Source organism: Rhipicephalus sanguineus, chromosome 9 (genome assembly GCF_013339695.2).
Source record: "Rhipicephalus sanguineus isolate Rsan-2018 chromosome 9, BIME_Rsan_1.4, whole genome shotgun sequence".
Lineage (NCBI taxonomy): Eukaryota > Metazoa > Arthropoda > Arachnida > Ixodida > Ixodidae > Rhipicephalus > Rhipicephalus sanguineus.
Genome location: NC_051184.2, coordinates 31,154,418 through 31,226,304, shown reverse-complemented (window position 1 = coordinate 31,226,304; position 71,887 = coordinate 31,154,418). Strand labels below are relative to the sequence as shown.

At 43.2% G+C, this 71,887-nt stretch overlaps 4 protein-coding genes across 4 annotated transcripts in view; all 4 read right to left on the bottom strand.

The window, feature by feature from the left end:
• LOC119404910 (dnaJ homolog subfamily C member 25 homolog) overlaps positions 1–11,826 on the bottom strand; it is a 16,362-nt gene extending 4,536 nt beyond the window's left edge. The window contains exons 1-7 of the mRNA XM_037671602.2: positions 11,627–11,826; positions 9,480–9,508; positions 9,317–9,382; positions 5,755–5,808; positions 4,952–5,006; positions 4,351–4,457; positions 2,145–2,216 (exon numbers count right to left, since the gene is read on the bottom strand). Coding sequence (XP_037527530.1) covers positions 2,145–2,216; positions 4,351–4,457; positions 4,952–5,006; positions 5,755–5,808; positions 9,317–9,382; positions 9,480–9,508; positions 11,627–11,738 — 495 coding nt within the window. The 5' untranslated portion in view covers positions 11,739–11,826. The remainder of the gene's footprint in view (positions 1–2,144; positions 2,217–4,350; positions 4,458–4,951; positions 5,007–5,754; positions 5,809–9,316; positions 9,383–9,479; positions 9,509–11,626) is intronic.
• A 1,031-nt stretch (positions 11,827–12,857) lies between these two features.
• LOC119405427 (uncharacterized) lies at positions 12,858–15,913 on the bottom strand. The gene is made up of 3 exons (XM_049419401.1): positions 15,902–15,913; positions 14,127–14,409; positions 12,858–13,321 (listed from the first exon to the last, which is right to left on the bottom strand). Exons 1-3 carry the CDS (start codon positions 15,911–15,913, stop codon positions 13,098–13,100), a joined length of 519 nt encoding a protein of 172 aa, XP_049275358.1. The 3' UTR covers positions 12,858–13,097.
• Positions 15,914–20,365: 4,452 nt separating this feature from the next.
• On the bottom strand, positions 20,366–32,586 carry LOC119404909 (glucose-6-phosphate exchanger SLC37A4). Its single transcript, XM_037671601.2, has 9 exons — positions 32,268–32,586; positions 27,511–27,746; positions 27,091–27,226; positions 26,325–26,456; positions 26,068–26,247; positions 24,940–25,037; positions 23,840–23,950; positions 22,914–23,052; positions 20,366–21,942 (listed from the first exon to the last, which is right to left on the bottom strand). The coding sequence occupies exons 1-9, from the start codon at positions 32,401–32,403 to the stop codon at positions 21,776–21,778; spliced, it is 1,335 nt and encodes a 444-aa protein (XP_037527529.1). The 5' UTR covers positions 32,404–32,586; the 3' UTR covers positions 20,366–21,775.
• A 2,635-nt stretch (positions 32,587–35,221) lies between these two features.
• Positions 35,222–68,249, bottom strand: LOC119405426 (maltase-glucoamylase). The gene is made up of 24 exons (XM_037672264.2): positions 68,186–68,249; positions 66,279–66,413; positions 62,665–62,915; positions 61,993–62,162; positions 57,262–57,430; positions 55,975–56,071; positions 55,253–55,365; positions 54,157–54,282; positions 52,794–52,928; positions 51,514–51,666; positions 50,021–50,137; positions 49,007–49,136; positions 47,858–47,999; positions 46,774–46,907; positions 45,511–45,545; positions 45,270–45,386; positions 44,142–44,290; positions 43,109–43,193; positions 41,210–41,263; positions 40,861–40,991; positions 39,447–39,532; positions 38,366–38,415; positions 36,854–37,009; positions 35,222–35,515 (listed from the first exon to the last, which is right to left on the bottom strand). Exons 1-24 carry the CDS (start codon positions 68,247–68,249, stop codon positions 35,423–35,425), a joined length of 2,892 nt encoding a protein of 963 aa, XP_037528192.1. The 3' UTR covers positions 35,222–35,422.
• Between the last annotated feature and the right edge of the window lie 3,638 nt (positions 68,250–71,887).

Below are 71,887 nucleotides of genomic sequence, written 5' to 3'. Positions count from 1 at the left end.
CTAAAGGTTCGATGAGTTATGACGACTTGCAGCTCACTTTAATTTTACATGTACGCTGTGAATTTTCATTGTTTAGAAAACCATTGCTTTAGAAAACATCTGGCGTCTTTCGTTAAGCAGCTGGCGTCTTTTCGTTTTGCTTTAGAAACATCTGGCGTTCTTTCGTTTTGCTTTTACAAAACATCTGGCGTCTTTCGTTGGTTTATTTCATCAATCAACGGCGTTTTGAACAAAATTTTTATTGTTTAATCACGCACAGGAGAAATCTCACCAGGCACTACCTTGGAGGTAAACAATGGCTGTTAATGGGAATGAGAGACAGAAGTTGGCTTTTAGCTAACACTTACACTTCTACTTCTACTAACGTTTCCTACTGGAACATGCCAATGGCTGCTAATGGGGAATGAGAGACAGAAGAATTCGGCTTTTAGTTAACGCGCACGCTGCGAATTTTTTAATGTTCAACAACGCACAGGAAAAATCTCCCACCGGCACCACCTTGGAGGTCAAAGCGTAAGACTAGTTACGCACTACGACTACTACGACTACGACTACGAGGGACGAACGGGTGCCGCCTTAAGGAGCTTCGCCCCTAAAAAGGCGGATATTGCTAAGGATTTCAGCGTTCTGTGCAACTCGCCGTGTAAAATTCTCAAACTGAAAGATAGCATAACGGCAGAGAAAGGTCAGCGACTTCTTTAAACAAATTTCGGTTGTTTAAAGTAATTGGTGTGCGTATTTTTCTATTTTCGTGACAACAAAATTCTCACGAGAAGGAACAAAAATCACTTCCTCTGCAATTTCGTTATTGAGGGGTTCGACTGTACTAGAAAAAACAATATACCTGGTATACTCACAGTTACGTCGATTAAGGTCTGTGTCTCAACAATGCTAGCTTCAAGTCCTAACTTTGCAGCACGGTATCATAACTTCAAGTATATGCAGATAAAGCCTTCTTAAATAAAATATTTATGAAACATTCTCACCTGTACTGCACCACACAATAAAGTTTACTGACGTCAGATATATAATTGAGCAGTGAAAAGAAGATGCAGACAATAAATTTACCATATAGAACCTTGTAGTCTATCCTCTAGCATTAGCAACCAGCTTTTAATATTTATGTTTTATACCGGCGTCACGGGGTGCACTGCTGATCACGATTAAGCCAGGTTGGGATCAAATCTCTCAACCGTGATTGGCTTCCTTCTGCAGCTTGCGTAGAAGAACCGACCACGACTGAGAAATTCGATCCAGATGAGGCATGATTGCGATCAAGAGTGCCCATGTGACACTGGTATTACACAATTGTGAGTTTAATTAAAAATCCTCATAAATAAATAAACTTTTGTGTATAAGTACTAAGCAATAACAAGCTCATAAGGTGCTGTTCTAGTACAAAATGAAACACTGGCACAGACAGAGCGCTGCTAGCTAAGGCTGCAGTGCCTCTCCAATAATGATGGCAATCTCAAGTTGCCGTGTCCCGGCATTCCAGTGCGTACAACAGCATCCAGCACCAGGTTTCCCTCTGTGTAATTGTAAGAAACTCCATGAAGCTGTTTGCCTGACAGTAGAATGAGTAAGACACACAGACAGTGGAACGACCATCGAAGAAGTCGTTCATCCTTTGTTCAGACCTCTGGGTTGGCACAAGGTTTTCATCAAGTGCAAAGCTGGTTTGTTTCTTTTCCGGATCAGTCCGTGTGGTTTTCTTCCGCAGTGCATTGCCACGCTTGTTTGTATGACAATTTTCCCTTTAAATTTAGTACATACAGAGTATTTTTAAAATGACTGGGCAGGCTTTTTTCCGAGTAATATTACTACTTCTCAAGACATATCATAGTTAACGTTTCTTCCTCATTCACAAGCTGCCCAGATAAGTGCATTTTCGACAGCACGCGACTTCAGGGACATACTACCACATCACATTTCCACATTTCCCATTCTACATTTTTCTAAGCCGAAAGATGGCTGCTATATTACTACAGAATCCTGCTAGTACATTCAAACACCTCTTCCAGTAACACACTCTGCACCTTCAAATTGCATTAGTTGCACCATGATACAAAACAAAACATTGCAGTGCAGTGGCGTAGTTGCCATCCACTGAAAAACATTGCAACCGAAGAATGACAACTCACTCTGAGCCTGTATTTAGGCACTGTGATGAGGTGATCGATGGCGGCATGATACCTGTGCCACGCACCATAATACTGAAAGAAGAGAATTCACATTTCATCAGCAAGCATTACTGGCATCTTAATTTGCACTGAGGCAAGCGTTTGGTGAAGGATTTATCAACACCTTCAGAGCCCGAACAATCGTTTGTGTAGTGTAATCGCAGGTCACATCTTAATCAGAACTGACCATTTAGAGAAGGTTGGAATTATGTAATTTCTAAACAGACCTTGCAGAATATGTTTTACTGTAAAAGCTTGTTGGTGTGAACTCAGTTAATTTGAACTTGCAGTTAATTCGAACCAGCACCCTGGTCCCGGCACCACCCTGTGTATGGGGGAAAACTCCTGATAATTCGAACGCGTCGGTAACCACAATGGGTAATTTGAACAGGGAGCCCCTGGTTTTTCATCGCTCCTTGTAGAAGTCGGCCCCCAGTGATCACAATGCGTTGCAAGACCGAATTTACTAGAGATGCAAAACAACGAAACAGCAGCATTTCGCAGCGGATGAGAATTCGGACGCTGCGCTGAAGCTCTTGGGCAAGCTGCAAATGATGCTTGTGGAGTCGTGACAGTAGAAACGCAAGCACATGCAAACTACTGATTACCTTTAATTATGATTGCGTAAACTCTGCCATGAAAATAAACGTGTTTTGGAGCATAAATAGCATCATATATTTTGACATTAAGGCTCACTGCTCACATGAATGCATGTTGGTGCTTGTTTCTGGCATATCACTGACTGATCAATTAATTCTGTTGGCTGTTAGAGCTTTGAGCTTAAGTTACGAAATTATATACCATAAACTTGTAGTAACACATAATTCACGATAACGAGTCCAGAGGTGGCTTCTTTAGGTTCTGCCCGCGCAGCGTGGTGCAATGTCCGTTCATTCTAGTGCACGCCCGCTAATTTGAACTCCACTTAATTCGAGCAATTTGATAGTACCCTTCGAGTTCAAGTTAACGAGCTTTTACTGTATTGCCAGAATGTCATACAATTGAAACCACCTTCTAAGATACACAGTTACCAGTGACAACCATCAATAGTTTTTTTTTCTGCTTCACCTAACGTTGAATACTGGCAATGTTACTTGTTACTTTTGTGTACATTGTTAAAGAAATGTACAATCAATGTTGCACATCAAAATACTGAAATAAATTCAACCACTCCCCTCTATAACTATAAGTGAGGACTTCTGTGTTACGTAAAATATAGTATTTACATGCTAAATTTCACAACTTACATGTAAAGGTCTGCAAACGTGTACGTTATATACTGTCATGGACAAATTAAATGGGAACATGTTTGAGCAAATTATAACTACATGTTACAGCTTTGCCTAGTAATCAGCCTTACTCAAGAGAGGGTTCTAAGAACTGCCAAGGTACGATTCGATCATGCAGAGCATTATAGGCATTAGAACACGTACGATAACCCCTATATAAGTATAATTTCTATGTGATGAGGGCTTTTACAATCTTGTTTATGTACAAATCTATAGTACAAAGCCAGCTGCTCAGAGAAAAAAAGATAACAACCCCCTTATTTCATTCTCCTCTTCATGCTTCACGATGATTTAGAATTACACACTCACATTATTACCTATAAGAAGTTATCAACTTGACACTTTCCTGTAAATGTTCTATGTTCATAATACAGTCTGACTTTGCTATCACAGAAATCCACATGTCATAAGAATACCGTTGTTTATACAATATTCATTACAATAACATTAATTACAAGTTGATGTTGCTGATAACAAGTTAGATTTACATCATTTTATCAATGTTTGTTATTTTAAGATTCGAATGCATCCTCGTTACACACTAAACATGCCAGCATGGCCTCGTTACATTTAAGCAGCAATGCTAATTAAGTTTAGACCAATAATACTTAATTTGTTTGGCAGAAGAAAAGATTTAATATACTAGACCAGATAAATGCGTAACCTTTCTTTAGCAAATTCCTCGCTGAAACCTCAGCCCTGGTTTATCAGTATGACAACACCAATGTCGAACACATTTTTTCAAACTTGCTTCACTGGTTTGGAACTGAAGAATCAGTCAGTTTACATTTACCTCACACCACTGCAAGCCCGTCACAACAAACAATCGATAGTTGACAAAAAAAACTCTGTGACAAGAAAAACAAGAAGGATCGCACCTGAACTGCTGAGATGACTGTGATTGTGACTGCGAGGACGATGCGAATGTCAACCTTAGGTGCCATGCGCGTGCGGTAGTACCGGTAATAATGCCGATATATTGCCTCTGAAATAGGGAACAGGGCCATACTGTATTAGCACAAAACACTAGTCTAACAGCCATAAATAACACAAATAACACCTTGAGTCATCTCAGGTTACATTATCCACACAAGATCAATAAAATAATGATTTTAAAGTGCAACAGTGCTTTTTACCAGCAAGATGCCCTTGCGTAAGATTGACTCAGCTATCTACACGTGACGTCATTATATCTAGTGCGTTAACTATACTGCACTTCCCTGATCACCAATGATAAGTTATTACAATTACATGCACTATAAAATAAACAGGCTGGCAATCCTACCTAACTCGGAAAAGCTATCAATATTGCTTTACCAAGGGATAGTGAAAGGACGGTACACTAAAACAGTAAGTGAGCTACGAAAAGCGTAGAAGTTGCATTGGCAGTCGAGATATATGTCACATATTTAGACGCAAGTAATGCAACAGTAGACTAAAAATCGATCCATACAAAAAGTTCAGAAATCTGCTTGGTACCTGGGTTATCCAGCATGTCATCGTAATCCTTTCGAGATTCATCGTCCTTGAGAATCTGTCAAAAAAATATTACACCAAGCAATGAAGAAAAGAGCACAGAAGTGATGAACTGACCTTAACACAATCTGAAATTTTGGCAAACATTAATTTGTGTAAATATCATCATCAATATAATTAATTTTTACTTGCTAATGAGCCTGAAGGAACTTTTTAAAACGATCAAGACGGATAATCAAGGAAGCTTGACTCATTGTTATTTGCAATGACTTATTACCAAGCATTAAAAAGTATTACAAAGCATTTATTGTCTGTTGGCTTCATATGGTTCGTGAAGCACTTGCACATAACTAATATCTAAAGGTAATGTTCTTTAAGAGAATGGCCATATCACATTTGTTCACAGCAAGTGAACTTTGTGAATTTTGGCTCGATACGACTGATTAGGGTGACATGCAACCTCTGCAGGCTTTTAAAATTGTATCATCGCAGACTCATGTTGAAGTGCAGATAAAGAGAGCAAATGAAGTTAGATAATCTTATCAATGAGATCAAGAGACAGGAGTACAGCTTGACAAAACATATAACTCACATAACGATCTGTTAGAGTAACAATGGGTGAGGGAAGGAAGGTGACTGCAGGCAGTACATTGATTAGATTAGATAAGAATCTGAGATTGGGTGAAGCAGGACCAGAGTAATCTCAGATATCTGAAATGGCCCTGGGGCCCACGAAAGACTTCTTTATATAGATCATCACGAAATTCGTCCAAAATTTTAATCAATGAAATTCATTTATTGCTCACCTCATAAGCAGTTGCTATAAGTGTGAAACGTTCTGCAGCCTTGGCCTTGGCCTCCTGAATAATAAACAAGAGGAAAAAAAGGTTGAATGATACGTGCAATACAAGACATGTCGGTTAAACAGTTCAACTTTGTTCTTGCAACTGCACTTCACATACCACAGCACGTAGGGACAAAACAACAATATTGAAACACTCAAGTGCATGGAATGGGTAAATGTTTGCATCACACCCCAGTGTGAAATTCCTGTCTTTAAAGAGGTATTAAAGCTTCATAATGCCATCACACAAAACTGTGCTTTCCATAAGATATTTACTGGAACTAACGACATCATCTTCTGTGCATTCAGCACTAACATGAGCATGCATTTCCCCCCCCCCCCCCCTCAATGTAATATGCCGCAGTATCTAGGGTAGTAAGGTGAAATTAAACTCAAGAATATTGTGCAAACGAACAATTTTTAAGGGGAGACGCGGGTCTTGGAACGGTCAAAAATGGTCAAAAAATCGATTTTTCGCAAAGCTTATTTTCGAGGCGTTTGTACTTCTGAGCACCTACTCTCAAATTGCTAACGCTAAATTCGGTCGGGAAACGCGATAAAATCGGCTTTCAAAGCACCCCGGCAGCACTAAAATGTCCCCAAAAGGACGAAATTTGTTCGAACTTCCCGCGCGCGCCATGAGCGTTGCAGCGGGCCGAGCGCCGCCATCTTGGGCTAGATTTGAAGCTGTTTTCTTTGTGCACATTTTGCGCCATCTCAAAATGGCGTCGCTCAAGCAGAACGGCCGCCGTCGCGGGTTTTCTGAAGGTCGTTTCCAGGCCACTGATTGGCTCTCACGCGGCGCGCTTTTCAAGCGCGCCTTTCCGAGTCTCCCATTGGCTGGCGCGACCGACACGTCATTTTTTTTTTCTTTGTGTTTGGTTCTCCGCCGTGGCTGTCCGTTTGTGTGCGCCTGCTTTTGCGATCGTGCGTGTTTCTCGACGGACCGTGTCTCTACTTTGTGCCGGTAGTTTTTCCACGCGATCGAGATGCCTGGAGACTCTCGTCTGAAACCATCGACGCAACGAGCTTTTGGAAGCCGTAAAAAACGGGCTTCGAACAAGAAGGCGCCGGCTACAAGTGCACCGTCGGCAGCGGAGTTGGAGTCGCGGCCGGACCCTTTGGACCTGCCGGGAACTTCAACTGACGACACCGTGGGACCAAGTTCGACTAGCGAAACACTTCGGGTTGATGCCGCGTACTACTCAACGGCGGAGCAGGCGCAGCGAGTTGAGAGATCGGCGCAAACGAAGACCGTTCTGTCTGGAAAGTCGGCTACCCAGCGCAAGTTCGACCTTCTTGGAGTAAGCGCGGAGTGCCATACCGGTGACGCCGGGACCGATTTTTTGCTCGTCGATATGAAAGTTTTGAATAACTTTTTTGCACAAGCGAAGTGCGACAAATGCGACGCAAAAAGTCTCAGCGTGAGGAAGGCAACGGACAAGGAGTACGGCCTTGCGGTAAAGCTTATTTTTTCTTGCAGCAGTTGTGATTTCGAGAAGAAGCAATTTTCTTCTCCGAGAGTGAGCGGAACTGCCACCATCACTCCCTTCGAAGTCAACATGAGGGCCATGAAGGGGATACAGATGATAGGCAAAGGTGTTACTGCCCTTTCGGACTTTTGTGCGTGTATGAACCTTTCGCACCGAGGCTTGCACCACAAGACGTTTCAGGGACACCTAAAAAGTTTAGTGAAAGCCTGCGAAAACACAGCGACTGAAAGTGAAGCTGCTAGTGTGGCAGTAATAAAGAGCTGTATACAGACTTCCTGAACCCCATAGGGAACATCGATGTTGTGTTCGACGGCTCATGGATGACGCGAGGTCGGAGCTCACACATAGGTGTGGGCTGCATCATTGAGCTCTACACTGGCCTTGTAATTGACCATGTTGTTTACTCAAACTTTTGTCTCGGCTGTGCCCTGGGACCACAGCCTAGAAAAAGACTCTCTGCGTTTACGCAAGGCAAATGCAACTCATCTGAAGAGCACCAACACAAAAAAGACTCTTGCAAGGAGACACAAAACGGGTGCAACTGAAGATTACAGTCCTGGACTACTTTGAAGGTATTCTCTCAAGCATAGCAACCTATTACCCAGGGTAACCATGCTGCCTAACATCTAGAAGGTTCTTCCTAAAGACTGAAAAGACATGAGCAGCCAGTCGCTTGAGCCTCATACCCCATGGCTTTTCCAGAACCCCCCAGCCGCTTGTCATGGTGGGGTTTTGATCATGCTTTGCACATTGGAAAATTTTTTTAGATATGATTCCTTGGGTGGAACAAGACACTTTCTGTTTTGTTTTGAAGGGAAACAGATGGGGAACATGTGAATAAAATTTATGGTTAAGGTTCCTTTTAGAAATTTATACAGTGCGTGTCAATCTTCAAACGCGATTTTCTCAGCTTCACATTTTTTGCCAACTTGACCAGCCTTACGGATCTTTTCATTATGTTTTTGTAAGGTAATTTTGATAAATTTTATACCGTTGAATTCGTAAGAAATAGGACTGTGGAGCTATGCTATTTTTTTGTGGCTAAGATGAACATATGAAATTTTGTGAACAATAATGTGAGCTAATTGCATTTCAAGATTACACAATGTCAATACAATTGAAAGTTCTTATATGATGATATATCTCAGTGACAATATAAATAGCATAGCTCCACATGGCAGGTCTTTGGCTACAGCTGCATCTTAAACAGAACCTAAAAATACTGAGGGAAAGTGTCTTAATGACCCGTAAGAAATTACCTAATTAGATTTCACTTATGCTCTCACAATTTGATAACTAATTGAAGTACATGAAAACTAATTATATTTTTGAAAACAGGAGGAAGAAATACATATACACACCCAATTTCATTACAATATCTCCAATAATAAAACTTTTCGTTTCGAGACCAGTGTCTCCCCTTAAGCGGCCTCCTCCGCATGCTGCTGAAATGCCTTATGCTTTCCATGCTGCAGCCAAAGTTAGCTGTAAGTTCAGCTATACCACTGTTTTTCTGCTCCTAAGCCTGGCATGCGTTGTATTGAACACACAGACGGGCCATATTTTTCTCACAATAAAACTATCAATCACTCCTATTCTTTCATTGCATGTCTGCTTTTGTCTGTCTTCCTAATCCATTGTTCGTGCTCCAGAATGTCGTCTGTAGCCCCATGTCTCCGAAAGACCTGAAACAATGCCCCTTCCTTGATAAAAGAATTGCGAGGCCACTTTGCATAAAATTAATTACCTATGGCAGGCCTCATGGGTTTAGTATGGGCATGCTTGGAAAGTCTGCTACAGATCAACCTTTTGCCACATATAGGTATTAGTTAATCCTGTCTTTCTCAAACAGACGCTCAACAGTGGAGAGCCCACACAAAAGCGGTTCAACGATTTAGAAGAATGCTGTTCAGTAAACACTGAAACGCTGTGCGTACTTGTTTTAGATTTGTGTAATAAAACTCCGACAAAGATGTGGAAAGACAGATAGGTGAGGATACCCCAAACATTGATACAAAACTAACTGCTTACCTGTGTCTTGTGCATATCAGGGTGGTACTTCCTTGCCAGCTGTCGATAGGTCCTAGCCATTTCGGCCTGCAAGACAGAGAACATTTCGGTGTTATAAACTCGGTGACAAGCACAAAATGGAAGCAAGTGACTAGCCCGGTGGCAAACAGAAACCAGTACTAACCTTGGATGTGTCTCTTGTAATGCCCAATACTGAAAGGATAAGGAAACAGATGATTAAGATAAGAAACTAAGTAATAGGTCCTGTAGAATGTTACGTTTCTCTAGGATCCCAAATAGACAAAGACGTAAAATTTAGCAACGAGTATTACTAGGAAAGAGAGCAATAGGCGGCTTTTCAGGTATTACAGTAAAAGCTCGTCAATTCGGATAATTCGGACGGGTTCTCTGGTCCCGGCCAGCATATACATTGTTCAATGGCATCAAACTCTCATTATTTCACTTATATTTGGCCCCAATTCGGTTAATTCGGACGATCCTCAGAGCGCGCCAAGCAGGAAGCGCCGCAAGTATGCGATGCAAAGCAGCGAAAACAGTGTTCGCGGAGAGCTGAAACAGCCACGGGCTTTCAGAAAGACATGGTCACCATCCACAACCACGTTGCTGGTACGTAATAGGGTATGGGTTCACAGCACGTTTCGGCTTAAGACACGGGGTCTTGAGCCGCATTCACATTGTGAATGAAGTCGCAAATGACAAAAATTGCGGCTTTTTCACTGCTCTTATGCAACATAATTACTGGATTTATGTATTCCTCAAGAAAATGAAAGTGCATTAACGAAACAGACATTTGTTAATTGTTTTCTTGATATTTTCAATAATTCGGCATTTGGTTAATTTGGACAGTTTTTCTGGTCCCATGAAATCCAAATTAATGAGCTATTACTGTATAAAAGAAAAAGATGCTAGCCTAAAATCTAAGATGCGTCTAGTTAACACTCTCGGTTTCCTGTGATGATGTATGGGTGCAAATCGTGGATCTAGCAGAAATATGAAGGAGCTAGATTCTTTTGAGTCCTGACGCTGGCATATAGCTTCAACATTTCAATGGACTGCCAAAAAACCAACCTCTCAGTCATAAAGGAGATTAATTCCGAATGTTCAATTCGAGGCAACGGTTGTGAAACTAAAGCTTTATTATTTTGGTCACGTTACGTGGACTGGCAGGTCAATGCAGCATACGCTAATGCTAGCCAAAGTGCAGCATTAAGAGAATACAAGGTTGCCAATGCTAGATATGGTTAAACGGTATTCAAGCCACGGGAAAACGTGTCAGTGAGCTTGTATTAGGGAGACATGATACATACTCATTATGCCACCAGGAGTTGACGGCGAATCGATGGTATTTAACTACATGTTGCACATTGTGTAAGCTGTTTAAAAAGAAAGCAACATCCAATTTTTCACTGCGTGAATGTCTATAACTTTTAATGTTCCTTTCCACGAAGCCGAAATCCGGAACCTTTCCTTGTCGCACGCACTAGTGCACTTCAATGTGCCGCGTAACAACGCTAGAAATGTTAGCTTGCTTCGCCCACCGCGCTGCCCATCTGCAAGTTTTCCAACGCGAAGGCCATCTTAGACAATGAACTCTTAAAACAGACGCAATGACGGCAGCAGACTTCTCTTTGTTTCTTTTTTCACGATGACACTGTGACCGGTGTGCAACAAGAAAAGGTTGGAATAACCTTAGAACGTATGCTTTCTCTAACCAGTGCCAATATGTCACACACTTCGAGTTCTGACCGAACCTTTAAGGCCATGCCTACCAAGTGAATGAAGCCCTTGTTTAGGTTATCAATGTTCGTTAGTAAAATAAAAACGCATATTCTGGAAACTGTGCGACGTTCTCACATGTGATTACGTAAACAGTTTCGTGGAAGCACGGTTACGGCTAGTGTGACAACTTTTTAGTAATTTTCTGGCAAAATAGCTCGACAACAGGGTCGTACAACTCATCCCAGACGAGGCGCATGGAGGTGAACACTTAACGAAAACGTGTAACGCTGAGCTGTGACAAGCACTGTCGCGAAAGACGCTGTCTTGATGCATATGTTATGCGCGCAACGAGCGAAAATCGAAATCGGCGCTTATCCGTCTCGTTTCACGTATACATCTCAAGCCGACGGCAGGTCACGCGCAGAGACTGCCCTTTCTTCCGCTGCGTTGCCAGTGAAGCGCTAGGTCTTCCTCGTGAGATGTCACGTCCTTACACCGTCGGCCAGACACGCCGTGTGGAAACCACGTCGTCGGCGGTTCCTCGAAGAACACGACTTGCGAGTGGACGTGCGCGAAAGGGGGTTCACTCACCATCGTAACAGTTCTCCCTGCCGCAGTAGAGTCCATCGATAAAGGCGTGCGATGCGGTGACGCAGAACACAGTGAGCAACGAGAGCTGTAAAACACGCCGGTGTATTGGCATCCCGTCTCCTCACGGATCTGTCAGCATCACCTACGCGCGACGTCCAAGTGGCAGAAGACTCCGTGGAGATCGGATTGGATTGGCTTTGCTTCGCTCCGCCACCGCGCGCGCGGCTTAGAGTTGCCTTGGATGCCTGACCAAGGCGCGCAATGTGACTTGGATGAATGTGCGTAAAATCCCTGGATTTTTTTCCTCCTTTTCAAAAGAGAAAAATCTAGGGACTTTAAACTGTGGGTTGGCAGAGTGCTTCGCAACGTATTTCCAGAATCGCAGGCCGCGTGGTAGCACATGAAATGTTACCATCGACGACAGTTCAGACAAGGAGCAGTATCTTTCTTCCGCTCCTTTGCACCCCATCCAAAATCTGTTAACGTCCACTCAACTCTTGACACTGGAGTTTTTCAGACTATTGTTAGGTGATAAAAAAAAAGCGACAAGCGTCCCTCATATATTTCTTTTAGTGCTACCAGTGAAGCAGACAGCTCCTTCAAGCCAGAGAGAGGGACACTCAACGGAACAGCCAATCTCCTTTCTTTCAATTTTTCTCCTCCTCATTTCTTGGCACAAGCAGGAAAAAATTTACAGGCACATGTGTTATGGTACAGTCGACTGTTTTATTCAAATTTAGCACTTATTTCTGGAGAATATCTCTAAAACATCTTTTTCCACGCAGTGCATGGTCACTCCGAAAGAGCCAAAGTTGTACCCACTTGTCGAAAAAAAAAAAAGCACTTCTTTGAAGGATTCAGACGTCATTTAGCAAGTGCAATTGCCATCCAAATAAGCGTATTCCTACAGTGTTTATTCACGAACTCAGAGTATTTCCATTTTGTTCGAATACAGTCGCATCCGCCATAAGACAATAATAGCATGTTACGTGATTCTATTAATCTTCTGTAGAAGTGTCGAGATGCGGACTGGTTGGTATACGGTCATTTTTACAGCACAAAAAGGACACTTGTCGTGTAGCTTCTCTCCTTTTGTCCCATCCTTTCTTGCGCTGTAAAAATGGATCTATTAATCTTCCCCCAGATGTACTTTATTTAATCACTACTTCAATTTTAAACATGTAGCGTCAAATTGTGCGCAAGAAATACTACAGTATACTTTCATAATTTGTATTTTGCAGGCCCTCATGACACTTTGCTAAAGTCAGTGCTAATGTAGCACAACTTGGGGTGCATATAAGGTCGATGCAGAGGCAATGGAGTTGTGAACGTATGAGACACGATGGGCCGCGGACATCTTTATGGTGCACTGTTTTGGCTTCTTTCAGCCCAAGCTTGATGTAATGGGGCTCACTTCTTAATCTATCCATCTTTGGCAGCACACAGTTTCAATGGCGAGCCATCCAACAGTTCATGTGAGGGAGTAGCCAGAAGGTGCCTTGAAGATCTTGGGCGCCATGCTTGTGGTGACACTTCTGAACCATGGAAGGTTTGCGACGTGGAAGCGGTGTGTCCCCCGGGTTCTTAACCTGTGCTTTGGCCTGTAGCGTGGTGTTGCTGATGTTTGCTTCGTACTTGTGGGTGCCCTGGCTCTTCTTTTGATCATGGCTTTGATGTGGCTGTACAAACTGGAAGCTGTAAAGAAAGCACATGGCACAGATAATCAGCATCTGCACGTCACCAAAACATCCATAACAACATTGCACAAAGAAAGAGGGCTCACGCATTCAGTACGTATATGAGCACATAATACTGTAAAACTGGAAGGTAGTACAACATGTGATTATCCTGACTTTCACATATACTATTTACACATCTGCAGCATTATATTTTTCATCTAGCTGGCATAGAAGATCACATTCGACATAGGACATGCATTGCATTTGTGCATAACCAAATAACCTTGAACGATAACAAAGTTTCACCTTCAGTCAGACGTTGTAGGAAATGCACAGTTGAACATAATTCACTGCCCATTCCTACAGTGACTACAGTTTTATTGGTTCACAGTCATTATTACATCATTGTGCGCCTGCATTTAGGCTAACTTGCACAGTTAGAGGAAATCACTGCCACATCAAACAATCGAAGGTTGCGAGGAACAATGTGCCTATATTTTTGTACACTGAATAGTAGGACACATTGATACATGCCAATGACATGACAACTCAAATTTGATACATGCCACATACACACATGGAACATATTTAACGTCCTAGGAAGATTTCCTGATGATCCACACAACACATTGCAGATAAAAGATGAATATGCAATAAACATACACCAGATGTCTAAATTGTGTGGTTGCTTGCATGCATGGCCATATAGGTAAGCGACAGGCCACCAAAGTGCAACTTCTTGAGAAAGTGATAGCCTAACTTCTGCAACTCCATCAGATGATAGCGCATGCCATCCAACATATACTTTCAAGTTTCATTACCTTCCTCCTTGTCCCGCCTGGCGTCTGGTGACACTTCATCAATGGACAGGATGTCCTCCTGTGCAAAATGCAACCGCAGGTAGGCTATGCCAATGCCCGTGACAGCCAGGTTTACAATGCAGGCAACAGTAAGGATGAGGACCATGAGCTTCTGGTTGCGCTTCTTGGCACTTAACTCCGGGACAAAGCCAGGGTCACCCGTTTCCACATCTGGGAAGGCCTGCCTTTGGAGACCACACCGGCAAAACCCTGCGCGACCAAGGTTTACACATATAATGGCACGCTACTGTGTATATGGGCCTAAATAATGTGAAACAAATGTGAAACATTACAGTGACCCTAAACAATCCCACTGTGTGAAAACATGTGAATCTGAACTACCTTATACACATCAATTGTTTTCATCACACCTTGAAATAAGCAGACTCTCGTTAAACAGAAGCTGAAGGGACCAGGAAAATGTCTTCCGTATAACAGGAGTTCCGTTTACCGAGAGATGAACAAGGGTACAGAATTCAAGTACAAAACCAATCATGTAAGAGACAGTTGTTCCATTTAAGCAGTAGTTCCGTTTAAGAGATTACCGTTTACTGAGAGCCTACTGTACATACAACAGAAGGAAGAAAATGTGCGTTTGCTTTAGGCTAACCAGTGAAGTAGACATTAGTGGACCCATGTACAAAGCATGTTAACATGCATTTTTCATCAGCTAGCCGTTACATGCCTTTCCCGGGCAGACTGGCTTACAATGATAAATGATGTTTATGTGTGTTCTCTCCCTTATTTTGTTATCCTTGTATTAGTTTAAGTGTGCAAAGCAAGTTTGCTGATCTGGAGTCCCACAAGACCCATGACTTAGCAACTTCACACAAAAATAAAACGATTAAATCACAGATACTTCTGTACACAATCAACCCTAATAAATTGTATCAACCCATTACTTCTCGTATGATTCGGCACTGCTCTTCTACATAGCATCAGCACAAAATGAAATGAAAACCTGTTATTATCAACAGAAAGGCATTAGTTTTCGTATATGCCATTTACGGGACATTGGCATGACAATTTATGCTGTAGCACGACAACAGTGTAACTTTGGCATGACAATGTATTTTCATTATTTCGGGCCCCAGCACACAGTATTGGGACTAAAACATGTTTCTTGAAACTGACCTTTTAAAACTGGCTCCAATGTAGCAATTGTGCATTGTGCTCATAAAAGTATTCACATATGAAAAGATCATGGCTATGGTTACACTTACGGTTATGCCACAGAATAACTGCACATCATCATGCAGGCACAGCAGTCCAGCCCTAGCTGCCGTAGATATAAATAGGCTGATAAGGACAGGTGTGGATCTACGTTCGTATTCCTTTTTATCAAGGAAGGAGTTCCTCTTTGATATATTGATCACTGATGATGATTGCACAGATGCTTGCAAGCAACCGTAGTAGGAAATTCATTCATGCAAAAATGAGTGTTCTGACACAGTAGCAGTTGGGAAAAAGTGCTCGATGAGCTTGTCACATGCCGTACACTGCCATTGGGACCACAAATTTCAAGAGTTGGAGTTAGGACATACGAACGTCTCCCTTAGATGTGGATGCAGATGGATGCAGATGATAAATATTGATCACAATCACAGACATGCAATACATTTCGAGATCCTGTGTACTGTTGCAATAGTATATGTGGACAAATAAAACAAAATAAAAACAATTCGAGTCCAACAACAAAAACTTTGGCAGCATTTATCTTTCTGCAAAAAACTCACAGGGTCTCTCATGCATTCGCCTAACACAACTTCGCCTTCTTCTTCTTTTTCTTCTCAGTTGATGTAATGATCCTCCCATGCCCCCCTCCAAAAGCTTTCTGTACCTGACGTACTTTTGCACTGCCTCCAGGATCGGAGGCATTGCAAACTTTCTGCACCTGACCTGGTTTTGCACTGCCTCCGTGATCGGCCCACTTTTGACAAAGCAATGAGATCATGTGATGACGTCATCATGTGATGTCATGATGACATCATATGGCAATCTCATTACGTGATGATGATGTTTTGCATCACTTGTGTTGACGCCGATGCCACGGGACGCCGACTCTGGCAATCCATTTTTGCATTCTATGAGGCATCTGAGGCTTTTGCCTTAATAAGCACTATTGTCAAGCACTCTTGAAATACACCCAGACCTCATTATAACAAAGCCACATATGCCACGAAAATAACTTCATTATATTCAAAAATTCGTAAGAAAAGTTTATTCATAACACTGTATCTATGACACTACTATTTTTCATTTACTTCGTTATAACCGATAATTCGTTATATCCATGATCATTATATCGAGGCTTGAGCGGAATGAGCAAATTTACACAACCTTTGCAGTTGTGTGACTGCTCTATTCCTATGATCAGAGCTACCTGTGGGCTATGATCTGGTCATGAAATTAAAATATTTCTTTTTTATGCCAACAAGGACTTCAATCGCGCCAGACTGAAATGAGAGGAAGGAGTTGATGGAGACTCGCTTTTAAAATGGACTCCCGGATTATCTTCGCTGACTGTCAGTGTTGAGGCCGCTTCAGTAGTGTTCAGTGACGAACCCAGCACCAGGCGACAGTCATCCTGCACAAAAACAGACAAGGCAAGGAATATATGCAAATAACTTGTAAATGCAGGTATCGAGACAAGCGACACCAAGAAAGATCAAAACTGTAAGCACAGATGGCAATTTCATAGCAGCATAGGTCATAGTTCAGCAAGAATTATGGCCTACGCATTTATACTTTAAAAATTTAATACTAGTGCCACGGTCACAAGTTTCCAATGCACTAAAAAACAGACAGACCGAGAAAATGAAAGGTAAGATCTAACTTAGCACATATTCACAAATCAAGATCATCATGAATCAATTAAGCTTCTCAGTTTTTTTTCTTTACAATAGTGAATAAACTTGAACCTGAGCTTGTGCGGGTATGCATATAAAAAATTTAACATTGCAGTATTCATGTAATATGCAGCCCTTCTTGCTACTTGTACAAAAATGCTCGGAATTTCCGAGTCAACAAAGTGCCCAAATAATGAACATAGGGCAGGTTGAGGCTCCATTGTCATATTTACACACACTGGACACACCGGTGTGCTACGATTTTGATGTGCTACTGCACAGAGGCTTTAAGGTTGATGTGAATGAAATAACAGCAATTAATGTCAATCTGAACAATTTGTGTATTGGGTATGCATTCCATAAGTGTAATACTCTGTGCATTGTCCTTTTTGTGTTTCACACTTGCTGAACCAAAATGCCCCGTAACCTAACGTCCCATATCACTAGCTTGTACTTACACCTATTTTGCTGCATTTGCCATTGTTCTAGGTGTTAACCTGCTTTGTCCTTAACTCTGTGTACTTGCCGTTGTTTTTTATGTTAACCTACCGTATTTACTCAAATGTAACACGCACGTTTTAACATATTTTTGCTACCTGAAGTCGACCCTCGCGTTACAATCAAATACCAAAATTCAAGTTGTCTAGAAGGTGCAGTGATGCACACAATTCTTTTATTTTCGTTTTATTTATTTTTTCTTGGAAAGTAAACCCTAGCGTTACCGTAGTGGTCACATTACAATCGAGTAAATGTGGCACTTTGTTCTTACCTTTGTATCTGACAACCCTTACACAACGCCTTTGCGAGGCCTGCAAGGTATATGCAAATAAATCATTAATAAACACACTCACTGCGAGGGCCACTGTTGGATCTTCAACTTCCATGTTCATGGCCGGTGAGGGGGCAGCGCAACAGCGCACTCTCCAAGGCCTACACCATTGTGGCTTGCAACACACAATGTTTGGAAGCAGACACCATGGCTGAGGAGGCCATTGTTATTATCCAATCTACATGTGGCTCATACCCACTATGAGAGGATTGACCGAATTGGCAGATTTGTTCCAATTTATAATAAAGAATGAAAATTTCAGGATTGTACTAGAATGGGTGCTATGGAAATGGAAAATTACCTATGTGACGGAATGATAGCAATAGTCATTTAAAAAATTCCCCAAGTCTTTTTATTGATTACCTTAGGTTACTTTCACCCCATTTCATTAGTTCTTTTTAATTTTATACCATTTCTTTATTTTGCCTCTAATGCTTTCTTCTTTATCTTGAATTCTTTGCTTTGATGAAAAACTTTTTTGTTTCACATTACCTTTATTTTCTCAATGCCTAATTGGTACATTTTCTATTACTGTATTTCCTATCACAAGTCCCCCCTACAGTCCTCAGACCATGGGACTCAAGTCGTAAATCAAATATTGTTGTGCTGCAGTATCGCTATATTTATGCTATTAATAATTTCTAATAAACAATACAGGAAGAACCAGTAAAAGCTTATTTAAAAGTGATACGATGAAACAGGAAATCTGTTTGAAATCTATAAGAAATTCCTTGACACAGTGCAAACATCCCCGATGCTGAATCTTACAGCAGAGGCTCAAAATGAAAGAGCAACGGTTATGTTATTGTAGGGAGAGGTGGTTCTAATACTCATCTTCTTGCAACAGAATGGCTGCCTTCATCTTGCTTTGTCCTTTTCATGATGGCAACATCTATCAAAAGTACGAAGTCCATTTGTTGCGAGCAAAATGTACAGCCCTACAACATTTCACCTGGCTTTAATGTTCTGGCTCCATTATTTCGGAGCAGACTGCCAGAAAAAAAAAAATAATGTGACCATTTTTTTATGTGTCAGTAATGGGGACAGTGTTAGAAGGAAAAGAAGATACGGTTTGCATTTCAGGACACGTCAATTTATGTATATCAATGTTTTTTGTATTCTAACAATTCTCTTATATTTCTCACGATATATCTCTTATTTTTGTATTGCTGGAATTTGCGTACGAAACATTCGTGAAAATATTGTCTTTACTATCTACGTCTTACTCTCCGCATTGCCAAATTTGGTTTTTTTTGCTCTTGCTCGCTTCATAACTTTGTTTACACATTCCTTTTCTTTAATTTTATGATTTTTCCTCTATAGTTATTTCGTGCACATGGTGGCAACCCAATAATAGCTTAAAGGAACCCTCACAGCCAAGTTTTTGTTTATGCCTTTTATACTTTAATCTGTAGGTTTGTGTCTGATAATCCCGAAATTGAATCACAAATGCTGCAACGTCGTTAATTGTGACAAATTTCAGCATCATTTCAAAACACCTGCCTAAAATTATGAGAAATTAGTGCCACACTGCGGGGGTGTGCCATAGGGTCATGTGCAATCAAGTTTTGGTGATGTTGAAAGCGCACTTTTTGAATCGAGGCTCCACATGCAGTAAAGAATGAAATGACGTGGGTGCTTCAGTATAAGTTAGGATGTGATGCTGCAGGTACATTCTGCCGAAATTTGTGTCTGCATTGAAATGACACGTGACACACCCGCCTGCCAAGCACCCTGCAATGTCAAGAGTTCCCCTCTGGAAAAAAGAAAAAAAGAGAAAATATTGGAGCCCTTCCCCTGTCAGGAAAATGGCTGGCCTTGAGAGCAGCTCATCAACAGAGCGAGGGGGACGAGGAACAATAGGGCACTAACTTGACTGCGACGTCGACAATACTCGCTTCACTCGTTCAACGCTCCCTATCCATTTCATGCTAGTAGTGATGTTGCAAGGTGCTGCCAACTCAGATGAGCACTCATGGTTACATTAAAACGAAATGAAAATATCTTAAAGGCAACGTTCGCCACTAATAACTGGTCAGAAGTCACCACATATACAGGAGAGTCAAACAACACAAACATACTGAGGCTTCAATTTTGGCGTTGGGGGTTCCTTAAAGGATGTTTCTTGCAACGGCAACGCATAGTACTACCACAAGAGTCGAGTCATAACAACGCAAGTCGGTTGGAACTGCGCGCAAAAGTTTTTTGTGAAGAGAGTTGAAGGCACCCGTATAACTACATAAAAATGAAATGAGTGGCACAATCTCGGAAGAGAACATTTACAATAAATAGCTGCCTTTTGTGACCAACAAAAAGAACGCGATAGGAGAACGTTCCATGCAACTTGACGAAAAAAGCAAGCATGACACTTGCCCTGCTAATAAAATTTATTCTCAAAGTGCTTAAATTCTTTAAACGTCCACAATGTTTTTGCACTTAAATGGCAATTATGCATGTGAGAATAGTGAACTAAAGTTGGGTAACGGAAAGTAAACTTGAAGGATGAGGCAAAAGTCCATTACTTTGTTGGTGATATGCACTTCACCTTTATTTTTATCAAAAAGTAGAATATACATCTTCCATCATGATGTAAAATGACTCGTAGAATGAAGCCCTCACCGAGCTCAACGCCACAAAAGCTCTGCACAGACCTGCGCAGTTCGGAGTTATATTAACGTTCTATAGGAAAAAAGCCAAAGTATAGTATAGAGAGGCCTTCAAAAATGCTTTGCCTTAATGCCCCATAAAAAAATACCACATTATCATTCAACGAACGAGGAATAAATCGTAACTAGAGGCCAGCTTTACAGCCCAGAAATAACATCTACATACTAAGTAGCATTTTCATCCATGTAGCTAACGCTGTTCAATTTGTCATGTGGTACAATCAAAGTGTTCATGGTAAGAATACCAGAAAGAAATGTGGCACAAGTGCGTGTGTGTGTGTGTGTGTGTGTGTGTGTGTGCCACCATTTCTGCTGAGTCAGCGTGCCAATGGCAACAGCCGTTCTGGTCACCAGTAGCGTTGGTACATTACGTTACGGACTCTGTAAGTTAGGTGAAAACTTTCATATCAGTGGCATCACAGTAAGTGGAAGTTTCACTCATTCTAAGGATATCCAAAGTGACATTTTTCGCTGATTATTTAAACCGAAATAGAGAGGAGAAAATAGTGTTTTCACTGGTACACTTTCGGGAAGCAAAACAGCAAACACTTCTAAAGAAACAATGTGAGTTTAGCTGTGACACAGCAGAATTACACAAGACTTAAGTAGACCTAATCAACTTTCACAATGAATGCTCAACAAGAGCGGGCAACATTGCTATAACATTGGAGAAGGACGCTGAAGGGTTTTTTCTTTCTTTTGGGGCGGGGGGGAGAGAGAGGAGGAGGTATTGTCAAACTAATGCTTTCCATGACTGGTCCATCTTCATGACTGGTTCCATGGCTGGTTCCTTTACTGGCCAGGATTCATCTGGTTTCTGTTTGTTTTATATGATATATCGTCTCACCTTGAAATAAATTTCAGTTGGAGGTTAGTGCGTGTTTGCGTCTTTTTTTTTCCTTCATTCGAATGTTTTGCGCTTAATGGTTGTCAAGTATCGGGTACCAACTAGCTCGAACTCACATGCTGTTAAGTTCCATGACGGCTCACAAAGACACCTGTCTGTGTATTTGCAATTATTGGCCGGCTGCGGCTTGAAGCCGGCTGCGTTTCCTCGTAGATTTGGGCATCTTTCGAAGGAGTGAAAGGAAATTCGTGAAATCCAGGACAGTGCCTCTCCTTCCTCTCATATTATGATATGACAGTCCCGAAGCAGAATGTTTATCATCACTTGATATTAAAAGGGAAATGATGCGATGACACCTAGGTTTGTACGTGGAAGTTAAAGAATGAGTAGGTGGATAGCGGATGTGATGACCAACGATGCTAGTCCTTCTTTGGTCTCGACGCTCCCATTCTGGCGTTGAAGTTCATTCCCGCAAAGAGCACCACAGACGTGACACCGCACAACACCTCCAGGAGGACGAAGACGGCACCCCAGTTGTAACGGTTGGCGACAATGCTGAACGGAAGTCCGGAAATGACAGCGCCAACTGCAGACAAACGTAAAAAAGTCACAGTTACGCTTTTGACCTGATGAAACTGATGGCACTGAAAACCGATGTTTACTGTACCTGTTTTCTTTAGTGCAACGGAAAGCTTATCGGTCAGTGTTTAATCACTGAGTACGAAAGTAGGGAAATTGTCCGAGCGGCTCGTTCTCTGTGTTATGCACAACTAATGAAACTGACGGTCGGTTTCATTAGTTGCACATAATCATTCAGTAGACACTCTGACCATGGAAAACACTGTGAAACATTTTTATAAGAATTATTTTATCTGCAGCATCAACAAAGTCGTACATGCAAAATATGCTGTAAACAGTGGTAGGCGAGTGCGATAGCGGTTCGTGTTGGTGTGCTGCCGTTCAAGGCAATTCCGTGCATTCACCGTGCCAGGGGTCTCAAACTCAGCTAGTGGGCCGCAGTCACGAAATTTAATAATAATAATATCTGGGGTTTAACGTCCCAAAACCACCATATGATTATGAGAGACGCCGTAGTGGAGGGCTCCGGAAATTTCGACCACCTGGGGTTCTTTAACGTGCACCTAAATCTAAGTACACGGGCCTCAAACATTTTCGCCTCCATCGAAAATGCAGCCGCCGCGGCCGGGATTTGATCCCGCGACCTTCGGGTCAGCAGTCGAGCGCCATAACCACTAGACCACCGTGGCGGGGCAGTCACGAAATTTAGTCACGCTAGGGCCGGGACAGTAAAGAACGTTGGAGCGGGGGAGGGGTGTTTGAACGAAACTTCAGCTAATGTTGCCATCTGAAAGAAGACGTCCCTTCCCAACCTGATATACTATAGCGTAATACAACCACCTCTGCTGCCAGTCTGAGCATAGAAGAGGTAGTGGTGACACCCAAAAAAGCGCTTTGTAATAAAACTGCCTGATTAATGTAGCATTTAGTATAGATATAACATTCGGTATGGAGGAAAACAGTGGAGAAACCACTCACTGCTTGCTGCAAGTGCAACAATGGCATGTGATGTTCCAGACAGGTGGGCTGGTGCGGACTCTGAAGCAGCAACACCAAAAATGGCAATGGGTCCATAGAGGCAGGCACCTAGAACAAGGCCAATGCCGGATATCCACAGCTGCAAAAGCAAATGACAAGATTGGAGACTGCTTCAGATACAGGTGGTTATAAATTATGCCTTGTGTAAGTGTGCCTGCATTGATGCATACTGAAACTAAACATTTTGTAAACTGGCATCTCTTGTTGGTATGCATAAACGACAGTTCCATCCCCAGCGCCGCCCTACTGCTGAAGCCTTGAAGCAGACTTTGCTCACGGAAAGAGCCGTGTGCTGAGGAGTACTTGGCATGCACATAGTACCTCCTCGTCCCCCCCCCCCCTGAATTTCTTTCTTTCTTTTTTTCAGTGCTAGCCAGCTAAGTAAAAAAAACATAATGAAGCTGAGCCAAGGAACAAATCAGACGTATCTGGCAGTTCTGTTACAATCTGCTGCAATGAACATCACGAGAACCTTGTGCACAATTATATCTAAAGTCATCAGGAGTGTTGCAAGGGCAAAAAAAAAAAAAAACTTTCTTTAACTGTATTCTCAGAGAAACATGCCTTTAAATCAATAGGCAGCCTGCTCTACACAATGTAAAGGTTTTAGAAACAAATTCTTCAAAACACGTAAACAAATTAAAATCATAAAAACCTGTGGTCACCTTCAATGTGCAAGGCAGTAACACAATGCACAGAGATTCAAATAAATGTTTTGGAAGTTCAAAGGTCGGGTACCCCACTCCCTGGTTATACTTGCCCATATTCACCAATAGTATTTACCTACATTTGTTAATTACACGAGTCTTTTGAGGCTCTTTCAAAACTTTGCAACATCGTTGCTAAAAGAAAACGTATCGACTTACCTCTGAGGACTCCTTTCCTACATTGAAGCACAACAGGTGAAAACAGCCAGCTGCCCCAGCCATGAAGAGTACTGCAACAGGTATCCTAGGGTTCGCATTACTTTTGCTGCCCTGGAAAAGGACAACAGAAACACAAGAAGACATCTAAGTTCAGGAGTAGCACAACTGTGCTCTCAAAACCTGGAAAGTTAAAAACAATGTGCTTTGTAGTACCACTCAAACATGCTGGAGGTACCGCCAGCCCATTTTTAATTTATAATACATATTTCAGCTGGCTTTGTCCCACTTATCTTGAATAAGAGGCCAAAAAGTAGTCATTGCCTGAGGAACAATGTAAGCAGGGTGGTCAGTACGTGATTTCATGTAACCTTAATAAAATCCTATAGGAAAGAACATGCTTCAATTTATCAAGTGCTTGTTTCCATTACTGTTGTCACCATGGGCATCTAAAGGAGGGGGGTGCAAGGAGGGGCGGCTGCCCCCAACCCCTGCAATTTTGGATATTTTTTACGCAGAAGCAATAAGCTACATAGCTTAATCAGCACACTGAGATCCCATACATCCATGGGAAATGAGACCTTCACGTTTGCCAGCCAACATGGCATAATGACTAATCTTGCCAGTCATGCCACGACCGTGAAAGAAAGGCTGTCTGTGCTGGATGACACCCCCCCCCCCCCCAGGCCACGGGTGCCCCCCTCCCCACCCCCCATCTCGCAAAAAGTTCTGCGCATGCTCTCGGTTGTCACATGCTGCCATCAACTGCTCTTACAAGAATATGACACGGCTGAAGTTTGCTGTCACTAAATTCGGAATGAATTTCGTTCCGAATTCAGTGACATAGCAACTTTACAGCCTTGTTGGTGTAGAGAACATTTTCTTATTGATAGTATCCTCATGATATGTCACAAACAGATTAGTGAGGATGACACTTGAAACTAGCGTTGCCTCAATATCCTCTGTTCTGCAAGTTATGTTACCCAAGTGAAAGAGAGCATAACACACAAAAAAAGGACACACGTTCTGCAAGCAAAAATGACTGGCTCCACTGTAAGCGTTGTGTTTTATTTAGCTGATCATGTATGCTGGCAGGAGCTCACCTTTTTGACATGCCAGTGCAGAAACCAGTCAGTGAGGTAGCCTGCCAGAATGCCTCCAAAGAACCCACCAGACTCGATGCTGCTTGTCAGGGCACTGCCTAGAAGAGCAGAGGAAAACACCAGGCAGGATGCAATTTGTGAAAAATGTAAACCTGACAACAATGTTAGAAGACCAGAAAAGGCGACATGGGACGACACTAATTCAGCCTTCTCTACTTAAAATATCTTCCATAATGCAGAGAGTCATGTATGCTTTAACTATCAGAAAGCAACTGCTCACAGTCGCAAAACAAAATGCTAGAAGATGCAAAATAGCACCAGTCCCGTCCTCTCTGTCTGTCCGTGTGTTGCTTTGCGCTACAAATTTTTTTCCTTCAGATGCAAAAAGGGCTTTTCGCCTTTTTGAAAATGCACGTGTCACAATCTTTGCGGGACGGCTGACTAGAAACTGTGGAGGCGCTTACGCACAGAGGTTGTGGGCCTCCATCCTCATTAGCCTACTCAAGTGTAACGTAGCAGTCAGAGCACATGATCTTAAGCCGATCTGCCCAACCTTAGCATGCCCCCTATTAAATCTACAGTTTCGTGCTGGCACGTAGTCATGGGTAGGTAAGCCGTCATGTCCAAGCCAATCAGAATGTACTGAGGCTATCAGCTGCTTGCATCACTTCCACAAGTGTGTGGAAGCTTATACATTTCGCGGCACATAATTTTTTCTAGCCCCCAACACTATGCAACAATGATGACAACATCTGTATGTAGAACCTGCATACTGCGAGTATCTGAAGTCTTCCATCACAGAGAGCTGGCCCCAGTCCACTTTTTACAAAACTTATTCCTTTTGAACTGTAGAAGTGTTGAGATGCAGGCTAGTTTTAACTGTCCAAAGGAGGACGAGACAAAGGAAAAGAAGCTACAGGATGGTTCAGAGCTTAACCTGTAGCTTCTATTCCTTCGCTTTGTCTTCTTTCTTTTTTTTTTTTGCACTGTTAAAATGAACTTATTCTTCTTTTTTTTTTTCCATCGTCCTTACACTAACTAGCCCATACAAACTACCTTACACACTGGCTATGCAACAATGTTCGAGATGACGACAACAGCAACAATAACAAACACGCCTGCACGTACCTGCGTACTGCGAGTGTCCAAGGTCTTCCATCACGTAGAGCTGGCCCCAGTCGACAGCACTTGTCTTAGCACAGAATACGATCAGGTAGCTGAATGACACGAGCCACAGGAACGGACTGGCAACCAGGTCCCAAACGGTTGCTGAGCTACGGTCATCGGCCGCCGGCGTCTGGGGCCCTCCTGCATGCTCGGGTGAGCGACTAAAATGCGAAATTCCCGACGACTAGGCTGTCACCGCCCCATGTTGTGAGGCTCACCTTTGCTCGCTGCGTCCTTCTTAGCTGTGGCTGTCTTCTTGCCAGCCACGTCCTGCGCTTCTAGACCAACGTCGGTCGGGGAGTTGACCAGTGTAAGCAAGGCGACAGCCCCCATGGCGATTGACAAGGTTCCTGATGAAACAAAAACAGCAAAAGACAGATATCAAGCCTGCCCGGACTATACAAGAGGGCAAAAGATTCCTCAAATGCAAGCAATAGCCCTTAATATTGCTTCTCACATGTTATGGAGCACATAAGCTTTACTTTACTGCATTGTATGAATAACCGTATTGAGCTGTCATGTAGAAGTTATTGCATCCCTGAAACTGGCCGAGAATACCGCCCCAGCACTACAAGCTAACAAAAAGCACGTATTTTGGGCGTCTTTCTGCCGCACAACAATAATTGTCACCCGACTTGCTTGTGTTTCCTTTCTCAAAAACTGTGCGCTTGCTACTTTCCTATAAATAATGCTAGGTCATGCTGACATCACACATGCCATTCGTGACAGATAAGTACCATGTGAGGGGCAATAACACAAGGAAAGCATGTGAGATAGATGACAATCATTATGTTATTATGTGACAAAAAGACACCCCAAATATGACCCCCCCCCCTGTTTTTAGTGTAGGATGCAATCCAAAACAAGTTAAACATATACGGGGGGGGGGGGGGGGCATATTTACATATAAGAAAGAACGCCACTGCATGTGGCAACAGTGAAATCTCTAGTTCAAAATAAAAGGTCACGCCACACTTTACTTACCAGCTATTGTCAGGCTAAAGCGCCAGCCATAGTTCAAGATGAGGAATGCAGACAGAAACGGAGCCACTCCACCCGATATGTTTGCAGATGCTGAGAGGACACTCCACCAAGTGCCAAACTGGGATGGTGAGAACCACTGTGGAAAAGATGGCACTTAAGAGCCTTATTAAACGTGCACACTTGTCGTTTAATGTTTCTTAAATGACAAGTGGGCCCCAGAAAGGCCCACTTGTCGAAATGGGCCCTTGAAAGGCCGTTCCTCCAGCTTTCACTGCGATTGTGCTGCGTGTTCCACACAGATGTGGCTTTTTTTTTGCCATCAGCGCCTATCGTTAAAGAAAAGCTGTGTTCTTGTTGCTACACATTTTCCTGGGCACTGAAGCTAAACTGACACCCTTTGCTGTTTGAATGGGAGCCCACCTTCCTAAGGATCTTGGCGCATGATGGCCAGCCACAACCTTGGGCCAGTCCGTTGAGGAACCAGAATCCACAAAAAAGCGGCACAGAGTTGGGCGAAGTACCGAACAGCAATGTGGCCACACCGCTGACGAGGAGGCCACAGGTGAACAGCAGGCGGGCACTGAGGCGGTCAGAGAGCACACCGCCCATGAACTTGCTGCCGGCATAGGCCAAATTCTGGCTGCTGATGATCATGCCTGCGATGAAGTGGGAAAAATGTCACTAGGGCTTGTGTATACTCACAGGCAAAACATTTTAGTGCTGGTTTGAAATGACTTAGTCGCAGTGCTACAATACACGAAAGAAGGGGAACTTAAGAACTTGTTTTTCTTTGCGAGCCATCAAATTCCCCTTCTTTCGTTCATTCATAGTGAGGGTCTTGTTCTGGCAGATTTGGTGCCTTCAGGTAGTATGCAAGGGCTTATTGGTCAGCTGCCAGCTCATAAAAGGATCACGTGCTACGTGACGGCAGCTGGCAAAAAAGAGCTGGCACACTCGCCATCATGGCTACGAGCGGCGCTGACTAACACTCCCATATTTGCATGCACAGAAATACCAGGATAAAGTGGACAAGAGGATGACTGTCGCTGTAGCACTTGAAGCATTATCCAAAGGTTGCAGGTTCGGTCCCTGCCAGTGGCAAGTTGTCTTTTCGTACATTTTAATTTCTTCCAATTTACATCATAACTACTACAAAACAGTTAAAAGACTGCAAAAATAATGTCCCTTATACCTTGGCTTCACTCTCTGCTGGTTTTCATTAAGCTACAATAGGGCACACAACAAGCCCCATAGCCTTCTAGCAGTAGCTGCTATGTGAAAATTCTGACTGGAATCATGGAAGTACCAAAGTAGCCTACAACAGGGCAAAGGGAAAAATGCATATACAGACAGCTAGGTAATCCCTGGCTTGTGTGTCTTGCATCTTGCTTTGTATTGTATATGAGTGCTTAGGCTGAGTGCTAAGTGGCTATACAGGCATTGTTGTGTTTCTAGTAATAATCCTCATTGTAGGGCAATACTTATAGTACAACAAAAAAAAATGCACAAACTGATTGTTCAGAGGCTTCAACACTCTAAACCTGCCTTTTGTCTTAGCAAACCTTGTAAAGGAATGCTCTGGATTGATTTTGACCATCCGGAATTCTTTCATAGTCGAAATACATCTCTACTTTTTTCTTGCATGTCGCTACAATGCTACGATAAAAATCAAGGTCATAGCTCGTTCAGCTTGATAAAATAATATGACAGCCATTGTAAATGACAATGATGTGCCATAACCGAAATTAAAGGGATAGTAAAAAGAAAGTTAAATTATGATGAGCTGGAAAGTTATACTTCTGTAAAACAAAAAATTTCAGTCTCTCCACAATCATCCTGTTGGTGATACTTTATGCATGAATGAACGATGAATGGAGATGGCACCTTGAAGTTTTCGCACCATCTTTAAAAGATGTAACAAATTTCCGTAGCATCTTCTCAGTCCTTCTAAGTGTTCACCAAGAAAGAATTACAGTGTGTTCGAAACAATGCAATGGTTTCACCAAGCAAGCTACATAAACACTTCCGCACAAAAATATCTCATATAATTGAAAATGCTTTAATATCTGTGGTGTCACACTGACATGTCAAGGCAGCAGCTTGTTCATGAAATTCGAGAAACAGAAGTTCAGAATCTGTTACTTTTTTCACTAGTTAAAAGGTGTCTGTACTATTAAAGGAGTACTGACACGATTTTGAGGCGTTGCAAAAGGCACATTTTTTGTTTCCTTCGTATGCAGTGTTGACACTCTCCACACGTGGGAGTGAGGCAACATGTATAAGATGTCTTACTTTTGACTTTAAAGTTTTTATCGGCCATCATCTACAAGCCAGCCCTACTGCAATGAACATTATCACGATGAGTCAGCACAGTTCACTGTGCTTCCGAACTCTGCATCCTGCATGCGGCCGAAATAGCAGAAATCGCTGTACGACAATTCACTCATCGTTGTTTACGTGCACCGCATGCGACTGACAGCAGGTGACTGACCTGCTTCTAGCACGTCGCGAGTTGCCGTCTCCCCGTGACGTCAGACTGTGTTTACATGTTAGTGTGAAACTGCCCTCTCCATATCGAAACGGGAGTGTTTCTTTAAGGCAGTGGTATGAAAAATACATTCAATGCATTCCCAGGCACCACGATACTCCTTTTAGGGTTCTCGACACCAGTGTGTTTTTATTTAGAGCAACAATCCAAAAATATTTAAAATTCATGTCAGTACTCGTTTAAATGAAAGCCAATAAAATTCTGAAGAATTCTTCAGCAGTCTGAACTGAACTACTGCTGCTTTTTAGTGCCCCATTAAATGGCGTTCTATTGCAAAGGCCAATCTAAAACCCAGACACACCGCATCATTTTATGAAAAAAGTACATTTCATTGGCACAATAGCTTTTCTATAGTTTTTTTTTTTATTGCAGCCTGCGATAGACATTTTTAAAGGAGTAAGTCGATGCATTAAAATTTTCAAGGAAACAGTGTGAAAAGAAAGGTGTGCAAAAGAATAGCACCTGTCCAGTGTTACTCTCTAATTGATGTCTCACAATTTTGCATGGCTTTCTTTAAGCATGCTAGTTGCAATGAATGATAGTCTCGTGCTGATGCCTCAACCTGCTTTGTGTGTTCTGTGATCACCTAAAACACAAGATTTCGCAGGTTTTTCTTAATATCAGTGACGGCAGTACAATCTTTCTCGATTTAGCATTATATAATGTTCGTGAAAACTGGTGGACCAAAATGAACAAGTCACTGACACATAGTTGGTGCATGAATTTCACATCAGTCTGCAAAACAAAACAAAAAAAAATCTGGTTATTAGGCAGTTTTAGAATAGCGTACGCAAAGCTTTGCGTTGGCTTTTCGCGCAACTGCGCATGCGTCGTACGCTAACCGCTTGCGGGCTCCCGTTAAGTGACGGAAATAGCGGGCCGCAAACGCTAACGCTAACTTAGCGTACGCTATTCTAAAACTGCCTATTATCTCGGCTTTCATTTTAAGATAGATAAAAGGTACCATCTAACAGAGTGGAAAGGGAATCACAGGAAGGTAAAATTTTTTTTCTTCACGGATAGATATTCTTTTCTATGCAAACATTTGGATGACCACTTTATTTCGTCTTATGATCAGACACCTGAAGGAAGTTGGAAATTTACAATGGACTGCTGCAGTGAGCTAAGCTGCAGGCGCTGCTTAATCAGCAGCCTCCTGACAATAAGAAGGGGCAATGCCACTAAGATGAGCGTACAAGACAGCGCTAGCCGAAGAACAGCCGTAAAGGTGTAAAGAAGTTAAGAAATGGGGCACACGCCACTCTGGGAACAACGCCTGACAGCTTTCCTTATCTCCCAAGTTGGCGCGGTGATAGCGCGCAGCTCATCATGGGCAAACCTCTCAACATGAGGTCGGAATGGCAAGGGGAGATGAGAAAGTGGACGGCACTTACAAAAACCTTTCTCTTCGAAGGAGGCAGCGTGGTAGTCCACAACACGGTCAAAAGGTCATTTTATCTCTCGGCGAAGATATGGAAAGAGGCCAGGAAACACAATTCACACGCACGATTGCTGTTTGTCTCTTTCGACGGGATATCCATTCTGAGATATCTTGCGTCTGGTCCAGCATATTTTCACGTGCACAATGTTGTTTTGGCATTACACGAAAGCTCTCTCAACAGCTGATTTTGTCCCCTTTTCAGATTGTGGGGGGCCTCGAGTATCCTTGTTGTGGCATCATGTGCTGTTGCATCAAAGAAGTAAAATTGATTCTTAAGAATGAATTATTTAAGTGTGCAGTTAAGCAGAGCAGCGATTTGTAGTAATTAGACATAGATAATTGGATTTTCCGTCCTTAATTTCTACATGTGCGCAAGTTCGTAGGTATGAGGGCTGTCTTTCTCCCTTGTAGAATACTTTCCTGGCTTGCTTTTCTCTCATGGATAACCACAGACACCACTTGACATAACTGCTCGCGGACGCAGCAACGACATACCGCTAATTCTAGATGTAAGCTGAGCTCGCGAACTTTTTGCCACAGCTGTAATACCGTTCAGAAAACGCTTGAGCCGATTGCAGAAGTGTAGTCTAACGTTGCCAAGACCCTACCGCCCTGCTAATAGTCCAGCAGCTTGAATGCGCTTTACGATCCTCCGATATCTTATGACACCTCGGCTATATGCCAGGCAAAATCACGATCTCGTCATCAATACTCCCCTAGCAGCTGTTCTCGAGCGCCTCTGAATCGGCGCGCATAAAATGTTTATATTGTGATGACCTTCATGCCAGTGACGCCACATACGTGCAGCAATTATCCAACCCAACGAATATGAGCACGGAAAACGGAAACGTCGTGGCAAGCGGATGAAGTGTTAAAGTTCAAGGCCCTCGATCGTTAAGATGACATCCGGCTGTCAGAAAAGCATCGATCCGCAACAGTTTGAAGTGTGCACAATGACAGATGGACCTTAGAATAACAGAGAGCATGAACTAGTTGGTACGTAGTCGTGTTGAAAGACAGGGCATGCAAACACGGACACAAGACTCGAGAGAAGTCAAGACACCACAAACGCCGGCGTTTGGGGTGTCTCAATTGACTTCTCTCTTGTGTCCGTGTTTGCGCGCCCTGTCTTTTAACATGGACAAGTAGACCCATCGGGAAGCCAGCTGGCGCGTCACGTTAACTTACCTGCCTGCTCCTTGGTCAAACCCTCTTCCATCAACTCAGGAAGCGCGAAAGAAACGCATTTTCGGTTGTACGCGTAGAAGGCGTAGCCGAAAAACATGGTCGTGAAGATGGACAACTGGTAACTCTTGAGATCCATGGCGCGGTGATGTTTGTGACGGTGTTGTCGCGTCCTTGACCGCCCTTCGGACTGTTTCCGCGGCTCCTGTCGTTTCGTAAGCTCAGCATCAGCGCCAGAGCCCACCGCCGCCGGCCAACGCACGACGGACACACGTGCGATCGCCGGCAGCGGCTGCCTGTTGCGGCCGTCGAACGCTTCCACAGGTTCGCCGACGCCCTGCCGGCACCTGACGGCGGCTGCGCGACTTTTGCGGGCGCCCTCGTGGAACGCGAAACCGAAAGCGACAAAAATTGCATGCCCTCCGAGACTACCGTTAGCGTAGAATCTCGCACTCTGAAACCGCGCCCCCGTTTGCATGAGTTAATTGTTAATTGACGCTCGTACTGCATAGAGTCTATGTCGTCCTGTGTGTTCCTTCGCTTGTGCCACGCCTCCTTTCGCGCTGTTTTTCCCATTTAAAATCGCATGCGCGTTTGACCGCATCGCCGGCTACAGCAGAAAGCGCGCCGAATCTGCGGGTGCTGCCGCGCGCGTACTGCTTACTGCTAAACATGTGAATTTCGTCTGTATTTACCACATAGCACTTCACTCTGCAATGTACCGCCGGGAGAGAGAAAGACTGCGCTAACGAACAATTAAAAATGCAACAAAAAATTAACGCTAATTTTCTTAATATATAGGTTTCGTTGCAATTCTCTGCAGAGGATTGAAACTCCAGTTCAATTGCAATTCTAGTTCACCGCGGTGGAGTGCTATAAAACTGTTCCAGAACTACATGTATTATGAGCATACCCGCAAACTATTTTGTAAGGGCAGCTATGAATGGGCCCGGGTTGAAAGCAGGCGAGTTATTAGATAGTAGCAGTTACAGTTTGTAGGAGGGGGCAGCAAGAAAGCACTTAATCAAATATAGAAATTCATGAATTTCCATATTTGATTACGAGCTTTCTTCACCTCTTTATACTAACTGTACTTGCAATATGTCGACCAATTGTCTAGCTGCCTCAGAATTTAGTTGTTTTAATCCAGCACCACCGCAACATATAACCCAAAGTTCATAAACCTTACGAAAAGTTTGTAGGTGTACTCATAACTCATGTAGCTATTTTTATAACACTCTATTACAATGAGCAAGAACAAACCACCACATGCACAGAAGCAATAATGTGAGCCCCCAATAACAGTTTGCCACGTGAATTTAAAAGCTTATACGTCACGAATGTGAACATTACCTAAGAGTAAATTTAAGTGTGTCAATAAACAAATTACTGAACAACATAAGATATGGCACAATTCAAATATGTCGGTACTCAATACCACGTCAGTACGGGCCAAACATCTAAACTTGATATGGGCAGCTCATCATCACCGGCCTTACCATTGAAGCCGATGCACGGTTAATGAGACTGGATCACAGACCTCCCTCTCTCCCCTCCGGCTCCTCCCCGCTCTTAAAAAAGGAAATAAAGTTTCTTGACTCACTCACTCACGAGTTTAGAATAATGCATGACCCAATTCATGCAATTGTTAGGCAATGAGACAGCAGTGACCATATTCTGATGCAATCACTTTTGAGATACAGCCAAAATGTTGCAACTATTCACCTCAGTCATTGGACATGCAACATTCCACGTCAATGTGACACTGTCACAGAAGATGATAATGTCAGAATACTGCAGCCCAAGAAGCAGGTGTAGTCACCAGGTATCTACCTGAGAAACATATGCAAGTGGGAAATATAGGAGAGAATGTAATTTATAAATAAATTCTTATGTTTTATGTGCCAAAAACTGCTATCCAACTTGGGAGTCCATGGCATTATGCACCTAAGTATACTCTCGGACCTTTTCTTTCTTGTGTACAGACGGGTCCACTTTAAAGGGAACACTTGCGTGCAGGGCATGTCTGGATTTGGCTCTCCTGCAAATTCATAGTCGCTTAGATTTGTATAAGACTACTGGTGGTTGATAATCATGACTCCTTTTGACAGACTAGTGCCGTGCACAAATAAACCTTCGACGACCACTTGCCATTAGGGCACCAGCAATATGAAAGGTGCTCATTTTGAGTGTTCTCATTAAGAGTGGGCCATAGTGTACGTTTATACTGTGCATACACAATATTTACAACCTAAAAAAAAATCCCCTTGGTGTGTCATGTGTCTTAACGAAGGCCATTTGCTAGTATATAAGCGGTAAGCACCAAGTGAAAGTAGCAGGTTTTTGCAAATGCATATATCCTTTAACACAAGCTTCAACAAAAGCTCAGGATAAAGAACAAATAATTAAGCCAGAATATCTTTTTCTATACCACTAGTGCACAAACTGTGTTTGCTTACTACAACCTACATGCATTGCATGTATATTTTTGGTTCAGTTTTCGAGCTTCTTTTGGTACTTCCTTTCTGAGTCGAGGGTGTGCCTGTACGTTCTACAAAGCCTCCAAGTGCTCCAAAGCAAGGAGTGAAATTTTTAGGCTAATCCATGCTCTACTTAACATTCCCATGCTGGGCTACTATTGTGCCTATCGCTGAATTCCACCATATTGTAAAATTCCATAGAAATTTATTTTTCATGCAAGAAGTCCAAAATGCATACTGAGTCAATAATCAGAGGCTGTAGCAACCATACACGAGGCAACCAGAGCTGAAAAGATGACAACACTGACAACATAACATAGCAGAATTTTATGATGTTGTGGCATATCATTCTAAACATCATATTGAGTACAAATCAAAATCACAGGTCAAGAAGCAATAGCTGTATAAGGAGCTTATGAAAAGAAAAAGAAAGCTCCAAGTCTTTTTCATAAAAGTGATGATGACAAGAAGGCAGAGATTGCACTGGCGTCTGTTTATTCCACCCCAAGTTTAGAATTTCTTTTTTTCTCTCTTTACAATTCATCCGGCGGTCATAGCTGGGGAGGCCAATCTCACTCGGACCTCTAATTTTGTCTCGGAGGTCCACGGTCGCGTTCTGCGTAGCCTTGCAAGCTTGCTGGACTGCTCTTCCGATTCTTCGGCCATGTTTCCTTTGTACTACGTCACGCATCTGTGTCCCTCGCCTTCCCACTCGATGCTGTGCTCCTTGTTGTCCAAGTGAAGGCTCAGCTGGACCTTGAACTCGTACACCTGCATGCACAAACATCGCGAACACGTAGCATCAAAGTTCATTTTCCTTGGAGGGACACTAAAGTGAAACAGTAAATTAGTTTAGGCTGATAAATTATACTCTGAAAACCCTATTGTCATTAATTTCACCACCATAGGTTTATTAAAAGATGAGAAAATTAGATTTCTTGCCGAAATCTCCGATGGTGACGTCACGGATTTCAAAGTGTTTTTTCTTCATTTGGCCGCATTGGCTCAATGTAATTTCTTGAAACTTGGTATTGTAAGTGGCTCCTCAGAGGACAATGTATTTCATTTTTACTGATTAGGAACTATGTAGGACCTAGTGGGCGTCGTCAAAATCTACGACATCACGGCGATTGGTGCAGCGGGAACTTCAAGGTGGCGTCATCACCCGCATTTTCTTTTTTCGCTTCCCTCGCTTACCAAGTGTCTTCTTGCAGCAAGCGTGGTGATTTTGGTATTGCGAAAGAGTAATTTGATAATACGAGGAAAATTGTTTTTCTCTTTAATGTCCCTGGTGCTATAGGCAAACTTCATACAGACTGCAGATATCCACTGTCAAAAAAAGATACCCATGCAGGGATCAGAAACAGATAACACAAAGGCCAACTATATATCATGTGTGTAAGATGGACCAGTGGTTGTATAAATTTAAAAAGTTGCTAACAGCGCAATTGCCTCACCTTTCATTTACTGTTACGATTTTAAATGCAAACCAAAGATTTGATGACTGCACAGTTTTACACACACGTAAGAATGATGAAACATGCTTTATGGTTAGGGTTTGACATATCAGTATTAGTAGAAGTGCATGCATAAGCCAGGCCTTGTGCAGAGTAATTAACTTTGCACAAAGCTGAAATTTCGCGCTTATAAACGGGGTCATTTTTCGTGTAGGGTGCTGCATTCCACAGGAATTGCAACTCAGGAATGATCTGCTTATGCTCAGGAATGGCAGTGCTGCCATTCCTGAGCATAAGCAGATAAGCTTTTGTGCACACGTTCGTTCACACCAGAGTGCAATTATTCAGGTGACAGATTACATTTGTGTAGACTCTTTTCTTTCTCTTGCGCCTGTGTCTGTAAGCATGTCTGTGTTTTATACGATGAATTCCAAACAAAAAAAGGTGGGCAGACAGTGTCAATGATGTCTAACTCAATATCTATAATCCCCATTCTCTTTTAGATAAGGTTCGGTGAAAGCGTTAGATCAGATGATTGTTCTGTGGTTGATAGGTTGACTAATGCTACAGTGACTAATGCCTAGAGCTAATGCTTGCTCTTATTTTTTCTCATTTACAAAAGTTAGAATAGCATGAATCCAGAGGGGCCAACCTTGTTCCCAACCGTAGTTATGGCGCTCTTCGGCTGCAGCTTTTCATCAACGTAAAGGTGCGTGGGTGCTGTTTCCATGTGGACGACCACTATGGACCCAATGATCAGCGGCACAGGCGCAGTGTTCGTGTGCAGCCGGGCAACGGTCATGTGACACTGGAAAAAAAAAAGAATTCGTGTGTCAAGAGGAGGCATAAACATCTACCACATTTTTGTCGTAAAGATTGTTTTTATGCGTAGCATTACTTGGCAAATCATTCTAAAAATTATACGTTGCACTATAAAACAATTTTGGACTGAACTTGAACCCAACGCCAACAAGAGGAAGCAGTCAAGACACAACATAAGCCAGGGGTCTCAAACTCACCCCTCAGCTATGGGCCGTAGTCACTACACTACATTTAGTCCCGCAAGGGCCAGGACAGTGAATGTAGAAGCAAGGGGGGGGGGGGGCGTAGTTTGTACAAGTTTAAATGTCAGCTAATGTTGCCATTTCAAAGGTGGTCTTTCCCGTATCTTATATACGGATCATTTCTGAAGGGGATTTGTCATTAGGATTCGAACAATACATCGACAACGATCTCCAGAATGACTAAAATATGGACGGCAATTCTGAAATACAGTTTTTGTTTCACAGTTATGTTTCAAAATGTGGTGACCGCATGGGGTGCCTCACGAAAAAAATTGCTTGAGGTGAGTCATGAACTTGCAAGCCATGAACATACTTATTAAGAAAACTTAGAAAAGTATATTGGACGAAGACAGTGTTTTGTTGGCCATGAAGCGCCACTCGCAAAAGCTCCGCGGGCCACATGCAGCCCGCAGGCCACGTGTTTGAGACCCCTGACATAAGGTAACATCAAAAGCAAAGAAGACAAAGAAGATTCATGTACACAATGTTAGTAACAAGATAACACATATAGATGTATACATGTATATCATCTTTAATCACACTGCAACACTGGCTGCCATACCATGGCCATGGGGCAAATCACTGGCAGCAAGTTTTTTTTCTGTCCACTTTCATTTACCCTTATCTTACACTAGACTTCAATTAAAGAAAACTACACATAACATCCCTTATGCTTTCCTTAGCTTCATTATCTGCTGGCTTCATTCAATTCTTGTTGGTTTTTGAGATGCTCAATTTATTATTCTTTAATGCGTTTTCGGCTTATTTCCTTTAAGCATCACATGCACCCATTTTCACTGTTTAAATACCTATTCAAGGCAATATGACCAGCTGTTATTGTTTGTCAGTTGCTCTCATATCATAGTGAAGCCGCTCAATCCAGAGCTTTTTATGTAGCAATGTTTTTTCCATTCTAGAGAAAAATGTATGATCGATGTATTGAAACACTAGCTTCAACAGAAGGGTCCAACAGTGTATTCTGTGCTCGTGTATTCAGACCCACATGAAAAAAAACAAGAAGATCATATAGAAATAGATAAGCGATTGGGAAGCTTAGGATGTGTTTGAGAGACTTGAAAAAGATGGTTTCTTTTACTCACAGCAACAATGCGGAATCGGACGTAGTCGTAGGCTTCATTTTCGATGTTTCCTGTTGAAGAGATTTGTAAATTAAGCGAGGTATACGACCACGGGGCATGAAGTTAATGTGTGCATCACATGTGTTTCCCCGTGATTACAATAAAACACTACCAATTTCCGGGAGTGCAGCCTAACTACGCACTAACGATAGTATACAGTAACCACAGAGTTGAACATAACTAAACTAGGCGTATATTGGTGACGTTTTACTTTAAAATTCAGAATGCTACGCATTCGTAAGTCGCTACTTGTTTGAATATTTGAATTTATCCGAATATTTGTCTGTTTCAACGCATATTTGGCTGTGGGCGAATATTCGTGAAAATTTGAATGCCCATTTTTTAATTGAACATGCTTCAAACAAGAAAGCTATATTCTATTCGAATTCAAAGTTTCAAATATTCATGCACCGCTAATCCTTATGCTTCCCTTTGAAGGTATTCAGATATTGAGATATTTTATGCTTAGTTATGAGAAATTCTTTGAAAGTGAACAAGCTTCCTTGCAGTGAAAAATCCTCTAAATTCTGATCTCAACATCTGGCAACACTAAACGGCTCCCAGATTGTTGTCTTATCACACGTGTGCACAACTCCACCCATTTTGTAACATTACATTCCCTGCATTAAAAATCTATGCTTGCTCCAAAGGTTTTATACTAATAGCTCATTGCTGGTCGATATCAGAAAACAAGAAATTTTTTGGTTAGTAAGGGCCTAACAAACTGGCAAATAAGTACAAGTTACAATGACATCAGAAGAGAACCATTTGCTGGGAGCATTAGGTCAGTAGTGAAGTAGACACTTCAAAGTCAGAAATGTGAGACTGAGTTCTGTCCGTTTTGCTTGGAAAAAGCAGTTGAAGGATGTTAGCATCGGCGCAGCTTCACAATTGCACTCCTGTGTACAGGTCATAGGTGTCCGCCTGGTGAAGGCGATATTATTGCCAAAAAGAATAAGTCAAAACTAAACATTTCAGGTTTCTGTGTACGCAGCCTCCCCATCATGTGAACATTGACGTGCTTGTGGACTCATTCACTCACGTTTCCCGATACCATCATCCCAGAAGAGAGTACCGGAGGCCTTGCCGCTGTTTGGATACACCATGAGGGTTATCGTTTTGTTCAGCCTGTGCATGGAACAAGAAAGTGGACTTCATTTTGTAAGAAAATGAAAAAAAAGACATATGGATGTCAATACCACCACATATGCGAAGATTGCTATCAGTGCCAGGTGGTTACTGCGACTAAAAAGCAGTCAACAGTCAGTAGAAAGACGAACGGTACCACATGGCGAGGCACACACTCACACCCTTGTCGATTTCACCACATTTGCGCTGCTGTGGTATTGAACGTGCATATGCGGTCCACATGCAATTAGTTAGAACATTTAGAACATCAGAAAATATTTATGTCAAGAGACACGAGTGACACACTATCTGCTAAGCTGCAAGAATGACGAAGCCTCCAAGAGTACGCAACGGCACAGTTTGCTCAGTCAGCTCTGCAGCAGAGCCAGGACCATGTTCCTATTTCCGATGCCGGTGTAAGCATTGTCGGCACGTGCACTATCGTCCCTGCTAGGCCATGACTAAGCAATATTCTTCAGAAGGACAGTCTCTTGGGCTAGTTCTACCGAAGCAGAGTTTGAGATTGGGCTAGTTGGTAATCTATCTTCAGCAACCAGCGCAGAACGGACAAGGGACAAGAAAGGGAATGTAGACGAGTGCTGTCTTCCAACTGCTGAACTGTTCACGATGGTTACGCCATTTTTTGTGAGCGCTCATGTGATGTGGTATGATGACATATATACCTGTGCGTTTTTTCAATAAACTTTCAGTGGGAAGACAGCGCTCGTCTACATTCCCTTTCTTGTCCCTTGTCCGTTCTGCACTGGTTGTTGAAGATGAAGCTAGTTCTACCATCATTCAATTAAATTTAGTATGAAAACTTAACACACACACAAGAAGAGAACACGAACAAAGACAAGCACTCATCCTCATCTGTTATGCATGCCCTGGTCTGACAGATACGTTGCACACTGACAAATGACGGTGCATTTTCACTGGTCTCATCTATAGCAGGTTTGATGCCTGCAACACCCATGGCCACTTGTCAAGACAGCATATTGTGATGGCTTGTAGCTGTTAGGACTTGGTATGCTGTTTCTGTGGCACAGCAGTAGTACTTGCCTTGTATGCTATGTCATGCCAGTATATGCCTCCAATGCATAGCTAAAACACCGCCACAAAAGCTAGAGTGCAACGCTAAACCTTGTTATTGTGTCGATGCATGCTTAGGTAAAAATTGTCAGTTTTGTAGAAGATCACTTCTGTAGAATCAATGAAAATAATTGCAGTTGAAGTGTTCCATCCATTTTCTTCGAATCGTGGCATTTATCGCCACACTATAGGCAAACATGCACAACTTTTTTGGCAGAACTGTAGCTAGTGCATACCTGTCCCGTGTGTTCATCCCCGGGGTCTGTGTTGGGAGTATGGAACCTGCCCGGACGTACAGCGGCGTTGGCGTCTTCAGTTTGAGCCAGTTGTGCACCATATACTCGCCCGAGCTCAGGAATGGCGTGTTCTGGTAACAAGGCATTAGTGTTTGTGCACAGGATCTCCGCTAAATGAGTACACAAGCTATGTTATGCTCGTCTACACGGCCCCACTACGATTTTTCTTATATAAAAGTAAGTGATCAATCTTTCACTAGACATCTTCACCAGCTCTGCTTTGCACAGGGTATGTTTCAAAAGAGGGGGACATTAATTCGCTTAGGTAATTGTGTGTGTTATGACTTACGTCATAGTACTCGTACCACAGTCCTGTGGGCAGGTAGAAGGACATGTACGTGTTCTGCAATGAAGCATCAAGAGCACTAAGAAATACTGAAGGCAGTGCTAACTTTGATTGCTTTCCTGAACAAGATAACTGTATGTCACTGGTTATATTACATTTGAAACAAAGAAACAATACCATGATGGAAGTTTTCCACACATGTGCAGTATAATTTAGAATTACATCTGCCAAAAAATATTGATGCCTTCGCCACACAGCTAGTATGAGGCCTGGAGATGAGACGATGAACATCTCTAACACTTTAGCATATTGCAATCTGTTTCCCTGCTAGGTTGGACTGAAAAGTGAAGTGCAAGTGTACAGGCAATTGCATACACTGCATAGTGTTGCGCAATGTTGTTCTGTACACTAATGTACTGTATAAAGCACAGTTTAAGAAGCCTACAGAAAATACCAAGCTACCATTCTTGTTGCGAGGCGATTGTTTGGCTGGCCCACCACACTTTGATCTGCCCGTCCTCTCTCAATATGACGACTGCATGAAGAATTAGGAAAATCTTGCATCTATGAAGAATGGAACCTGTACATGTAGCATGTACAGTACCCATCCTTGGTGAGTACCTATCCTTAATGCTGCGGAAAAAGTTGAGAAGGTGGTGCAAATTATGCATGGATTAGAGTGGACAAGCAATGCCACTGTCTTGCTGTCAGAACACCGACACACATGCAAAACTTGCCTGTGCAGCATAGGTCAGCAATAAATCTGGAGCTCCCTCAGACTCACTCAAGAAATATATTTTGGGCTTAGGGCTCACTCAGACTCACGCTCACCAAAATTTTCCTCAACCGGACTCACTCGGGCTCACTCAGACTCCTGGCTTTATCTTAGCCTGAGTGAGTCTGAGTCAACTCATCAGATCAGTCCGTTAGCGTACCATTAAGTTTTTTCAAGGTGTCAATGCTCTTTAACACCGATATCTCACATAATCGGTGCTCTAATTGGCGCGTTTAATCTTGTACCTTTAAATACATGTTATCAGTGGCTGCAATCGACTAAGGACATTTTTATTGAAAGTGATGACTCACATGGGATAGTTTTAACAAGAATTCCCTGAAAGAGTTTGTAAGTGGGGGGGGGGCTGTCAAGTCACCTCCTCCTTTCCATTACTCACACCTCTGTTCAATTAATATTGAGCTGGCGTATGAACGCTAGAGTTGAAGTACGTGTGGGTAGACGTAAGTATAAATGTAAGCCGACATAAGGCCGATAGTAATGCTGAAGTTGAGTATATAGAACGACAGGTCTGCAAAACAATGTGGAGGTCACTCAGACTCACTCAAGGAATACATTTTGCGCTTAGGGCTCATTCGGACTGAGACTTGACAAAATTTTCCTCAAGCGGGCTCACTCAGACTCAAACTCACCAAAATACTACTCACCCAAACTCACTCAGACTTAAGGCACGATCCGAGTCTGAGTGAGTCGACTCGTGAGTGAGCTTGCTGACCTATGCTGTGGAGGTTTAGAAGATCTCCGTGATATTGAAGATCTTCTAACCCTCCACAGGTTAGAAATTCTTTATAATGTGCAGTGAGTTTGGCAGCTGAAGCAACGATACAAAATTAGCACACTGTCACACTCCGCTCCACTTAAAAGGGTGTAGCAGCATTTGCAACTTCTGCTTGAAGAACTTGAAGAACTTCAAAGGTCCACAATTCATTTGGCTAATACAGCAATGCCACAAAACAGAACCCCATCACGCTTCGCTCAGCTGACTGTAATAGAAGTTGAGGCATCTGTGCTGTGCGAACACTCTCGCATTGCATTGGCAATAATCGTAGAGTCTCTTTTTTTTACGGACACCATAGCAACATAAGGTTACTTGCAGCAGCAATTCTTACATTTTTTATGATGGGTGATATTAGCAGAGACTTGCCCCACATGAACTGCTCATCGATCCCGTATGTATGAGGCTCATGTGGGAACCTGCGTGCATGGCAAGGAGTATTCATCAGGGAGGGTGCAACAAAAAAAAAAAAAAAAAAATATCACACTGAATCTGTATACGACAAATCTTGCATTCCGGACAATGGCAATTATATATAAATCCAGCAAAATCTTTGTCGTGAATGTGTGCGGAATCACAGCAAACAGCCTCTAAATCCTTTCCCACCGTTAGCCAACTTTGACTGCCGAGAACTTATGTTGACACTTTCGATAGTTGAATAAAAACTTAAAATCTTTTTGTTTGTTTCTTAATTTACTGTAGTGCTTTCTTTTGACGTAGTTTATACACGCCATGTGATTTTTCTTTCAGCTTTCTTTTACCAGCTTCCAATAAAGATTGGTTGAAAGTCTAACGCTGAGGTGTTTTCAAGTTACCTTGTTTCTTCTCACTCGGTCTATGGAATGAATGAAAGAAGGGGAATTTTTTTCAGGGTGCTCATTTATATGTTTGACACAACTAAATGAATTGAAAAGACAATTAGGCCAGGGAAAGCTTACGGGACATTAACAGTTGTGTTTAATTGTACTAGTGTACTAATTGCGACGTAAATTGAAATGAACTGAGGTGGATGAAAAACCACCCCTACCGGCAGTGGGATCAGAACCCACAACCTTCGAATTATGTGTCCAATGCTCTACCAATTGAGCTATGACGGAAGGTGCTTCGTATTTCTGAGCATGTAATCCCTGGCAGTGTTAGCCAGTGCTGCTCGTAGCCCATGTATAATTTGAAGGTTGTGGGTTCAGATCCCACCGACGGAAAGGGTGATTTTTTCATCCACTTCAATTCATTTCAATTTGCATCACAATTAGTACAGTGCAGTTCAACACAACAATTAGTATGCTCTATGCTTTCCCTGGCCTAGTTGTCTGTTCAATTTATTTAGTTTGGTCTATGGAATGACATATGCGGAATGCGCTGCTCACTCGAAAAACAAGGGCCTGACGACGGGCGTGCCCTTGTTGTGGGCCTCATAGAAGAGTGTGTACAGGTAGGGCAGCAGGGTGTACCGCACCTGCAGGGCCTTTTTCATCACAGCCTGCGCAGCGTCGCTGAACACCGCGGGGTCTTGGTCCTGAATGCATTGAACAGTGAGAGAGAGAGAGAGGCATGCGACACACGTGAATGGTCACGGATTCTGGAGTATGCGTTTTCGTTTGTGCATACGTTATATGTCGCAAATGCAAAGTGTGAGGTTAAGAGGAGACGTGGAAATACCCAATAAAAATTTTTTTTATATTAATTGGGTGAACTGAAAGGGAAATACCCAATAAATTTTTTTTATTAATTGGGTGAACTGAAAGAAATTTAATACACTTATTAACTTTTCTGCACGTTCCAAATCTCTAGGTAGATTTTAATTAGCTGCATTAAAACAAAAGATATGCAATTTCTAAAACATGTATTTAGCATATTTCCTATGTGACATTTTGGCAACTTTGCTTTGTCCAAAACAAAAACAAAGTATTTGGCAAGACTGTCAGAGAGTTGGTCGGGGGTGATGCTAATTTAATTGTTTTCAATCAACTTCGAATGCAAACTGAACAGATGCAAATATGAGTGAAAAATTTCCGCCGCATACTATTTAAGATTATCGAGAATTATAATTTGGTGAACAACATTATAAAAATATAGTGAACATCCCCGGCTAGACCAGCTCTCTGGCAATCTTGCCACATACTTTGTTTTTGTGTTTGATAAAGCAAAGTTGCCAAAAAGCATTTAAGAATTATGCTAAATTCATTTTAGAAGTTGCATATCTTTTGTTCTAATGCAGTTATTAAAATCTACTTAGATATTTGGAATCTGCAGAAAAACTGAATAAGCATATTAAATTTAATTCAGTTCACTTAACCATTAAAAAGACATTTTTTAAGACCCACATCTCCCCTCCAGGGATTGATTCTTTTGCTTTGTGGAATGCAGCTGTTTGTTTATGCTGCTTGTAGTGGAGATGTACTAAGCAATCACCTAACACCTAGAACATATTGTTAAAGTGAACCTGCTCTAAGACATCACCCGTTAACATAATCAACAAAACTGCGCACACTCACGGCTGCCCTGATGTCGTTGTGGGACCTGCTGAAGGGGTAGAAGGCACCCAGTTGCATCCACCGGACGCACAGGTCCTCGGTGGCATTGCCGATGAAGCCACATATGTCGGCCCCTACCTGGAACACCACCAGTTCACGGCCTCTGCATTTCCGTCGAGTTCGCTACGTCTCCGTACGCTTTTGTCAACGTTCTTTTTTCTCACGGTGACTGCCAACTTTGTGTAGGCTGGCGTTTACTTACGTACGGTATGCCAAACATGTTGAACTCGAGCATGCCTGGGAAATAAAAATACCATTAGGAGACTAACTATTCAAAGATGTGCAAAATTTACGATGAGGCATGAATTTCAAAGCTATGAAAATGCTACAATGCGTAGCACTGATAAGCATATCAAACAAGGATATGTCTCAATAAATTCTTTAAATCGTGTGGTGGTGCACGCCAAAATACACAGCAACATGATTACGAGGCATGTCATAGTCAGAGACTCCAGGCTAACTTTTATCACTGTTTTTTAGCGCCTTAAAGTGCATGCAGTACACTTGAACAGGAAATGTCGCAGAAGCGAAAATTTCACAAGTAGACTTGTCGAATTGTCGGCTCCAGCAAAACTTTCTGTTCGACAATTCGTCACTTCAAGCCTCTGCCTTCTGACTTGTTACAGGAGCATTTTTGTATTTCACCCCACTCAAAATGTGGATGGCAATGAACCTGTGACATAATGCTCAGCACCCTGCCAGGATATCAGGATGGCTAGCTTACTGTGGGCCCAAGCGAAAAATGGTGACTACATCACATTTTTCTCTAGTGAACCGTCACTTTCACTGGAATCAATTATGGAGTGATTCCAGTGAAATCACTTTCCGGCATTGAGCCGGAAAACTTTTGTGCGAATATGATCCTTCTTATCTAGCCCTTTCAGATGCCATCTATAAAGAACTCTCTGTAAAGGCATAAGATTTTCACATCATTTCATGGTCCTATATATTCTATTGCAACGAAAATAATGTCATAATATGTTGATTTATGCATTTTTAGTAATTGATCTTAATTAAACTGTAATCAAATATCTATTTATCCTGAAGTCATTCATATTCTGTTTTTAGAACCGAATATCATGCTAGAACTACAATGCAAATTTCTTTTTGGTTATTAATTTTTTAGCAAAAAAATATTGTACTTTTGACATGGCTTGCAGAAAGCGGCACATTGAATGACTCGTCGAACATCAGCAAAGTGTTTGTATGCAACAGTACACTGCAAAGTGAAGTTAAAGGAAGACATTTATTATGCAGTAGGTTCAATCCATCCAAAACTCAATGTATCTTGTGCTTGGCTGCTAGTCAACACAACTAGCAAAAATAAGTGGTGCACACAGTTGTGTACAAAGAATCTCAAAGAGCGAAGGAGATTTTGAGTAGAGAACTAATCTGTATCCCAGCAGTAATCTTTCTCTGAACAAAGTGAAGAACATGGAATAGAGCGATGAAGGCATGGCAGTACCGATGATGGAGCGGCGGAGATGCGTCCAGGTGCTGTAGTTATCCCCGAGCCAATGTCCCCCGTATCGGCCGCTCGAAGGGTACGTCGACCGGCTGATGACCAGCTGCCGTTCACCCAGCACTTCGTTGAGGGCACTGTAGGAGCGATTTATCACTAGTACAAAATGTGTCAATGAACAATGTGAAAAAAAATACGAACTTTCAGCTTTTAGTTCATGAACACAAGGAATCTGTGAAGATCCTGAGACATTGTTATATTTTCTTGACACTGGTCTGTCACCAGTTATGCTACCGACTATCAGATGGTCTGTAAAACTCATGATTACAGGAATGATAAAAAGTGTCAGGCCTGTGAGGAACACACAGCGCAGTCACAGCCAAAGCTGAAGCTTTCTAGAGTCGATTGTAAACTCTCCTGGAGCGATTTCTGCAAGTAAAGTTGCAAGGTACCCACTACGCCATAGATCATAATTTTGTGAAGTAGGGAAGTGCCCACTATGCCATTATTCATCAATCTGCAGAGAAGCGAGGGTCTGTAAGGCATCATGTGCCCTCTGTTGATGCTGTGGTGGATGATGAAGAATTATGGCTGAGCCATTTGTAATGAGAGATGCTTTAAACCACCCCCTCGTTATGCAATTTGCATTGTGTGATGCCTGGTGTTACTTTACCCTACTGCTACGCTATATTACATCTGTTAAATCTGTTAACGTGATTCCTTGCCCAACACGCCGCCTGCACAGAGTTTTCTTACGAAGGAGTTTCAAGCACCGGCTTGGCTCTATGGTAGAATACTCAACTGCCACACAGAGTGCCTGGGTTCAGATCCCACTGGAACCCTGTTTTTTTCTTGCTTTCCTCATTGTGCACGATAGCTGTTACGGACACCAGTGGCAGCAACGGACAACTATGCCACTGAAATCCGCTGTTGCTGTGATGTCATAACAACTTTCGCTGAAAAAAGTTTTGTTAGTTCATAAATAGACACATGTTTAACGACACATTGACTCGCTGATTCTCTGATCAATAGTCCCATTAAAAAACAGTTTATTTACGTTACCTGAGCACACAATAATATGCTCTACCTGTGTGTAGCTCGCATCTCACTCCAGCCATACAGGCTGTGGACGTCGTAGTGCCAGTAGCAGCTCGTATCACCAAAGCAGCCACTCATGCACAGCGTGCGGTCGCTCAGGCGGGCCTCCGGGCCATACTGTGTCGCTGCTCCTGCGAAAGATGTGTTCAAGATTGGTTAGAGTGAAATTGAACTGTCGTGTTCATGCGAGCAAACCGAGTCGGCTGGGCTTGCCAAGTTTCATGAGCAGCTGAGTTAGCCAGCCCACACAGCTGAGATACAATGTCAGCACTCGACGCCAAATTTCAATGGTGGATGCAAAGTGGACGACTGACTCTGCTGCCTCTTTTAAACAGCAGAACTTTGAACAGTGTGGCACAGTGCACAGAATAGAGGCAAGGAACACAGAACTGTCTAGTTTCTCTTCTCTATGTCCTGTCTCACAGTGTTGAAGTTCTGCTACTACTTAACAAGATGTATAACAACTGGCGCTGAAGAACGTGCCACCCATTGGGCTTGGTGAGAACAGTTCCTGTGCAAAAGCACACTATAATGAACGTCTCAGCCAAATCTTGCAGTCATGCGAGGCAAGAAGTTTAGAAGTGGAGCACGAAGTTGCCATTTTCTCAGGCTCCCTCTTTTCATACAGTGGCCTATGCTCGCTCTCTTTGGAGCTGCGGGAGCCTGCTGTTTGACACCGAACAACAGGTGGCATGCTATTGGTCAACAGCCGACATAAATCAAGAGTGCATTTGGATCAGATGTCCTCCTTGCCACGGGGTGCCGCCATGTGCCAGTGCCGCGCTCCATAGTCTGCTAACATTACAGAGTAGCCACACTCACACACAAGAATCACAATGGGAGAGAACGATCGCGCTTCATCATGTAGCACTCAAAACGCATGCTAATGTGACTTCTCTCTCACGTGCATTCCTTCCCTGTGAAGCGCTTGTCGGGACGAGAGAAGAGAGAAAGCGCATAAAACGTGCGACAAATCCCTGTAACTCCACTCATTCGTGATGGATTCGAGAAATTTTTGTGGCAATCGACTCATGACGCAATAAACTGCGACACTGAGGCGATGATTACTTGGACAAGTGGTTCAATACCCCAGTAAGGTACCCCACAAAGACGGAATGATGGGCACAGTATTGCTCACTTGTAGGGTATGGCGGATCGTCAAAGATGGTCACATGGCACAGGAGCTTCCAGTCCTTGAAGCAGTTCTTGCGCACTTCCGCACTGATTGCCCCAAGATTGGTGCTGAACTCAGCTGGTTCGTTCATGTCCTGCGAAGAACACCGACACTTGTATCGGTGAGCTGCAGTTCCTTAGCAAAGCTTTGGTGCTGAAGAAGGTTGGCCAACTGTACATGCACTATGCAATCACATGAGTAAGCTCAACTCTGATTGATCTCAGCTGATTGATCTCAACTCAACAGGTGCTCACTCAAGTGCTCCAATTAGGAGCACATGCACGGGATCCATGGAGGAAGGCAAGCTTATATTTCAAGTCTACCACAAACCCTGCTTGTTGTGCGGTAGGCTCATTGCATGTTTCGTCTGGATCGTTCCAGTCCTCAATTTTTTGTGCAATGATAACCTGTAGGCACGTACCGGACAAGCTGTCATATTGCTGCATTATATTGTTACGAAACTGAGCACGTGCATACTAAAATACAGTGGCTAATGCTGCACTTTCCTTACAACAGGTGAGCTGGCACTTTCTATAAACTTCAAAAAAAAAAATTTATGAGCAAAAGTAAACTTTTCCGTACAAAGTGGCCACATTTACTCTAATGAAATATTGCTGCAAGCTCTACACCTAACAATATAACAAATAATAATAATAAATACTGACATAATAATATGTACACTGGCTAATTTTTTAAACTGATGACTTGTGTATTGTGAGGATATAGTGTTTTTTCCCCCAACACAAAACTTGTCCATGAAGAGTGCTGTTGTCGAAGGCTGAAGGCAGGTTATTTTATACTCGTATGCCGGGCTTGCTTGATGTGTGTCACAGGTATTGTGTTCATGCCTCATAGCAATGGGTTTCTCTAGGAATTAGACCCACTACCATAAGCTCCACAGAAGCAGTGGATACAGCGGTTACAGAATTACCGCAAAAAAAAAAAAATGCTAAAGAACAGTGTGCCAAAGTTGCTTGCCAGCCAGATGCCATCGAAGGGCAGCCTCTTTTGCATCTCCGCTAGTTCTTGCTTCCACCAGAGGACAGTAGAATTCTTGAAGAAGTCCACATATGCCACTGGGCTGCAGGGCCACAGCTGAATGATAAAACCATAAAAGTTGTATGTCTTCGCTTGAACACAATTGAGCTAGGCAAGTAATGCCAATTATTCACTGAAGCTGGTACGGTGTCATGAAAAAATGTTGCACCGCAATGACTCACACATAGAAGGTAAGGCAACAGAATTTATAAGTGCCTTTAAAAGTGGTTTCACTGTATGCTCATCGCCTTATAAGTTGTAGCATGCCCCACCTGAAGATTAAAATTAAAATATAACCATTTTTTAATCATAACTTACTAGCTGGGCATATTAGTGTGTATCCACCTTTAAAAAAAAAGAAACAGTGCAAATAGCACAGAAAAGTAAAGAAACTAAAGAAATAGTGACTCAAGTCTGTAGTTTGTTTACTTGTCCGTGCTTTTTCTTGCGCTGCTTTTTTTTATGCATTAAGTCCATATTCAAATGGCCTTGATTATTTCTAAAAAGGAGAAGAAAAAAAAAACTTCAGTCTCCTCAATATTATGATTCAGGCTATAAGCCAAGGTACTAATTCCAGTACAGCTGCTCAAAAAATTTATGTACACGTTGTCGCGATGTTAAGACAGAGGATGTAAAGCACTGATCGAGATTCTGCATGCAGATGAGGACAATGGGAATATGCATAAACTCTTAAAAGAAGGCACAAAGAGAAAGAAGAGGAAGTCTGTAGTGTGCTGTGATATGCTTATAAGTATGGACGGCTTAGGAAGCTCACAATAAATTGTTAAATAACGATGCACTGAAACAGGAGCAACAAAAGACAAGAAGTGCTCGTGCTGCTGCCTCCTTATGTTGCCAGTTTTTTAGCACTTCTTTATTTAGCGAAGTGTATGCATTGAATTAGTGGCATCGTACAGAGTACTTTAAAGGGACATCGAACAGGAAAAGAAGAATAACATGTTTAGACTCATGAAATGAACTTCCAGAACTTCCCGTGCTTAAAAAAATATGTTTACACTTGAAAAAAGATTTTACGCCCTTTAGGATTACCTTGTGCAACCATCATCAATAACAGTTCGCCATCATCAATAACATTCATCATCATCAGCAACATTAAACGGTTTGTTTCCTGTTAGGAATACTGCACACGTCACACCAATATATGCACCCCGTTCATGTCCTGAATGTATCGGGAGCTTAGAATTAAAGATAAGAAGTGAATTCTAGATGGCAATTACTGCTGGCTAAGATAAGGTTCGATGGCCAGATGAAGATTAGGGGAGAGAATGAATGTAAGACTAAGACTTCTTGAAGTTTGCACTCACAGGGGCCACGGCGGCATCGTCCTGACATCCAAGGACTATGAAGGGACATCACAACATTTACTCATTTTCACCACCTATATACCAAGGAACATCAAGGTGCATGCTCACAATTCCAAACATAATGTCCCTTGGCTTGCGTTCAACAGGTGGCACGCTGCGGAGCTCCAACGGCGTCATGCTCGGATATTCGACGAACACGTTGAAGTGGCGGCCACGCACAAATGGCTTATAGTTAGGTAATGTGCTAGGAAGTGCTGGTGTCTGCACATTCATGTAGAGAAAAGCAATGAGACGCTAAAAAAACTGGAAACATTTAGACGGACTGCAGAAACCGTTATATCAATGTCACTATGTTAGTGAAAATGAAAATGACCTGCAAAATAGCTAAACCGTCTTTCATATTGAATGCTACTATACAGCTACTACAGTTGGCTACAACCCAAGAATAAAATGTAAGCTCCATGGACCCACAGAATCGCGGCATGCCTGCCCTACACCTGTGAAAGACAGGTCATGCTAGGTGGTTTCTACTCAAACTAAGTATTTTTTCTCGGCTAATGTATGCACAACATGCATTAAGAGCTAAAAGTTCGTCGTTACTACCTAAAACATTAGGTTTGGCTGAGGAGCGATGTCAGAATCTCTCACAAAATTTATCAGGATGCTCAAGTTTCCAACCTAAAACCAGCGACCTGAATGAGGGTCTGCATGGGAAAGTCAACTACGTATGAAACATTCTAGAAGCATCTGAAATCCCGAAAATGAGCATGTGCTATTGGATGGAACATCTGTGGAAGGGATCAACACTGGTGGCTGTGGGCGGGGCTGGCATTTTTTTTTCTTATGTTGTAACCAACTATAGTTCTTACTACTACTTGCTACTGACAAGCTTTGTTGCCAGTGTCTTCAAATTATTATTAAAATCCGGCCCCTCACATTCCACTGCCCCAACCGTATAAAGAAAAAGTGGAAGGAGCACATCAGAATGCATCACACAGCCTAGCTCCTGGTATATTACTTAAAAAAGACGTTCTTGAAGATAATCTTGGAGACCACAGGGGCACTAGCACAACATTTCACATCGCGCTGCATCACATCGCATTTGACAATTAAGAGAAGACGACATGCATCTACGTGTCGCAGCCATGCTAGGTAGAAGAGCGGTAAGTTGGGCGAGTTGGTAATGATTCATTATGTAACTGCGCCTGTTTGTGCTTTCCTCTCCTCTGATGTTAGCGTCCGTTTTTTGCGCAGTTACATAATGAAACATGCTAGGTATCCACGCTCAAAGTCTATAAGCGGTTACATAACGCAATCTGTAAAAGATGGAGCTCAAACAAACTAAACTGAAAATTTTAAATCTGGTTCTGTGTGTACGCAAGTCATACCAGATTGATGACAAATCGCAGACCGTTCTTCGCTCGCTGCTCAGCCATGAAGTCGGATAACCCGGCATAGCGCACAGGGTCGACAGTGAACGTGGTCGAATTTTGCATGTAGTCGATGTCCAGGTGTTGCACATCCTGCACTGACAAAGACGGTGAATAGAAACAAATGAATAAGGTTTATTATCCCGATGCACCGTCAATGTGCATGTCTCGCCATATAAGCGCAGGTATGCTTGCACAATACGAAGTTGCACAATGAGGTGTTTCTCTTATAAGTCTACAAAACTATAACAAATTATTGATGAAATCCGAGACTTATGTAAAGCTGACCGGGAAACTGAGCAGTCACGAGTATTTGACATGGGGCACGTGTGGATCGGGCAAGTACGAGAACAATTCACCACATTGCAATGGAATGCCAAGATATTCACCTAACCAGCAGGTAGGGAGAGAAAGAGAGAGAGAGGAAACGTTTATTGATATTTAGGCTGTTTGCGGTTATGGTGGGCAGTGCCCCTCTTCCAGGGCCCCACTGGCTACAGTGGTAGTTAGTGGTAGAGGTGGGAACATCCAGCTTCCAGAAGCGCTAGGTTTCAGTGTGGCTGGTGTGTTAACTGATCAGTGGTTGAGGTAAGAGACAGTTTGACACGGGTGAAAAATATGCAGGGATGAGATGGAGTCAAGGTTGTCACAGGAATACATAACTGTACAATACATACAGAGAGAGGTTTCATTGAAGAGAAAGAGCAGATACTGTAGGCAAAATGACGGGCTGCGAATGTTTGTAACAAAACTAGATTAGCTCAAAAAGGCTAGGGGACTATATATCTATCGACGGCCCATTTTCAAGGAAAATGCATAAGCGTCGCCAATGACGAAACCACATGGGGCCAATACATCATACGTATTTTAGGCTTCACACTACCAGCAGTTCACATTTATACTTCAGCCTGCTCAAGGACAAAGTTACAATGTCCGACCACAACGTGTTCTACGTGGTACACTCGAATCTCATAAAAATTTACTGTAAAAAGCCTCTGGGCGTGTTTTACAACAGCTTGGGCATTAGATATGGTAACATACTGATGAAAGGTGTAGTATGATGGCTTCTAGACAAGTGAAAGACCATCTGCAGACTTCTTTTGATCCATCGTAAATTTTACGAATTTTCTATAAACGGAAGTTGTTGATTAGTGTGACTTTCGGACTGATGCTTTGTACTTGCTGCTTTTTGAAACCCTGCAGACAAAGTTGTCAGAAAGTGTGCAGACATAGTTCACAGGCACATATTGATCTCATAGAAAAATGTCTACAAAACGCCTTGAACTGCCTGAAAAAGGCTCATTAAAGAGATTGGGCTCACCACGGGGAATCCAGCTCTCTGGTTCCTCTCCAGCACCTTTTTAAGTTTGTCCAGCGACCCATAACCATATCGCGATAACTGGAATCCCAGCGCCCAGTATGGGGGCAGGAAAGGCTTGCCGATCACCTGCAATCATGCACGTAAGAACCAAAATGTACGGCGCACACGATTTAAGCAATAAGTCTAGAATGCAAACTTGTCAACCCCGCCATGCTTCCAGTGAGGGTTGTTAAATGTTTTACTCCTCGCACTCAGCAGGTATACAAGGAAGCTGTTGTAGACTCACTGCAGTGCAAACAGTCCAAGGAAGGGCCATAGCAGATAATTCAAACCTCATTATAACAAAGTCACATCTGCCACGAAAATAACTTCGTTATATCCGAAAATTCGTTATAAACGTTTATTTTTAACACTGTAGCTGTGACAAGACTATTCTTCATTTACTTCGTTATAGCCGATAATTCGTTATATCCGTGTTCATTATATCGAGGTTTGAGTGTAGTGCATTGTGACTGGCACACCACTGTCGCGAGTGCTACGTGCCAGCCGAGTCCAGCTGAGAAGTTACCGGGGTCTGAAGGCAAGCATGACTGTCATGCCAGTGCTGAGACACATAGAAATACGTAATGTGAGCACTTGAACAATTTTTGTGTATCTTCTTGCGTGGTGCCATTACTGCATGTGCTAGTGCAAGTGAACCCACACCACATGAGAATGCTCACATAAACAGCTTACACTGTTTCTATGTGTGCTTTACGTTTGTGTTCTAGTGAAGGGACCCGTTTTTAGCATTAGTGCAAGAACTTTCCAGTATAATTATGAACCAACCAGTCCTCCTGAAATGTTATTGTAAAGTATATCAGCTCTATCCCATGCTTCAGAATCCTGACACTAGCTGTCACTGTGGTTGTGCAGTGACTATGGTTCAACGCTGCAGGCCATGAAGTCATTGTTCTGATTCCTGGCCATTAGTCAAGAGCAGTGAAAGATTTAATGACTCGATCCTGCGAACAGCAACGCTGATCTTGCAGACAGCAATGACCCCTGCACCCACTAATGTAGTAATGAGGCATGAAAGGTTGGGATGATTACGTACGCTGGAGTACAGTTCAATGACCTGCATGGGGTTGTCGCCCACGAAGACAAAGAAGTCGAGCACTCCACCGATGGTGGCCAGCCGTAGCGCGGGAGCCTTGACAAGTGTATACTCTGCAAGCGAAGCCCGTGTGAAAAAGAACGTGTGACTCATTTGACTCGTTGCATCTCAACTGGTTGGCTACTTCCACAGATATACCTCAGAAGCTTTCTTTCTGAGAAATCGGTATGGATTCCCCTGTAGCTTCATGGTACAAGTGCGTGGTTTTCAATTTTCCATTACATGTACCTGGTACAACAAAATGAAGCAAACACAGCGAAAACATCAAGAAAATCAACTGTTGAATTTAGTTGGAGTGTGAAGGTAATAATAAAAAACAAAATGACACCTTGATGCAGGTGGGATCAAAACCCACTTCTGCATTATGTGTGCTATCGGCCATACATTTATCTTGGTTATGTTTACAATGGTAGCCATGGGAGGATTAAGCACCCCTCCGAGCCATGATGGCGAATGTGGTACGCAGCCAGCGCATAGTATAATATAAACCTAAGAGCAGGAAACTGACCCATAAACCCTCATATGCTGCCATACATACTTCATGCCATTCTGCTGTGTGGTCAAAATTGATCCATAGCGTTACACTGTGGCATCTCTCGTAACTTTATTCTTAGTTTCATAATGTGAAACCTCGCAACTTTTTTAACTCCTTAAAAACTCACCAATGGCATTGCTGTTCAGGAGAAGTACACCATGTGCCTTGCCACCATCCTCTACACACATGTAGAATGGGTGGACGCCGTACAGATTTTTGCCATCCTAATTCCGTAGCCAAGAAAGGAAAAACAATTAACACTAATCTCCAAATCAAAACGAAGTGAAGCTTTTGTAAGACAAATAATTAAATGCTATAAAACTTTTAATTTCCTGCAACATGTTTGGAGCATAGCAGTCACAGGCCTGCTAGGCTAATTAGAGAGACGCGAAAATGAGTACTAGGTGACCCATGTGATCCCATGCGATGGTTGTTAAGTTGTTTCTGAGATTGGTCCACTTTATGTATGCCACCTGTGGGATCATTTCAGTTCACTAACGCGCTATCTTATACTTGGCAAATAACTGATCACGACTGTTGAGTAGGTGCACTGAATCTATAGAAAGAAGGCAAAGAAAGATTTGCTTCAATAAAGGAATTATTTGCCAATGGCATATACTTGTTACACTGAGGCTATTTAGGCACCATTTGATTGCGTAAATGCAGAATACAGAGCCATCCAATGCTACATCTACAGGTGCTGCACGAATATGTGGCTGTATGTGCCTTTAAAACCCTACTCGCTAAATTACTGCTGTCCTGTATTGCAAATTGTGTGGCAGAAGAGGCAGCAGCAGTAATGTAGGCCAATCCCAGAATATTTTGCCTAGAAAGCTTCACCTTAATAGCGATGAGGCAGTGACACATGAGCATAGCTACTTCCTGCTTTAAAGAACACCTGAGTGCATAGCTATGCAAAAGGAATACAAGACGTTTAGTGAAGAAAAACTTCCAAGCTTTCTTTTGCCATCGGTTGAAACTTCTATCATGCATTCAGTTTGGTTCATGTGGTGTTGTACCTTATTTGGTATGCACGTCTATTTGCGTTGCTATCGATCGGCAAAGAGTTGCTTCTTCGGATCCTTAGGGGCACTTTAGTTATCTTCCTTTTAAATTATTGTAATGATGAGATTGTCAAGTATCTCTTTTTTTTTGCATAGTTGACCTGTTCAATGTATTCTTCACTGGACCAGTCACTAACCAGGGTAGGCAATCAGTCCAGGTAGTATACTACTTACTCCTTGTTATTTGCCAATTACTTGATTGAGTGATTGTTTCCGTATAAGATGCCTAAATAGCATTTCTTATTAGAGCTCTCCTGGGGGCTTCTACTGGAAGTCCCTGTCAGAGCACTTTTGAAGGCTCTTATTAGTCAACTATGCAGCCTCGTATTACGTAGAGGCATGCTCCTCACCTTAACCACCTGGTCCCTGGCAAACATGACGTGTGTCGTGAAGTCAAACTCGTGCCGCATCGATTTGTGCCCTGACTCGCCAAAGCCATACAGGTTTGTCGATGGCAAGTACGTGACGAACTGCAGGTACTGGTTGGTCATCACCAGCCCGCCAATACTAGTGTCGATGCTGCGTTCACCAAGAAACTACCGTCAATCTAAATTGCTAAAAGTGTGCCACCAGTGTTTAACTAAGCAAAATGACGGTTGGCTGGACTTTATGAAACTAACAGGCAGGGAAAGCATAGGAGAAGATGGTTGTCTGCTGTATTCGAAACATCGGAACAAAAATAAATGAGTAATTGCCTATAGTTAAGCGTGGGAGTGACCCTGGGAGAGTTAGCAAGTGCCGTGTCACAGCCGTTGTGCAGATGACAACAAAATTTATCCCTGGCACAATCCTCACTTTCCTTGGTGTTACTTGTCTTCGACTGTCTTCCAACATCCACTCCCTAATGTTCACTCCGCATGATATTCGCGCCGATGCATTCACTTTACCGCGGCGTTTGTGGTGCTCGTAACAATGGTTTTGAACGCCACCCTTCTTACTTCTGGCCACTGCTATAAAGCCAAGATAAGGTTTTCGAAATCATGTCATAGCCACGGCTGCAGTCATGCAGCCCATAAGTGGCTTCTACAGCCGTCACTCGCTGCTCGTCTGAAAGTATAGACGTCAGACTCTGCCCAGGCGGCGCTGCGAAAAACACCGCCACCAGCGCCCTCATCGTAGCCCTGGCCCTAACTGGGTAGTGCAAAGAGAGCCGCCCGCAAGCGAATGTGCATAGGCCGCAATATAACCCTCCTCTTTCGTTGGTGTCGAGGCGCGGTTTCCTGAAAATCAAGGACCTGGATAGCTTCTTCCGCCAATCCACGCTTCAGAAACAAAGGAAGCTGATCAAAGCGAACTGCGAGTACAACAAAATAAGTTTTAGTTATTCCCGCGCGCTGCAACTCGCAAGTACGAGCGAGCATCATACGACACCGAGTTCGAGGCAAGCCCTCCGACATCCGTTCTCTAGAGCCTAAATGCGTTAAAATCGGGTATATACTTATGCCACAGCGATAAAGTACCTACATACACGATCAATTTACTTAGCTATGCACCTTACGATCAATGGTACAAAACTCGGTTCATCAGGGGCGAATGGCCCCGGCGATTTTCGCCTTTTCAGTTGCATTCTCCCTTAATTCATCTCTCGCTTCCTGTGCATTGGAGTGTTTTATTACGCATCCTCAAATGGTCTCTTGATGGTCGTCTTCCGTTTGTATGTACTGCAAATGGGGATACGTGCGTGTCCACTTTCGCGGGGTACAACCAAAGGCAAAACCGTGGCCTCCGAGATAGCTACGGCAACCGCGGAGGACACGGGCGAAACAAACCTGAAGGGGGTCACGACCCCCTTTACTTGTATGACGCATGTGGTGTTAGCTAGTTAGAACCAGAACTCTGAGCGTTCAAAACGTACATACGTCTGCGATGCTGTGCTGTGACGACCAACTCGTCGCGGTGTGCGTATCACGCGTCTCCAGTCTGCCTCTAGCTGCTCACTTCATGTTACACGACAAGCACCGCGGTCAGAGCCTCTGCTGAGCTTCATAGTCAAGGTTACCACGGTTTTGCATCAGGGCTACGCAAAACAACAGCAGAGCCACACATTCATGCCACCGGCTGTGGAGAACGCGGGTACTTCGCTTACCGAACACGCTCGCAACGGCCCGTATCCAGCGCTCTCGCCTTTCTTCTTCGTACGACAACTATGGAAATCGGTAAAACTGAACGTTGTTATTCAGTCTTTTACGTCCGTGGCAATTCACAACGCAACAGTGCGTCTTTTGCGGAGTTTCTTCGTAGCGTGCGGAGGGCTCTCGTCTGCTGCTGTTTTCGCCGTCGTTCAGGCGAATTATCCAGCAAGCACTTCACGACGGTTCGGTGACGCGTCCGACTAGCGGAGAGCAATTCACAGCTCTCGTTCTGAGTGCTAAATGCGCAAACACACGCGATATTAAGCTCAATCGTTGTTTCGCACTCGCTAGTTGCACCTAGAGTTACTGTATATGCTACCTTTAGGTAGGTAGCATATACAGTAACTCTAGTTGCACCTGGTCCCATAGGGAACCAGCGCTGGAGTTTCCGCAGCCGCCCTGGCGGTCAAAGCGCGCATACTCCAGCCGCTCCCGCGGACGAGAGTGGCGACTGGTTGAGGCGATGCGGGCGCGTATCGCCGAAACAAAACAAGAGGATGCTGGCGGTACTGTTGCGCATTCAACTGCCACAATACGTAGAAATGAGGGAGGACGTATCCTTCTATGTTTTTCCTTCTAAAACGTATGAATATGAACGGATGCGGCGTTGCATCCCGGCAGTCAGGCGAGCACAGTATGTTCTTGCTCTACTGTCTAGTGGCGTCGGGCTGATTTCTAAACCGAATTGCGCGTGTCTGCTAGATTTATTCGATAGTAAGGGCCACCAGTGGAAACCGGGGCCAACGAGAGGAATTTCATCGGTGTTTTGTCGTAAAAAAACGTACATATTATGCAGCATGCAACATATGTAACAATTTTTTCGTCTGACCACCACCAAGTTCATTTCTGATGCCACCGCGTGCAATGAATGATACGATAGGCAGGTAGTCTGCATCATTTGCAAACAGTTACGCAGAAGGAAAGCTGTCTGTCTACGAGATGTGTACGGGGGCACGTTCGCGCCGAAGCCGCTGCAAAGTTATAAGAAATACGCCCGCGATGGATGCCTCCGTTGAACTTTACTTGTGCTACAGACAGAGTTGTCACGAACAAATCAGCGGACTACTCGAAGCTTAGCTTACTGGAGTCAGCCGATGCGGTAAAGCATCTTTGTGTATTGGCTTCCGCGGCGAAGTGCCATCGCAATTATATGCCTCGCTAGAAAAGCGTTAAATATCTTGGATTTTTACTCGCCGTTTAATTCGCCTAACGTACTGTGTTAGTTTTTTCGCTTGCCTTAGCCTGCTTAGAATAAACCTGTTTGATCAACATAGACACTTGCTATAGCGTTTTACGTGCCAAACAAGGTATGATAATGAGGCACGCCAAAGTGTGGGAATCAGGATTATTTTTGACAACCTGGGGTTCTTTAATGTGCACATAAATCTCAGTACGCGGGTGTTCTTTGTATTTCAACCCCATCGAAATGCGGCCACCGTGGCCGGGAATCTGTCCCGCGCCCTCGAGCATAACAGCGCGACACCATACGTGCTTTGCTAGCACGGTGGTTTGCTTGATCAACGTCCGCGTGCATACATACCGCAGGCTGGGCATACATACCACGGCAGAAAAACGTTGACGCAGATACTCCTTGCCTCTTATTTTTTTTTACTGCAGTAGTGGGCAGCTGGTATCGACGCAGCACGTACTTATCAATGGAGGCTGTGAGCCTGCACTAGCTTGACACAAATCCCAGGGCGCAATCAGAAAATGGTGAGGACGGAGTCGCCATCAAGGCACAGCAGTGTCTCTTTGACGCCGTATGCACAGACGTAGTCTGCTCTGTAGGATTTGTCTCCGTTTTCCAATGCTTTCTTGAGAAAGTAGCCTTCAGACAAAGTTATTTTTTTTTCTAAACCATAGAGCAGTATCATTGGCGCAATGGCTGCTCGAGGTGTTCGCGCCAAAATGAAGCACGGGAACGGCACACGCGCGTGCGCTCACCGCGGTACAGTGCGGCCGGTCGTTTGAGTGCGAGCGGCATTGCCTCCGAGATTAGCCGGCGGCGCGGAGGCCATGCGAGCGGCTGAGTTATGTCGCGACTCCCCGCCAGGTGCCCTTTTTCGGCGCGCCACCTATCCAGCGCTGGTCTCCCATAGCAAAATATGCGAGAGACTCGGTCTATGCACTACTCAATACTTCTCCGACAGGTGGCGCCACACATCTTGGAAACTCCAGAGTCTGACGTCTATATGGGTACCGTACATAGTCAAAAGATTGTTTTCACCCCTTGGCAATCTGCCCTGGTTAGCGTGACCACCTTCGTTCTAGCAAAATGCGGGACACCCTGACCAGTATGGTGACAAATGGCGAGAAATTGGATTTATTTTTTAACTTTAGAAGATTTGGTGAGAAATTCTTCTTGCAATATTTTTTTCATCTCTGAAACAGGGCAGTAGTGTAAGTCATCGAAGTCGAATTTGACATCCATATCGGTGTAAACAACACAATTTTATACGTCACTGTAACATGCTTCGACCCGAAGCAAAGCTGTTACAACATAAAAATTCGGCACTAAAAAAACAGTCACTCACAAAAAAGCTATGGCTTAGTTTCCAACCAATGGTAAAACGCAACGGTGCACATGCGTTCGACTGGTCCGGGGCATGCCATACACATCGAGGGTAATGACGGGACAGTGTGCGCAGCTGGCACCGGAAGCTAGCTCACTTTTTTGGAAGCTGAGAGTGTTCACAGCTAACAAACACATCCTAGAACATGGTGGCCAGATGCTGCTGAATTTAATGCACTGCCAAACAATAATTATAAGGTGTGAAATGCGGGACTTATCTGAAGACTTTCATATCTCTGGTGGGATGCGAGACAACAGCTCTCAATGCAGGACAGTGCCATGAGTCGGGGGACGGGTAGTCATCCTATCTCTGATATTTATCAGTCGATTTCATTTGGGATGGCAATGCATTCATGCATGCCAGCGTGACCACTCACAGCCTGACGTCCGTGTGTCGACGCACGATGCTGAAGTAGAAGAAGCCGCCTCTGTTGCTGGTGCCCATCTTGAAGGAGTAGTGCGGGTTGTAGGTGTGCCGAGGCTTGCGGAGAAACTCGAAGGTGTCCTGAACGGGCACTTCGTAGCGTTTCTCGGCAGCATTAACAAACTGCATGACACGTTGGGCATGCAGGCATAAAAAAATATTACAGGGACAAACGACAAGAATGATACCATTGCTGTGCAATTTTCTCCATTCAGCGGACCCATATGATGGTGTAATATCTGATACTATAGACCATGAGTGGTTAGATGATACCAAAGTAAAAAAAGAATGACGAGAAGAAACAAAAACAAACAAACAAGTAAGCATACGAAGCAAGCAAAAAGATGTTGTGAATATATGGAAAACATCATGAAACAGGACGTCAGGCTAACAATATGAATTGTAGCCACCGCAGAGCAGTCTCTGTTGTTACATTAAAATGAAAGACTGATCCGTCATGTCACGATTCCAGTTGCCACAATCACTGTATGCCCTGAGGAACGACAAATTCCTGCCGAATTCCTGCCGGAAACTTTTAACTGGGATCAGTATCCCATATCACAGTACCAGACAGCACAGCTGGTTGGTAGCATAGTAGTACAAACAGGTTAGCCTGCGTGCACACCTTGAAGCGGGCGATGCGGTTGCTGTACTTGATCACCTCGAACTGCACGTTTTGAATGAGACCATCCGAGTAGGGGCTGTACGGACCACCCGCGTAGGTCAAGTTGAACAGGGCATGGTCCGAGTCCTGCAGCGAGTAGCCAAGCAGCCTGTAGCCATAGTAGTCCTTCGGCTGGAAGCAGCGAGGGTACGGTGCCTCGGCCTCTTTCCACAGACACACGGCGGCCTCGCAGTCCTCTCGACGTTCCATCACTGCACAAAGCATGAGCAACAATTCAAGCATCAATTTCAATCAATTTGAGCATCAACAACGAGCATAAATTTCCTACAGTCAATTAATTGTGAATTATCCATAGACTCGGCGTTATACGCAACCCCTTTGTCCACAAGGCATACACGTCACGATCACACACTCGCTTTAACCCCTCATTTCGCCAGAACAAATACTTACAAATGTTCCTTCTTCCCTGGAACAGTGTCGGTCCAAAGTGGAACTCCACACATGTAATAAATTAGCCTTCCTAAATAAGATTGCTACCCACACTCTCTGCTGTGTTTGAAAATATCTACATTTTTTTTGTACTAGTAACTGTATTGATATTTTTGTATTGTATCTCCTTCCTTGTACAAAATATGAGTGCCCTTCCTGCAAGGACTTATTTGTGGTCTGCAGAATGTCTTAAATATATATAAAAGTGCATTCCAAATTACTATATTTCCAGAACTATCTCTGCAGACTAAAGGTTTATTTACTTTTTCCCCCTGCTCTCAGAGAAGGGCGCTGTTTGCACGAAAAAACAATATGAATATTTAACTAATTAGGTGCTTTGTTAATTAGATAGTCAAGCAGTTACTTTGAAACATGCTGCAGTTTACAAATTGCAGCTGGTGGCTTTGAAAGTCATATTCACCTGATACGAGTTCAGAGCACGACATGTACAAGTTTCGAGATATGTGTTCCCGAATTTTACAAAGAAGTGCAGTGATGTTCAAGTAACTTTCTAGCTTCCGAGTTGTTCATCAAGTCTCATGTGCTTGATTTCGTCTGTTCTGAGAGATTTGAGAATAATAATTTTGATGGGTGTTGGATTTTACTCCCCTGTGCAATATAACAAAGAAACAGAGCTTACATTGCCTGCTAACGTGCTGCACATTAATTCCAGATAAGCTGTAGAAAGAAGCTAATTTTTATCAAAATTTGTGCATGCACTCTATACAGTGGGTGCAGATTATCTGAAAACAACTTTTTATACTGAGCCCTAATTGGCCAGCGTGGACTGAAAGATGTGGTACTTAACAATTATTATATTTATTGAAAAACAGTTGGGTACGCTAGATGGAACAAAAAAAGTCATAGAGCAAACATGGCACAACATATGTGTATGCTATTCTTTCTATGTGCCTACTTTGAGTACTATGCACATTCTGCCATAAATTACCAACTCACCCAAACTGCACTGTAATTTTTTTAACTTATCTATTTTAATGCAATGCAGACTTGCCCTTAAGACATAATGCTTGGTGTGCTGCTTCTACACTTGTCATCTTAGAGCCCACGCATGAAATGTTGATTAAGAAGGCTTAGGATGAATGGCAAGAATTAAAGTAAATACAGTCAAGCATTGATTTAAAATAAGGAAGGGCAATTTTATGAGACTTTTGGTTTAGCAAAGTGCTCCTGATCCTCCAACACATATCTGTAGAGCTCGATAAACTTAAACCTCATTATTACAAAGTCACAATTGACACGAAAATAACTTCGTTATATCCGAAATTCGCTATAAGCGTATATTCGAACCACTGTATGTATTACCAAGGCTATTCTTCATTTACTTCGTTATAACCAAGAATTCGTTATATCCGGGTTCGTTATATCGAGGTTTGAGTGTATGTTGAAAAGCCTCGAAGACACAAAACGGTGAAGTTGGTGCACTGACCAATTCAACAAACCTACACAGAAAGGTATAAGTGATATGCAGAAAATACAATCTGCCAGGTTTCTCTTCAGGGGACGGACGTCCGTGACCTTTCATGAAGGTTATCCGCTGCCATTAAAGAAGCACAAAACGTGCTCGATGTATGGGCTGTCTACGATAAGTGTACATACGTGAAGGCAAAATTCTACCAGAAAGGTTGTTGTACAAGAAAATAGGCACACGGAAGTGGCAATTAGTTGGACACGTCAGTCTCACCACAAGCGTAGCTTGTACTTGATGTAGTTGTTTGTATGCATCGAACTTGAAAATAAAATTACTACAGGGAGCTCTGGCATTGCTGTCATTCAGCTGCCATGGAAGTAACGGTTCATACTTCGTGCTTGACTGCACTTTACCTGCCTTTATTGAACTAAGTTTTAAAATACATCTGTCATCATAAACACAAAAGGAAATAAGAAATGAAGCGTACATAAAGTATCATTGTCAATTTTTCGTATCTATAAAGCAATATCTCATAGAAAATGATCAATTTGTAAGCTGGAAAGGCCTTTTGAATTCAGATGAAACATGCTTACGGAAGCACTTACTATGCTGGTGTCACCGCTGCAGTCACAGCTTCCATAGACGCTAGCACACTATACAGTTATCCCTGGTATCTTTTGTAGGAAACTCTGCTGCATGATTTCATTTACATGATGTATGAGATCAACCGTACTTTTCGAATTTTTGTGAACAGACACCGGATTAAACTGCTTGTGAAATGTTAAACACATTTGCACGTTCGTTTTCATGCATATACAAGTCAACTGCAAATCATAACACACATTTGTATGGTGAGGACTGCAACGCCGATCATGAAAATGATGCGCCAATGCTTCTGCAAAAATATTCCTTTTCTTCGATTGTTCTTATCGCAAAAGGCATTCGATAATGCTGTAAAAAATTTTCATGATCAAACAGGTCGATATATAGTGCCTGCACTTGCTATGCTCGTAAGGTGCATTGCTGCACAAGTGCCCTTGCATATGACAACAGCACTGGTAAAATAATAGGAATCTATTGTTAAATTAATGTTACATTTTCTGCAGATGCTAAGCCTGGTTCGAGCAGCAGTAACCATCATGAAGACATCTGCATCATCCTGTGAGGACAAAGAGCGTGGAGTGACAGCAAAAAAAAAAAACCTATTTGGATTTGCAGGCGTTTTGCAGCTGAAGATAATTTTGTTTGGTCTGGGGATCAAACCAGGGATCAAAGTTTTCCAGGCACGCTTACTTTGCCATCTTAACTGAGCTAACCACGAGTCAGATTGGCAGCTCAAGACAACTCAACGGAGAAGCATTAGGGTGGATATGCATGGTCTCCGAGACAGCTGCATGCAGCATCGCTTGCGCGCCGCCAGATGCAGATTTTGCAAAGAGAGGGTATTATGAGCAAATCACTTCTGCGATAAGGTGAGGGAAATGGGGAGGGGAAGAGATTTTCATGAAAGGTGAGAAAGCTATCAAGCACGATACACGTGTAAGCACCACTGTGGCCCCCGAGATCGACTGCGCGCGCCATCACACACACACGCATACACAAGCAGCGCGGAGGTAAGAATGACGAACCGTGGCCTCCGCGATTAGCTCCGGCAATTAACGCGCCGGAGGCCACGGACGAGCGCGCACGCTCTTACTTGAAGGCACGGCAGCGCATGGTATCCTCTCGTCCAGGGGCGGCTCGAACGTGTAGAAGCTCACGCGCTGGCGGTTGAAGACGTAAGCGCCCAAGATGGCGGACACCACGAACGCAACTTGCCTCCACTTGCTGCCTGCGTATTCAAAATATACACATGCTCCATGCGTGCCACACTGTGATGTTAGTCATCCCCGTTCCACACCAGGAATGTTCATCATCTATTGCAAAATCGCAATTTACCACAAAGCGGCAAAGGATACCCGTACCAGTTGTCGATCGATAGCCTTCGAGACGTGCGACCTCGGAGGAATGCGACTGGACACACAGCCTCTTTTCTGGAACGAGCGTTGCCTCATTTCTCCCCTTTGTTCTTTTATAGTTCTCCGGTTGGCCACAGAACTACCCTTTTCAAAGGGAGCAGTCACATCCCACCATCATCCTCAACGTCTATTTAGTCAGGGTATATGCACGTTTTAACAGAAAGATCCCTGGGTACCGCCATAATTAATCCCCCCTCGGCTGTGCTACATCCCTAACTCTTATTTGAATACAGATATACGCGCTTATTTATAATGGCGCTTGCTTTAGTTTTTGCTTCCGTGTTCTTACTCATTTTTGTTTGCACAGGAGATCGCACCAACGGTAATTAAACCTTAACTTCATTCTGTACATGGATATTTTTTCACACACACACACGCGCACACACACACGCACGCACACACACACACACACACACACACACACACACACACACACACACACACACACACACACACACACACACACACACACACACACACACACACACACACACACACACACACACGCGCGCGCGCGCGCGCGCGCGCGCGCGCTTACACACGATTCCTTCACCCCACACGACGAGGAAGGTGGTAGCGCAAGAGAGAGCACTGAGTAGCAATTAAATTATTTATTTCCAGAGGCTGTGCACAAAGGCATAATGAACATTGCTAGATGGAAAAAAAAAGATCGACATAGTCCAAGTTCAATTCTTTTGTCGTGGCGTTAGGAGAACAATCGGCTAAGGCCCATTCTTCCTTCCTTCCTTTGTTTTTTTTATCTTGTATATAATGTTCATGATGACTTTATACACCGCCGCTGTTAATAAACGATCTGGATGTTAGTGCCGTCTATCTAGACGAGGATGGAAATCCTCGTTCTGGGCGTCACGCTGTCATAAATTTTCCTTGGCATGTACCAACCAGCCCCAAGAACAAGCAAGGGCCCCTAAACATCCTCCGAAAACGCAAACCACGAGCACGTTTCCCGTCTTTTCGGCACACATCGTGACGGCAGCAGTCTGCTCACATGACGTCATGAGGAAACAAGCTCTCGATCAGTTGCGAGATGTCTCCCAATTGCCATGCAGACGTACGCCCGCTTTGCCTTGTCTCGCACGACTATCGCGCGCGATCAACTGATTTCACTTCCGTCTTGTGCGTTTTGGACTGCGCGAGCGGGAGATAACAGCGCGTAACCGAAAGGCGCGAAATGACGTTGTCCACGTGTTTTATGAAGGAATAAGCGGCGAGGAGTAGATGGCAGCTGTAGAAAGTGTAGTGAAGGTGCGAAAGAAACAACTCTCTCGTCTTTGAACTCGATGTGATTTAGGGGCCCTTTAAGTACAGGGTCGACCACTTCTAAGGCGAACAGCTTATATAGTATTCAATCCGCTAAAACTGGCACACTAGTTCTACTTCACGGGGGAAATGTCCGTTATGTGACGTCTAGTAATGGCATCGATAAACACAATAATAATTTTACGAATTATGTATTAAGCATCAGCACGAGGTGTTCACCTAATTACATGTGGATGACTCTGTGTCATCTTATCGCTTTTAGACCTGTATCACATCCGTGTGTATAATGAGGTACGTGCTGCACCTTCTGGATCCTCCTGCATCTCCGGATTCGCAGGCGAACTTTTCTGCGTGCCGTACACATTCATCGCAACACGTGCAAACTGTGCAAACAACTCACTCATCGTGACGCCGACGTTATCCATCGAGCCAAACCCAGCTCAGGACTAGCGGCCAGCGGTCCCTCCAGCTGCTCAACCGACGTTCACGCCGTCCCACTGCCAGCACCGAGCGCCGGGCATTCCCGCGCTACTTGGCCCGGGCTCTGACACTTAACGAGGCGGTGAGAATTTTAGGCGCACGGGACGAGCGAGGGTGAGTGCGCCCCTCCCTCCCACTCCACCCCCCTCGATCTCAGGGACAGAGCGGGGCCGCCTGGTCGTTCGCCGTCGCCCGCGGTGGCGGCATCCCAGAAGTCGAGCGACCGGCTCCCCAGACCGCGGGTTGATGATTACGATGATGATTAGTGTCACTGGACCATACCCGCAACATGAGGGATATCATGAGGAGGGTTTCGAGAATTCCAATGATATCTGAGGTTTAGCGAGAGCAAGTTGATTCATACTTCATGCGAAAACAACGGGGACATAAACAGGAGGCACACAGGACAGGTGAGCGCCTGTCCTGTGTGCCTCCTGTTTATGTCCCCGTTTCTTAGCGCTCGTTTGTTTCGCATCATATCTGGCGTTTAAAGTCCCAAAAAACCATGATATGATTATGAGCAGCGGAGCGCTCCGGAAATTTCCACCATCTAGTGTTCTTTAACGTGCACTGACATCGCACAGTACACGGGCCTCTAGCATTTCGTCTCCATCTAAACGCGACCGCCGCGGCCGGGATCGAACCTGCGACCTTCGGGTCAGCAGCCGAGCAACGTAACCGCTACACCACTGCGGTGCTGGAAACGCTGTTGTTTTTCTCTGATTAGTCGTCTCCAGCGCCGCAACAAGCAAATTCAGCGCTCTTTACTGCGTATAGGTGTGCTTAATAATGAATGGTCATCGCTCGCGCTTTGGCACATCGATATTGTAAGTGTGGCCAATCCCCCTCGTGGGTATGAGCCAGTCTCCTTAAGGCAAACAAACAAACAAACAGAAGAGGAACAGGAGTATAACTGCGCGTTACTCTCTCATGCCAGAAGAGTAACATTCCACTCTCTCAGAGAAAGGTGGAGTATAAGGCACGTTCCACTGAATCCTTTCATACAGAGTTACCAATGCATTTCACTCCACCCGATGCTTTGCGAGTGTAAAGCAACGCTCTAAAGAGTAACTCGGCTTTTTTACTCCTGCGATGCCCTCGCCAGTGTTTAGAGTGCGAACGCACTGACAAGGACACAGGAAGACGACACACCGCTGGAAGCTTTCTTCTTGAGCAATCGCACAATAATTGCAGGATTGCTTTGATATATTATCTATTACTTCCTTTTATTTTTCTTTCTTATCAATAAGCATTCACATACTTATTAATAAGAAAGAAAAACATGCACAAACGGAAAGAAAAAGGGACAGCGACCGTTCTGGATGTCCCTTTTCTTTCCGTGTATGCACGTTTTTTTTCTATTTCGTTTAAGCGCTCTGAATTAAAAAATGCGTCAAAATTCAGTATTCCAACTATCCAGCAAACTGCTTTAAGCATTATTCAAGTTATCATCGACACCTTAAGGTACGAAGTCTCAGCCAATCTCCCAAAGTGGGTATGTGCCACAGTGTTGAGGAAACGAGCAAACAAACAAACCTTTCTTCCCGTGTCCTTGTCAGTGCGCTTGGCTGGTGGAAGCCCTCCTCGCGATGTGCAACCAACTAGCTCAGGCAAGCGCTATTTTCACGAGGGATTAGCCGACAGGCGGGCGGCACAAAAGGGGGGACATCGAGAGGAATAAATAGTGGTAATACAGCAGGAGGAAATTAAAGCTGGAAATCGCATTTAACTTCTTTCCACTAATGCTTAACAGTATAGACGCAAGAAGCACATGCCGTACAGCAACTAATTCAAAGCGGCAAAAAGAAGTAAAAGAAGAAATCCACGGCCTCCAATGGAACGTCCCATTTTGTCTATTTATATTCAAATGATATCGCACAACTCAAACAAAATCTACAAATCCATCGCATATCTGACCAACTCTACATATACTTATCTCTTTATTAAAGCGCCTTCATTCACTTCTGCATGTCAGTTTAGATGTAGATGTAGCACAGTGATGATGATAATGGTGCTCCTGGGATGACTGGCACCTACCCAATCAGGGCGCATGCTCCATTTTGACCACTTCTTTCTTCTCACTGGGCTGATTCTGTTGCCAACATCACATCTCTGTAGTCTATATATTTCTTCGATATTATGTTGTCGACTTCCTCACCTCTTGTTCTGTTTGACTCGTCTACCAAGTGGAACAAACACATGTTCGCGTACCCAGTGACGATGATCAACCACGCAGTGGTATGGGCCAAGACTCGGGCGGCTTGGCCCAAGTTCGTCTATACGGGCACAAAGCCAGCGGGACAAGTCTGGAAGACCAAGGCGTGGTACGACCGGGAAGACAGCAGCCAGTATCGGGAAATCAGGAGTAAGAGTCAAAAGTTTCACCTAAAATATGGTAAAACAAAAGAACCCACGCACTTTCAAAATAAATTAAATCAAACTCGTAATTTGCGTACTGACGTTGGCTGTGAGGAGCTGGGCGGCCTATCTTTCTTCTTTCTCTCTGTTTTTTCTATCTATCTATCTATCTATCTATCTATCTATCTATCTATCTATCTATCTATCTATCTATCTATCTATCTATCTATCTATCTATCTATCTATCTATCTATCTATCTATCTATCTATCTATCTGTCTATCTGTCTGTCTGTCTGTCTGTCTGTCTATCTATCTATCTATCTATCTATCTATCTATCTATCTATCTATCTATCTATCTATCTATCTATCTATCTATCTATCTATCTATCTATCTATCTATCTATCTATCTATCTATCTATCTATCTATCTATCTATCTCCTTATGTTTCCCGCTCTTTCTCTTTCTGTCTTGCTCTCTCTTTTTTTTATATCTCTTTTTGTGTATGTCTTTTTGCTGTATCTTTCTCTCTCTGTCTATTTTTTTCTTTGTCCTATCTTTTTCTGTGTTTTTTTCCCTTTCTTTCTCTCTATTTCTCTCGTTCTAGTTTTTTCTATCTCTTTGCACTGTTTCTCTCGCTCATCGGAGTGAGTGCATCCCACGCCGGAAAAATCGGCGCACGTGTTCTGGGAGCGAAGAACATGAAGAAGACGAGGAGGAGGACAAAGGGAGCGCGTGCCGGTTTATGATGATGACAATTGATAAAATGTATCGAAGTATCTTAAGATACAATTGGGAAGTATCGTATCGGATACAATATTTCCGCAAGTATTTTGTATATGTATCTCAATTACTTCTTGCCCGAGTATCTTGTATCGTATCGCGATACAATTTCAATGTATCCTTTCCCAGCCCTGCCAGAGCGCTATGAAGCTGCATCCGTGACTACACGTGCAAGCTATCTATATATGTACGCTCATGAGGCGGCGGCTAGGATCACCCAGCCAGGAATTGAGATATTGAACGACTACAGATAATAAAATTTGCGCAAGAAAATAAAGAACAAACAACGAAAAGGAAATAGAATTGAAGCAATAAGCTTCATAGAAACTTCACTGTCGCTCTTCGGCAGGTGCTCCGCTGAGGATTCAACAACGGCATTAGCAGA

What these genes read in the sequence shown, in the direction of transcription:
- LOC119404909 (XM_037671601.2), bottom strand. Translation starts at nt 32,403, where the DNA reads ATGGATCTCAAGAGTTACCAGTTGTCCATCTTCACGACCATGTTTTTC. An exon ending in TGCACTGGCATGTCAAAAAG is followed by an intron (nt 23,951 to 24,939) that starts GTGAGCTCCTGC and finishes GTCCTTTTCCAG; the next exon opens with GGCAGCAAAAGTAATGCGAA. An exon ending in TAGGAAAGGAGTCCTCAGAG is followed by an intron (nt 23,053 to 23,839) that starts GTAAGTCGATAC and finishes TTGCTTTTGCAG; the next exon opens with CTGTGGATATCCGGCATTGG.
- LOC119405427 (XM_049419401.1), bottom strand. An exon ending in CAGGCGGGACAAGGAGGAAG is followed by an intron (nt 13,322 to 14,126) that starts GTAATGAAACTT and finishes CTTTCTTTACAG; the next exon opens with CTTCCAGTTTGTACAGCCAC.
- LOC119405426 (XM_037672264.2), bottom strand. Translation starts at nt 68,249, where the DNA reads ATGAATGTGTACGGCACGCAGAAAAGTTCGCCTGCGAATCCGGAGATG. An exon ending in ACCGCATCGCCCGCTTCAAG is followed by an intron (nt 62,163 to 62,664) that starts GTGTGCACGCAG and finishes CGTGTCATGCAG; the next exon opens with TTTGTTAATGCTGCCGAGAA. An exon ending in CCAGGGACCAGGTGGTTAAG is followed by an intron (nt 56,072 to 57,261) that starts GTGAGGAGCATG and finishes CTACGGAATTAG; the next exon opens with GATGGCAAAAATCTGTACGG.